Source organism: Mizuhopecten yessoensis, unplaced genomic scaffold (assembly GCF_002113885.1).
Source record: "Mizuhopecten yessoensis strain PY_sf001 unplaced genomic scaffold, ASM211388v2 scaffold11169, whole genome shotgun sequence".
Taxonomy (NCBI): domain Eukaryota; kingdom Metazoa; phylum Mollusca; class Bivalvia; order Pectinida; family Pectinidae; genus Mizuhopecten; species Mizuhopecten yessoensis.
In genome coordinates this window covers 278,840-339,787 of record NW_018408914.1, presented here as the reverse complement: position 1 = coordinate 339,787, position 60,948 = coordinate 278,840, and the positions used below count along the sequence as shown (strand labels likewise).

The following is a 60,948-nucleotide window of genomic DNA, read 5'->3' as shown; positions in this document are numbered from 1 at the left end:
GTAAAGAATTTCCCAGATAATTTTACTTCTTCCTTATCTGCCCATAGTTTGAGTTTTCAAAAATCCATTTGATCAAAATTGTTGAGTTGATTTTTTCTAAATAATTCGATAGCCGAATATTAGTTAAGGAGAGAAATGCAATGACATCAAAAAATAATTTGTTTGAAGCATTTATCTCAGTGACTGGCAGCAGTGGGTTAGGCTCAGTCAAGTGGTCAGTGGTTCATGAAGGGGTTCCCCAGGGCCAGACTCGGTCAAGTGGTCAGTGGTTCAGGAAGGGGGTTCCCCAGGGTCAAGCTCGGCCAAGTGATCAGTGGTTCAGGAATTGAGTTCCACAGGGTCAGGCTCGGCCGAGTGGTCAGTTGTTCAGGAAGGGAGTTCCCCATGGTCAGGCTCGGCCGAGTGGTCAGTGGTTCAGGAAGGGAATTTCCCAGGGTCAGGCTCGGTCGAGTGGTCAGTGGTTCAGGAAGGGAGTTCCCAAGGGTCAGGCTCTGCCAAATGGTCAATGGGTCAGGAAGGGAGATCCCCAAGGTTCTATTGGGAAAACTTGTTATTGTTTACATCTGTAAGAGACGTTTTTACTGATTTAAAATCAGGCTTTCAACACAACAATAAAGATGACAATGCATTGTTTATTAATGTTTATAGTGCTTAATTTCTTAGTGTTGATCTGCAAAATAAGAGTACATTGTTGGTCATCTGGGATCTAATAAAATGTCTTACAATAGGGAACCAACATATCACAAAAGGAAACACTGTTGATATTGACAGCGATTTTGAGATGTCCATGTTGCCATTTTATGTAGGCTATCAAACAACTCAGTGTACTTAAAAAAATGTATATCCTGTATTACACAAATTTTAAAGTTGTATCCCCCTGCTTGGAAATTTTGTAACTTCAGTTATACAAAGAAAAGATTAAGGAAAGAGCTTTTCGTTCTATAGAGAATGATGTTATGTCCCCAGTCAAGGACCTGTTATCCAGAATTGATTGAGATGTTTACATGTAAGCAGGCCCATGTAAATTGCTTAAGAATTATACAAAAGCTTAATCAATTTATAAAAAAAATATCTTAAACAAATACCACGTTTAAACCAATTAAGGAAAAGGTAACACTGTGGAGGTGCCAAGGATACTACCAAGTGTGGTCAGAAATCCTTTCGCGATGACGCTGCGAAGGTGTGGAACAGCAGACAAACAGAAAACTACGGTCTCGGTGGGCTGTTGCTCACTTTAAATGGTAAAATGTGCACGTGTTGTACTTGATAACATGAGAACGATAGATCATACAATGTTCAAAATGTCCTAGCTGATGTGAAGAGGGCTACTGATTTTGGGCATGGTCCACCAGAGGTCAAGGTCATCAAAATGTTTGGAAAATAAAATTTTCTGCATTGAAAAGGTTATCATGTTAAGTGTCTTCAATCACATTATCATTTAAAACAAAAATATACACATCATTTACATATTTCCCTTAAAAAACGAAGAAAAATGAACAGTACCGTTCTGTGTTGCTTCTTTTGATGCACGATACATTCTAAACGAACTACTTTTACAAAAGTGTGGAGCATTTTTGTCGAAACAATGTCAGGTTTTCTGTAGTTACCAGTTTCATCAGGCAGCAAACTTCAATAAATAAAATCTCCGTAGTAATTTGAAATTGACATTACGGCATGACTCTAACAGTTTGAGACAAACCCCAACAGATTGGAAAACATTCACGTGTAATCGTTCTTGTTGTTTGTAACAAAGTTTTGGTTGGTGATTGTTTAGAGCTGTACAACGGACTCCAAATGTATCGTCGACAGTTTTTAACACTACACCCGTGTTACATTTTGGAGAGTCTTATTTAGGGGAATATGTCAAAATCACTTTTGACACATCGCTGTGTTCAAATGTTATTCTAAAGATTTTTTCTTGTGGAATATTTAAAGTGTCGCCCCGTTTTCTCCATGCTTAATTCAGTTGATCACATCTAGCCAGCCAATTACCTCGAATTTAGATTAAAATAAAAATCACCATGGGCTAAACTGCATAACACGGAATACTGGTTACTGTATAAACTACATGGCAAGCAAGCCATGGTAATCTTTCATTTCAATGCATACAAAAGTATCTTATTCTCATTAAAACAGGTAATTCATTCCATGATGGAGGAACATTTCTGTCTGGCAAAGTGTCATTCTGGCAGCAAACAATGCTAACAGGCTATTTTTGAATGTCTGCAGAAGCGATACCTGAAGTGAAACGAACTCTTTAAGTAATACGACAGATAGCGTGAGAGTGGGAGAGTCATTGAGAAAGAATTGTATAGACAAAACAGAAGATATTGAAATCAGATCGCTAGAATTACATGTTCATGTTATGTAAAACAAGAGGCCCAATGGGCCTGCATCGCTCACCTGGTATTAATCTCACACTTGTAATCTTAAAAGTGGACTAAAATACAGCTACAGGCAAAAATATCAGTGTTTCATTCATAAGAACCTATTGAAAGATTTAAACCTATGACACCTGTGACCTTGAATGTGGAACAAGGACATTATAATATTAGGTTGAACAGAGTTTATAGTCTTCCAACCCAACATGCTTCTGGAAAAATATCATTAACCTGGACCTTTTGGTTATACAGAACAAATCATTTAAAGATTTAAACATATATTGACCACTGTGACATTGAATATGGGCGAAGGTCATTCACTTGGTAGTCCTTCATCCCAGCATGTTAATGGCCAAATATCATCACCCTTGGCCTTTTGCTTATTAAGAAGAAGTCATTCAATGGTTTTAAACATATTTGACCCCTGTGACCTTAAAATATAGATGTCAGGGTCATTCATTTGAACTTGGTAGTCCTTCATCACAGCATGTTACTGGCATTATCCTAGGACTCTTGGTTATTCAGAAGAAGCTGTCTAAAGGTTTAGAACATATTTGACCCTGTGACCTTGAAAAAAGATGAAGGTCATTCATTTGAACAAACTTGGAAGCCCTTCATCCCAGCATGTTACTGGCCAAATATTATCACCCTATAGGCCTCTTGGTTTTTCAGAAGAAGTTGTTTGAATGTTTTTAACATATTTGACCCCTGTGACCTTGAATATAAGGCAAGGTCATTTATTTGAACAAACTTGGAAGCCCTTCATCCAAGGATGTTACTGGCCAAATATCATCATTCGAGGCCTCTTGGTTATTCAGAAGAAGTTGTTTAAAGATTTTAACATTTTTGACCCCTGTGACCTTGAAAATTGATGAAGGTCATTTATTTGAACATACTTGGTAGCCCTTCATCCAAGCATGCTTCTGGCCAAATATCATCACCCTAGGCCAGTTGTAAATTGTATATATCTTCGTAGTCATTAAATTGAAGGGGGAGGGGGGTGGCAGCGACTTCCAGACCCAATTTTTTTATTCTAATGATTATGACACCCATGTGAATTAAAAAGGTCCAAGTAATTCACGTTCTCAATAACTACCATCAGCTGAATACAACTGCACAACTAACTACTTTTTGGTAAAGTAAGTACAACTGTACAGCTTGACACACGGATGGATATTAGTACATGTAGCCGTCAGGTATTTATACTAACTCAGGACCTGTAGCCTCTTGTACGCCTGTAACCTATGACAAATTCAACTTTGTTCCATGTTCCATAATTCATTATCTTTCGAGCATGTTTACATAGTTCACGTAAGAAGCAAGAAATTTAAGGATTAGACTAACACAGGATTGCTTGTTGTAAAATTTATTTGATAAATTCAATATTTTACAAATAATGAAAACGTACAAGTATGGCATAAACAAATGACAAAAATAATGAAACTTTTTACACAATAAAACATTACTCTATTGTAACTACAAATAAGAAGTGCACATTTAATGTAACTCACATTGTTAAGATGGGAAATAAATATTTAAGGTGACTAAATGTCCCTACATACTGGGAAGTCTGAGGACAGGGGTCTTACCAGAGATGTGGAGGATTCCTTAGGGTGGAGCAGAAGGTAGCCGGTCATGGGAGGAATTAACTTGATGAAACAGTAAACAATCAATATCACTTATAACTTTTAACAACCTATAATGGGGAGAATCAACCATTTAATGTTATTGATGTCCAACAACAATACCCCTCTCTAAACACCAATACAATAGTATAATCCGAGAGCAACACTCCCGATCTGAAGCTTCTAAATTGGCTCACCTCAACTCTCACACTTTACAGTATTGTAAGTTATACTAACAAATCACCTCCCTGACGGTTCTTCTGAATATCTAACAATATAATGTTGTCTGCATCATATGTAGTGAATTGTAAGATTTTTTCAGACCAGTCCTAAACATTATTTTCAAAGGGTTGATGAGTCCAAACCCTACATAGGCCACAACTACAGGTAAAGGTGACACCTACAGGTAAAGGGCAACACCTACAGGTAAAGGGCCACACCTACAGGTAAAGGATCACACCTACAGGTAAAGGACCACACCTACAGGTAAAGGACTACACCTACAGTTAAAGTGCGACACCTACAGGTAAAGGGCCACACCTACAGGTAAAGGACCACACCTACAGTTAAAGTGTGACACATACAGGTAAAGGGCCACACCTACAGGTAAAGGCCTCACCTACAGGTAAAGGACCAAACCTACAGTTAAAGTGTGACACCTACAGGTAAAGGGCCACAAATACAGGTAAAGGACCACACCTACAGTTAAAGGACCACACCTACAGGTAAAGGACCACACCTACAGATACAGTGTGACACCTACAGGTAAAGGGCCACACCTACAGTTAAAGTGTGACACCTACATAAACAGTGTGACACCTACATTTAAAGTGTGACACCTACAGGTAAATGGTGACACCTACAGGTAAAGGGCAACACCTACAGGTAAAGGGCCACAAATACAGGTAAATGGCGACACCTACAGGTAAAGGGCAACACCTACAGGTAAAGGGCCACAAATACAGGTAAAGGGCAACACCTACAGGTAAAGGGCAACACCTACAGGTAAATTTTGAATTCCATGCTGAATTACATTTATACTAATTATAAGAAGTGCATGTTTATACTAAAAAGTGTTAAAAGTAATTCTATTTCTCACTATGAAGGTTGGTTGCGAGACCTGGACAACACACAGGTATATCACCATAATACAATTGACTGTACATGTAAAACAATACAACAACTTCGGCCACCATCAACGGCTGCTCCACTCAATATACTGGCTGGATCCTCTGTGTATCGAAAGTTACAGCACAACCCATGGATGTGTATTGATATCGATATTAAGAACATTCCTTTTATTATAAGTTACCGCAATGATTTCTTACCTTGCTATATTTCAATAGAAGCCTTGTTTAAAAAGTTAAAATACAAACTGATTTCTATATGATTATGGCATATAAACATATTTTAATTCCCTACAACTTCATTTTTAGAATAATGTAATCATGAAATGATTCACTTTTCTTTCCAAAATGGCACAACTCAACATGGATAACAAATTAACAGATTGCATATATAGGATCAGCTGTGTGTATGGGAGCTATGGAGAACTTTGGCACACTAAGTACTGATTAACTTCTGCTGTGTAATAAACACTTCACACAAACATCCCAAAAATGTCATGAAATTCTGCTGAAAACTTTAAACATAAAATAGGTTTTCTTCTGATGGAATAAACATGTACAAAATCTAAATATTCCAATAAAGACGATGTACTCTTACCCGTACACTATTAATGCCAGATTGTAACAGAAGATTACAAATTCATATCACTTGTGTAAACAATGGTCTTTTCGATCAATTTCAAATTATTATTGATCAGAGGCTGGTTACCCAAAGCCTTACGGGTGATGTCTATGTGTCCCGAGTATTATTAGCCTGTCATATGCCACTAGCAATATCTGCTAATTATGTATAAACAATCAATACTACTTGATCTAACAGGTCTTCCAGATGTTAAATATGTTAAGTTTACATCTTCGTATATGCTACCTTGAAAATGGAATTTCTCAGAGTGGAAAGTTTCTTGGAAGTAGATATGAAATGAGTTCATCTGTAAGGTAATACATTTTATAAGACTATAACTGTGTGGGTCACCTCAGTGAGGTTCCTACAGTTCATCTGTAAGGTAATACATTTTATAAGACTATATAACAGTGTGGGTCACCTCAGTGAGGTTCCTACAGTTTATACCTGGTTAGAACGGTCAACACTAGGGATCACACTAGAAATAGACAAATATTGCACTTTGTAGTCAGTGGCGACCTCTAACTCATTGCATCAGTGGGCCGTTCCTGTGACAGTATTTCACAATATATATGTAGGTTATATAAAATAAAAGTTTCTAATTACAAAATGTACAAATTTATATAAATTTACCATTATATTAATAACAGCTTTTGTTACTTGTAATTTACACGTTGTATTTGATTAGGTGTTAAGTTAAGCATGCTGACTTCAGATGAAGTGTGAATTTGATTGAAATAATTTCTCTTTGCTGATATGAAAGCAATAATGGGAAAATCATAATTAGATGTGGGATTATATCTCCTGTCAAATATTAATATTTTTAAACAATTTAATGTAACAGTTTCCTATATACCCAGGTATATGTCAAATAAGTCCAATGCAAAATTGGACAGGTGACAATTTCAATTTCAGTTAATTAGTGTATGTTTAAAACGTCAACACTTATATATATATATGTACACTGTAACAATGACTCTACAAAACTAATCATGTCTGAGTATTATAGCTGTACAAGTATCCACAAGGCTATCAGCCGGACTCTCACAGACACAGCAGACAGATACCAGACCAAATCTTATATATATTTTGAAAAATTCAATTCATATAATCTCTATGTTCGATTATGAATGCTCTTTTAAATCAAATTATAAGTGATTTCCATTAATATTATTCATTTTTTCTAGTTTTTCAATTTTGCTGCACTTGATTTTGATTGCTATTTTGTAAACATAAAAAGATTTAATTCTAATTATTGTGTGCACATGAAAATATGCATTTCCACTGCAAAACGTATCACTGAAACACCTCCTGTGTTTGTAAGTCTTCAATTACCACAGATATCTCCAACACAGATCTCACACACCACTACAGAACATTTATATACATTCTATATGTACAAGTTATCTCCCTTGCTCCATAAAAATTAGGACAGACATGGAGGGGAGCTAACTGTTAAAATCAAGGAATTTATAGCACTGCATGTCAGACTTCATTCTGATTACAATCAATATTAATTTTTTCCAGTGTTTAAATAAATCTGCTGAAATCTATTTCTAACACACTTTTATACATGTCTAGCATACATTCAATCCAAAACAACTATAAAAACTGGTACAAAAATTAACAAGTTTGATTATCACCCAAATATCTGTAGATTGTGACTGTTACATAAAATAAGAAAAATGATTTGCTGTATCAATGATTTAGGGTTTTGAAAGATATATCTGTACTGATCATCTATATCAGTGACAGTGGAAGGGGATTTAATATATGTTTTATCACAACAAAGTAAAGTTTAGTCGTATAGCTTCATAGTCAAATATCAAATTTAAAATTCAAATACGGTACAAAACAACCAACAAAGAGTTATCTCCCTTAGTATGTGTAACATAACATAAGGAGACTAGTTTAGTGGACAGAACAGATGGATTAGTTAATAGAGACAGACCCATTGGTCCCAAGAACTGTGACCATGTCATTATCAGCCTACATAAATTGTCCAGTTCCACTTATTCCCAACAAAGCTACTGTCAATAGTAGCCAAAAGTGTTCCAATCACATCTCATTCAAAAATGGCACAGTAACACTTGTTATGCACATTTAAAATCCTGGTATTTCATTCTATAGAAACAATGTTGTCTGCTTAGAATTATAACCACTCAATTTAAAAAACTAGACATTTATAACCACAAACATTCACTTTTCATACAGGACTGGCAAGTATCAACTGTTAAATCCACGACTAGGATCAGGAGTAGCCCAGCCTTGCAAGGGCCATCTTCTTTCGTAGTCTTGCAATTTCATAAAATGCTTCTTTATCTGAAAAATGTTAGAAAATATTTTGTCTGAGCTTTTTTCACAACTGACATAAATTCATTACTTTAAAAAAAAGTTCAAATCACAAAAAGGAACCTGTTAACCCTTTGATAACAATTAAATTAAAATTACCCAGTTCATAACAAGCCGTTGTTACATTTCTAATTAAGATAAATTAAATATAAGATGTTAAACCCTGTTCCTCTCCAGACGGAGATATCAATATCAATATCAAAGTGCCCAAATACTCAGTACAGAATTCACACAAAATCATTCTACCAAAGCAATGTTAAAATATTTCATCAGACAAAATGTATTTTGATCTGAACAGTGTAACTGACAATAACATGATATAAACATCTAACAATAAACAGTAAACAACAATGTGTGTTGCAGTGCTTACTCTCGCTTTTGACAAGTCCTTGGTGTATGTATCTGATGTAGGTATAAAAATCACACACAGAAGCAATCTGAAACGACAATAGAAAATACACTAGGTATATTGCAGATATCAATTATCATTAACAAATCTGAAGTGAATTAAAGTTGAACCTTGTAACCTGATACTTTGATTACTGCTGAAAATGTCTAAGTTAACAAATTTTCACATGAGAAATGACAATGCTCACAGGATGCTCCTACAGAAACCAAGGAGTCTGGATAGATACGATTGCATACCAAACTTGTGTTAACTGTGACAACGCTGTCACTGAAGAGTGATTTTTTTATATATAAAGATATAGAACACTCGTGTAACACAGTGTACATACCATTGGTATATGTAGTCATGTATAACTAGTGTTATGCCTTCAATAAAGACTTGTTTGTAAATTGTTCACTAGAGTTTCAATCATAGCAATTGATACAACAAATATGATGTCATGAATTTAACTCATTCACCCCTGAAAACACATTTGAACTCTTCCAATTCAAAGGTTGAAATAGTTCATTATGAAATTTCACGGGTGAATGAGTTAAAAGATGTGAAGAAGATACTGACTCCTGATCTAGATTATACTCACCCTATTTCTACAGAGCTGTGATATGGAGTACCAGGTGACATCCTCGCCCAGTTTGATTTTGTAATTACACAGCCTATTGTTCTCTGTAAGACAACATCTCCTGTAAACAAACAACATTAATATCAGTCTGCCTTCAGTTGCAGTGATTGATGATAACTTGTAGTTACTAAGCAACATCATTCAACATCCAATCACAATCTACTGTAAACCATTTCAAATTTGAAACGAAATCTGTCATTTAAACACTTAACCAGTGGGAGAGAACTATAAAGATTGGCATAACTTCCTCACTAACACTCTCCTGACTAATGTATTTTTTTTATATGACATCAAAATATGTTTCCACTAAAATGACAATTTACAATGAACCTCCACTAAATGTTAATCAACCGTGATGTTTTAGAGTAGACCAAGCCAGGTCTACTATATATCAGTCCGTAGAATAGAGCAAGCCAGGTCTACTGTATATCAGTCTGTAGAGTAGACCAAGCCAGGTCTACGGTATATCAGTCCGTAGAGTAGAGCAAGCCAGCTCTATTGTATATCAGTCCGTAGAGTAGAGCAAGCCAGCTCTATTGTATATCAGTCCGTAGAGTAGAGCAAGCCATGTCTACTGTATATCAGTCCGTAGAGTAGACCAAGCCAGGTCTACTGTATATCAGTCCGTAGAGTAGACCAAGCCAGTGCTACTTTTTATTAGTACGTAGAGTAGAGCAAGCCAGGTCTACTGTATATCAGTCCGTAGAGTAGACCGAGCCATGTCTACTGTATATCAGTCCGTAGTGTAGACCAAGCCAGGTCTACTTTTTATTAGTACGTAGAGTAGAGCAAACCAGGTCTACTGTATATCAGTCTGTAGAGTAGACCAAGCCAGGTCTACTGTATATCAGTCCGTAGAGTAGACCAAGCCAGGTTTACTGTATATCAGTCCGTAGAGTAGACCAAGCCAGGTCTACTTTTTATTAGTACGTAGGTAACTAAGTAAAGTATTAAAAGCAAAACATAGTCAACAAACTTCACACAAACCGAAGTATAAATATAAACGAAGGGCCATAACTCTGTGCATAGTGGGGGGACTTGATTTCTCCACCATCCTAATTGTGAGAGATCCTCATATATAAATTGACAATTATGGGTGTTAGAGTGTGAAATATGCCCTACACAAAATGATACACGTTGGGGGATAAATATAATAATGAAGTGACAAGGTAATTTAAGGTCATTAGTACTGGTCATCTAACGAGTGATGTATAGAACAGCAAGTCCCTTACTACGACAGTCTGTCCTCGAGTCAACAAACCTTACCTTGGGTAGGAACTGTCACCTGGAATGGGTTCTATGGTCAGTGTATTGCTTTCTACACAGTCTTTTACATTTTCGGACAACTACAAACAAAACAGTAAAAGTTTTCAATACAAAAAAAGAAACAAAAAAAAGACATAGCCAATTTCTTTTAAACTTTTCAGCGCTCTTTTACAGAGTCATGATGTTTAATTCTTATTTTTTAGAACAGCAGCTCTGGGTGTTCCAGACATGACAAGTGCAAAGATAGGAGTTATCTTTCACAAGTAATATAATATACTTTTCATCATCCATTTTTCAACCCTGTTATGCTGAAACAATTTAAATTAACCAGGCATCGTTAGGTATCATTATGATAGTAACTTTTTGGACATGTATTACAGTCGGAGGCTAACTAAGCAGGTATCTCCTGCCTTTCTGTCACTGGTGTCTTACCTGTTTATTAGTGAAGTTGAGACAGGGACTGATGTCCTCCATGTACATCCTGGACAGGAAGTCTGTGTCCTTGGACAGGCGTGGACTCTTCCTCCACCTCACAAACTCCTCAAAGAATACAGGGTCAATCTGCTAACATAAGAATACATTTGTCATTGGGGAATCTGTTGTTCTGTTTAATTATGAATGACTTTTGCCACAAAACTATATCAATGTTTCGTTCTTAATTGGAATTATCAGAAACATTATAAACCTATTTAACAGAAAATATGTTCTTCCACAAAACATTTTATCTCGGGATATTCTGTGTGCTTACTAGTAACTGGAAAGTACATATTTTTTCTATGCTAATGAATAGCATTTTTGCACTTAAGTATGTGGAAAATGATTTTATGACTGAACTGTTTAAAATATTTATATCAAATTAAGTATTTATCCATGAGTTGATAAATTGAATTTTCTAAACTGTAAACGTCTTTTAAATTTTGTTTAAAAGAAGATATATGTGATTTCTTTATTTTTTGGTTATTGCTAACCTATGATTTTATCACTTTTATAATCGATCTCATACAGACACAGGAAGATAGATTAAATTGTTTAAAATGTTAATGAAAGGAGGACTCTCTATACAGTAAACAAAATGTTACTAAGCTACTTCAGCCTTTTATATCTCTCATTGCGAATCATCACAAAAGACTGATTTTTCTCAGAAATCATAGGTATGTCCCTGAAAAAAAATATTCCATCTTTAGCCTTGCCGCAATGCTTACATATTGTTAGTCATGGTAATAGTTTGACATTTTATCAGTAAGAAATTAGTTTAAAGCATTTTATATGGCAATTTAATCAACATCAATATTGTTTAGATTTTTGTGATTAAAATTCAGTCAAGAAAATCAAATCTCATATTATATCATAATTGACCCATTAAAATATTTATGGTAACAATTAGGGGGTTATTTTTTTTAATTCAGAGTGATATATTCCATAAAACTAATTTCCAAACAAATCACTTAATATATATACTGAGAATATGTGGGGAGAGTTTGATACTCCTACAGATACCAGACAAAGCGAGTCTAATCTCTATCAAGCCCATATTATATACAACTTGAGCACAGTACAATGAAATATCTAGGTGGGATGACATGTTGAGGAGAAACTAAAAGTAATCCCCGGGGAGGGAGATCATTGACCAACAGCAGTGTTATTACAGGCAGGCTTTTAACACTGTGGTAATGGAGACGGACTAAAAGCCTGAGTAACTCTCTAGGGAGACAAGAGCCTGAAGTCGACCCGTGTATTAATCTGTATTGATGATTTAGTGATATACCAGCATGTATATATAGCATACTTCGTTATTCATTAGTATTTTTCAAAGTCATGCTCTATGATAGTGAAAAATATGAAACTAATCCCTTCTTTGTTTGTCTGTAGCTACATTGTATTATGTATGCCAGTGACTGGTATCGTGTAGTTATATAAAACATGTGCTCCAATGTGTCTTACGTCTTACCAACCAAACACTTATATATCATAGTCTCATATATGTATCTGTCAAACCTTGTGCTAATTTTCTTCTATTGGTGGAAGTTGTTTGGATGAGAAAGAAATTTTACTGTATCGCAATAGGTAAGAATATGTTTAATTTATGAGACAGAACCATCTCAAATTCTCTCTGTACATAATCTTTTTTTCTTAAACTTAGAAAACATGTGAGTGAGATGCTAAAAAAAAAGAAATTCTACTTGACTGAAAATCCAAGTTAGTCCCAACTTACATCACTGCAGCGGTCATTCTTGGCCTCCTGTTGGGCCTGTACTTCCTGTCGGGCTTCACGAGTAAACTCATGGTGACTCGTTGACCGCCGATGTGTTTTCCAGAATGGTTTGCTAGTCTTTTCTTTTTCCTTCTTGTTAGCAGCCTCAGGCTTGAGGGTGTCTATTTGGGGGTGCAGATGCTTGTTTGGGGAGCTAGGTGTAGATGTTAGGACCAGCTGTTTCAGGGCCACAACCTCTGCCTCCAATACCTCAATCTAGTGGTAAAAATATATTATGCAGGATATTTATTTTTTTACCAAAACTGGCAAAGAACATTATTCCATAATTTTCCAATTTTCAGTCTAACAGTAAAGCGTAAAGTGACCAGCTGTTTGGTCTACAAAATGTTCTAGTCCATAAATGAAAAAGTATCTTTAAAAATGTCTAAGGTTAATACTAAAAACAAGGATCAGGTACCAAAAAGACTTAGCCTCGAGTATCAATTTTCATTAAATTTTATCAGAAAATATTTAAACATTGCTAATATTAAATTTGGAGACAGAACTCAAAGGTTACCTACCTTTTCTGTGGCCTCCTTGAGGAGTTTCTCGGAATGCATCCGTTTCATATTGGCTTCTTGAACCATATTATTTGCTTCCTATTTGCACAAAAATAATAATTACTGACAGAGATAACTAAATGAAGTATCTGGTTGGTAAGCATTCTGTCAAATACAATTATCATAGACTATTTTTGTAAATTGTTGATCAACACACAAAGCCTTTACGCTCTGTTGAAACAAAGCTTTTTATTAAAAATTGTTCAGTTAATTAAAACTATGTTTAAAAGGAAACACATTGATTATCTCACAAGTTTCAGAATTTGATAATAAGGATCAATAGATCTTTCTACAGAAAAGATGAAGATAATTCATTTTCATTAACTTTTCTTTTCCAAATTCACCAAAAGTCCAAAAGTGCAATTGATCATTCCTAGTTTCTGAAAAATGTTAAAATTCTGTTTACATGGATGGTTTTTATGTTTTGGTAAAAATGTTACTATTTTTGAAAGTTTTTATTATCCTTCAACTACAAATCAGTTATGACCGTCCAGAAACCAAAATGGAAGAAAGTCACAATTTACAAAAGGGTAACATGCATTTCTTGTTAAATGTTAAATCTTACCTCAAACAGACAGGCAGTGAGTTCTTCTAGCTCCTCACCCATCTGGTCTCTCACCTTCAGCAGCTTTTCACACTCCTCATCCCTCAACTTTAGTTCCTGGATACAAACATATCATACAAGTCACAAATCTTCTTATACTCCTTATATCAAAGTTCAGGGCCCCTATTCATGAAACCGTTCTCATGCTCAAGCAAGGTGTCTGTGCTCAAACCTAATTTGTTGTCCCAGTAATAAATCAATAATAGATTCTGATTTTATTAATGCTTTGGAAAAAATATCAAGAAACTTAAAGCCGAATACTGTTTTTCATGTTTACATTTGGCTTTTTGATTATTTGACAGGATTTAAGTGAGTTACAAGAAAGTTGGTTTGAGGGCAAAATCCGTGCTTGAGCATGAGAACAATTCCATGAATACGGACCCAGTTCTTTCATGCAAACAAATCCTCCAACTAATTATAAACATGTGATTGGACAGACATATAACAGTGCAGCAGAAAGAACAAACACACAAGATAATGTCAAACCCTGATTAGTTGTAATACCTGGACAACTTTTATCACTGACTCATTCATATTAAATATAACTGTGTATAAATGGTATGATTTGTTCTATCTGTATTGTCCTCTGTACTCACATCCTGGGCCTTCTGTAGCTCCTCCTGTAAACGACTGCAGGCGTGTTCTTTCGCGTTGGCCATGGTTTGACTCCGCCTTCTGACAGGCTCATTGGGCAAGATCTCAGACATGGCATGTCGCAGCTCCCCCCGTGCGCGCACGTTAGCCTGCCTCAGCTCGGTCGTGTCACTGTTGATGTAGGTGGTCTCATTGTCAGGCCTGTGGGCAGAGGGACACATATCAATTAAAGCATCATAACGACAACATATATTTGTAGTTGTAAAACCAGGTAGTACCGTAAAGCTGTATGTAGGAACATATAATAGTAGCGTTAAAAAACTTAAGATATTGATCCTGAATTGAAAATATTTACATTTAATGATAGAAATCAAAAGAAGAAAAAAATAATCAAATCTGCATTTGCTCATGTCAATATGCCCTTTCAAAGAATAAAGAACTTGATTTTATGGATGTCGGTGCATTTTTTACTTCTTAATTAATGTGGATTCAAACAACATCAACTGGAAAAAAGGAAATGTCAAACAATGAGGTCATTTCTCATCATTAGTTTAAATATACAGTAATTATGTATCATAATACTAAATCCTACCACGAACCCAAAACTTGGCAAAAAATATCACTCCTTGTCATTGCAAACATCGTTCTGAATAATAAAACACTTAATTGGTTAAGCACGATGAATTTTAAAGTTAAAACATTACCAATAACCATTTTATATGTATTAATTATATCATATAAATGACTTTCAATGTATTTTAAACAAGGTTATCATTACCATGTCTGTATCACAACATGACACCAGAGTTTTGTAGACTGAAGTGCCCATATGTTAGTACACCTACCATGCCCCTAGGTTCTCGCTACATATAGCTGTTATATACATTTATTCTTCTACAACCAATTTGTGCCAAGACATACATTAAAGTAAAATCAAATGTATGTCATTTGAACTTCAATTTTCTTTCAATATCTACAAAGTATTGATATCTATCTCTAGGTTACAGCTCTTTGCTAGCTTAATGTTTGTAAACTGTACCTATATAGGGAGGCCTTCAGTGCTGTATGGTAATGTACCTGCTTAAATATGTATAGAGAGACAAGTAATAGCCCTATCACTGATGTCCTGGTACACACTCGTCCGCATTCTCCCCTCGGTGTAAATATCACGCTGAGTGACGTCACAAAACTGACCTATAACCCCCTGTAGGTGTTAATGTGACCGCGAACCTGAGTAACAAGTACCATTTTGCCTACCGGCTATCTCCACCTGGAAAACATACTGACATATATCTGGTTATGTATGTTGTCATCACAACCTTAGCAAGTTACACCTACAGTATATCTTTTTATGTAATCACAAATATTCTAAAATCTCTTAGTGCAGTTTATTATATGACCAGATTGCTTTTTCTTGCACAAGCATTTCAGACAGTGAATTACAACTTTGGAAGTGTATATAATGTATATCCAATATGTGCATTAAATATTAAAATTCAAATTTAAATTGTAGAAGATATAAGTTAAATTTTCAATAGAGTTCTAAAAAATTCCTCATACACTGTAAACTATACACTAACAATCAACTGATCATGATTGAGTCTAGCCCTCGACCCCAGCAAGCTAGGTATATAATGGCCAAATATCTAGTCTCAAATTTACCCCATATGGATCTAAGTAATTTAAATGAAAATTTACAGTAAGATGCTGGACAACCATAATGACAATGGCAGGTTCATGAAAGACAGATGACGATAAGTATGCCATACATATACCATTACAGAAGCTCTCACATATACAGCCCATGCTATTGTATACCAGGAATTTTTTTTCGTAGTCAATCTTTTGCTTTTTTTTGTTTGCTAGCAGATATTAGAAGTCAGCATAACATTTCCAGTCATAACATGGTGAAAGTGAAATTGAACACTGGGCTAATATGGACTTAACTATACTGGTGAGGACGAACGTTTCTACTTACATGCTTATCAAAAGGCATCCAGGCACCAAATGAATGTGACATTGGATTGTTTATTTTAAAGTTAGCAATTATGACCAGCCTTTCATTACAATCCATAAACCTAATTAAGTATAGGCTTATATGATGATCAGGCTGTTCTGGAAAGTGTTACATTTATATAAGAAGTAGGTTTTCCCGACTGGGTAAAATGCAGATGTCATTGACAATACATTACATCCATTGGCCAGCAGCCACAATGGTGATAAAGATTTTTACATACATCACTTCACTGTGCATGACAGAAACAGCTAAAAATAGCTGGATTAACATATAGAAATCTCCACCCATGTCAATTTCAATACCTTATACCTATATCAAGGTTACAGTGTCGTTTATCATAGCTATCTCCTGCTGATGAATACATGACTTTGCTTACACAACATCCGTATTTACTGGATTCTATATCATTTTCAGCACATTTAAGGCTTTAATTGTCTTCCTGATATCATATTCTACCCAAATAACCTGGTGACACATTTACTTCTGTAATTATATAATTTCTGAGTAAGTAGGCTTCAGGATCAAAACAAACTCTACAAAATCATCCAGGCATGTTATGAAATTCATCTCTTAAACATTGATCTCAGCTTCCATAATAACAATTCTTTATATTTTGTATATTTTATTACTCAACAAGCTTAAATGGTTTAAATTTAAATTCCTTAACAAACTGGAAGGAAAATTATTTAAAACACCATTTAGTCAATGCATGGCTGCTGTTGTGATACACATGCAAGGGAAAATTACACGCAGCTGAAATCTTTGACCTTATTGACTTTCAAAACTGCATCATTTGTCAAAACATCACATGTAAATTAATTTTGTTACTTCAAGGAAAAAAAGATATCCATCAATTTCCACAAAAATTGCTGACTGATGCAAATCTTTGACATAAAGATTGTTAGCTCCTATAAACAGTTATTGATTGTATACCATCATAAATATGGGCCAGGAATAACTGTATAACTGTACGACACATTGCGGTGTATAAGTGTATAGTATTAAGTACATGGCTATATCTAATGTATTTGACTTGCCTCTGACATGTACATGCAGTATAAATCACATTTAGGTACATAATTCAAAGGTCAAACAGCACTTCAGTCGTTTCAGTTCTCAGTTAATAGGGTTCAAGCCATATTGTAAGTTCTCAAATACATGTAGGTTGTTGAACTCAAAGCATGAACAGCTTTATCAGAAATTTAAAAATCATATTCCCAATACAATAAAAAGCTGACCATGCTTGCTAAATCAACTATTAAAATAGCAGTAATTGGTATTTACAGTTAGTCAGCTCTTTATTATTCAGCATCAGTGCCTATATATAGGGGGTACCTCTATACAGACCTACACATCTCTACTGTCTAATACCAGTGTATAGGGGGGATACAGCTGCAGATAGACCTACACATCTCTACTGTCTAGTACCAGTGGATATAGGGGGTATACAGATAGACAAACCTACACATCTCTACTATATAGGGGGTACCTCTATACAGACCTACACATCTCTACTGTCTCAATACCAATGTATAGGGGGTATACAGATAGACAAACCTATACACATCTCTACTGTCTAATTCCAGTGTATATAGGGGGTATACAGACAGACAAACCTACACATCTCTACTGTCTTATACCAGTGTATAGGGGGTATACAGCTGCAGATAGACCTACACATCTCTACTGTCTAATACAAATGTATAGGGGGTATACAGATAGACAGTCCTACACATCTCTACTGTCTAGTACCATTGATAGGGATGTATGTAGACACAGACAATCTTACACATCTCCCAACATCAATCAAAATATACTTTAAAGAAGATCATACCAGCTCATGTAACATCTCTACTGTCTAATACCAATGTATAGGGGGTAGACAGATAGACAGACCTACACATCTCTACTGTATAGTACCAGTGTATATAGGGGGTATACAGACAGACAAACCTACACATCTCTACTGTCTTATACCAGTGTATAGGGGGTATACAGATAAACAGACCTACACATCTCTACTGTCTCAATACCAATGTATAGGGGGTATACAGATAGACAAACCTATACACATCTCTACTGTCTAATTCCAGTGTATAAAGGGGGTATACAGATAGACAGACCTCCACATCTCTACTGTCTAATACCAGTGTGTATAGGGGGTATACAGACAGACAGACATACACATCTCTACTGTCTAGTACCAGTATATAGGGGGTATACAGATAGACAAACCTACACATCTCTACTATATAGGGGGTACCTCTATACAGACCTACACATCTCTACTGTCTCAATACCAATGTATAGGGGGTATACAGATAGACAGACCTACACAGCTCTACTGTCTAGTACCAGTGTATAGAGGGTATACAGATAGACAGACCTACACACCTCTACTGTCTAGTATCAGTGTATATAGGGGGCATACAGATAGACAGACCTACACATCTCTGCTGTCTAGTACCAGTGTATAGGGGGTATACAGCTGCAGATAGACCTACACATCTCTGCTGTCTAATACCAATGTATAGGGGGTAGACAGATAGACAGACCTACACATCTCTCCTGTCTAATACCAGTGTATAGGGGGTATACAGCTGCAGACAGACCTACACATCTCTACTGTATAGTACCAGTGTATATAGGGGGTATACAGATAGACAAACCTATACACATCTCTACTGTCTAATTCCAGTGTATAAAGGGGGTATACAGATAGACAGACCTACGCATCTCTACTGTCTAGTACCAGTGTGTATAGGGGGAATACAGATAGACAAACCTACACATCTCTACTGTCTTATACCAGTGTATAGGGGGTATACAGATGGACAAACCTACACATCTCTACTGTCTAGAACCAGTGTGTATAGGGGGTATACAGACAGACAGACATACACATCTCTACTGTCTAGTACCAGTATATAGGGGGTATACAGATAGACAAACCTATACACATCTCTACTGTCTAATTCCAGTGTATAAAGGGGGTATACAGATAGACAGACCTACGCATCTCTACTGTCTAGTACCAGTGTGTATAGGGGGAATACAGATAGACAAACCTACACATCTCTACTGTCTACTACCAGTGTATAGGGGGTATACAGATAAACAGACCTACACATCTCTACTGTCTCAATACCAATGTATAGGGGGTATACAGATAGACAGACCTACGCATCTCTACTGTCTAGTACCAGTGTATAGGGATGTATGTAGACACAGACAATCTTACACATCTCCCAACATCAATCAATACATACTTTAAAGAAGATCATACCAGCTCATGTAACATCTCTACTGTCTAATACCAATGTATAGGGGGTAGACAGATAGACAGACCTACACATCTCTCCTGTCTAATACCAGTGTATAGGGGGGATACAGCTGCAGATAGACCTACACATCTCTACTGTCTAGTAACATTGATAGGGATGTATGTAGACACAGACAATCTTACACATCTCCCAACATCAATCAAAATATACTTTAAAGAAGATCATACCAGCTCATGTAACATCTCTACTGTCTAATACCAATGTATAGGGGGTAGACAGATAGACAGACCTACACATCTCTCCTGTCTAGTACCAGTGTATAGGGGGTATACAGCTGCAGATAGACCTACACATCTCTACTGTCTAGTAACATTGATAGGGATGTATGTAGACACAGACAATCTTACACATCTCCCAACATCAATCAAAATATACTTTAAAGAAGATCATACCAGCTCATGTAACATCTCTACTGTCTAATACCAATGGATAGGGGGAATACAGATAGACAGACCTACACATCTCTCCTGTCTAGTACCAGTGTATATAGGGGGTATACAGATAGACAGACCTACACATCTCTCCTGTCTAATACCAGTGTATAGGGGGGATACAGCTGCAGATAGACCTACACATCTCTGCTGTCTAATACCAATGTATAGGGGGTAGACAGATAGACAGACCTACACATCTCTACTGTTTAGTACCAGTGTATAGGGGGTATACAGATGGACAAACCTACACATCTCTACTGTCTTATACCAGTGTATAGGGGGTATACAGCTGCAGACAGACCTACACATCTCTACTGTTTAGTACCAGTGTATAGGGGGTATACAGCTGCAGACAGACCTACACATCTCTACTGTTTAGTACCAGTGTATAGGGGGTATACAGATGGACAAACCTACACATCTCTACTGTCTTATACCAGTGTATAGGGGGTATACAGCTGCAGACAGACCTACACATCTCTACTGTCTAGTACCAGTGTATAGGGATGTATGTAGACACAGACAATCTTACACATCTCCCAACATCAATCAATACATACTTTAAAGAAGATCATACCAGCTCATGTAAGAGAAAATGTTCCAATTATGTTGATACATATATTTGCATAAAATAATTGAAGATTTCCAGGTGGAAGTTCTTATGAAACGTAAGGAGGACATTACCGCACAACATGAATCTTCTCTGGGATCAGAAAAACAGTCATTCATCTACATCAAAGCATCTTCATCATATACTCAGAGGTTTTACAAAACAAGCACATCCAAGTATATCTAATTTATACTTTTTCAAATTCGTCTTTATATGTCTTAATAATATATACACTACACAATACTGGAGTGTCAGGGTTCATCTACACATTGTATAATACCAGTAATATGAGTAATACAAGATGTGTAGTGACTGACTTATCCAGGATGTCCGGTACTTCAGTGATCCTTGTATATATATATAGGTAGTACTTATTCTTTGTTGTTTGTGGTTACAAGAGAAGGGCGGTGTCTGTACAAAGTGCATTATTACTATTATCAAATTGCAATCAATTAAGGTATATTACACAAAATATGGTATGTATGCTCAGCCATTCCAAATGAACGTTGAATTTGTCAGTATGCTTTATGATTTATATGCATTCAAAGATAATCGATTTTTGGTTAGGCAAAAAACTTTTTCTTTTCTGAAACTTGTGGTAGACTATAAATACAAAATTCCTTTCTGCTGATCAAATTTTAATATTTGCATTTCTGATTGTTTACTCTGACCAAATAAAATTCAAAATGTTTAGAAGAAATCCAAGAGTTAAATTATTTATTCAAGATATTATACTATGATGTAATGTTGATATATATAAATTAAAATCAAATAAGTTTCCCAAGGGCGTCCCTTTGTTGTACATGTTACCTGTTTTAATAAGAGCTCCTCTTAGATCTCTGACCCATCGCAGTCAGTGTGGTGATATTTTACCCTTGGGACTATATAAATGTTTGTTTTAACTGATTGTTTAATTTGACAGCCTAACTTAACCCTGTGATGCTGCTGCTCCAGATGGTGTTATACCTATACATTCCATTACAATCCCCTTCCCTAACCATACACCCTGTGGTGCTGCTGCTCAAGATCGTGTTATACCTATACACTCCATTACAATCCCCTTCCCTAACCATACACCCTGTGGTGCTGCTGCTCCGGATGGTGTTATACCTATACATTCCAGTGCAATCCCTTCCCCTAACCATACACCCTGTGGTGCTGCTGCTCCAGATGGTTTTATACCTATACATTCCAGTACAATCCCTTCCCCTAACCCTACACCCTGTGGTGCTGCTGCTCCAGATGGTGTTATACCTATTCATTCCAGTACAATCCCCTCCCCTAACCATACGCCCTGTGGTGATGCTGCTCCAGATGGTCTTATACCTATACATTCCAGTACAATCCCCCCCCCTAACCATACACCCTGTGGTGATGCTGCTCCAGATGGTGTTATTCCTATACATTCCAGTACAATCCCCTCCCCTACCCATACACCCTGTGGTGATGCTGCTCCAGATGGTCTTATACCTATACATTCCAGTACAATCCCTTCCCCTATCCATACCCCCTGTGGTGCTGCTGCTCCCGATGGTGTTATACCTATACATTCCAGTACAAACCCCTCCCCTAACCATACACCCTGTGGTGATGCTGCTCCAGATGGTGTTATACCTATACATTCCATTACAATCCCCTTCCCTAACCATACCCCCTGTGGTGCTGCTGCTCCAGATGGTTTTATACCTATACATTCCAGTCCAATCCCCTCCCCTAACCATACACCCTGTGGGGATGCTGCTCCAGATGGTGTTATACCTATTCATTCCAGTACAATCCCCTCCCCTAACCATACACCCTGTGATGCTGCTGCTCCAGAAGGTGTTATACCTATAAATTCAAGTACAATCCCATCCCATAACCATACACCCTGTGATGATGCTCCAGATGGTGTTATACCTATACATTCCATTACAATCCCCTTCCCTAACCATACCCCCTGTGGTGCTGCTGCTCAAGATGGTGTTATACCTATACATTCCAGTGCAATCCCTTCCCCTAACCATACACCCTGTGGTGCTTCTGCTCCAGATGGTGTTATACCTATTCATTCCAGTACAATCCCCTCCCCTAACCATCCCCCCTGTGGTGCTGCTGCTCCAGATGGTTTTATACCTATACATTCCAGTCCAATCCCCTCCCCTAACCATCCTCCCTGTGGTGATGCTGCTCCAGATGGTGTTATACCTATACATTCCAGTACAATCCCCTCCCATAACCATACACCCTGTGATGCTGCTCCAGATGGTGTTATACCTATACATTCCAGTACAAACCCCTCCCCTAACCATACACCCTGTGGTGATGCTGCTCCAGATGGTGTTATACCTATACATTCCAGTACAATCCCCCCCCCTAACCATACACCCTGTGGTGCTGCTGCTCCAGATGGCGTTATACCTATACATTCCAGTACAATCCCCTCCCCTAACCATACCCCCTGTGGTGCTGCTGCTCCAGATGGTGTTATACCTATATATTCCAGTACAATCCCCTCCCCTAACCATACACCCTGTGGTGGTGCTGCTCCAGATGGTGTTATACCTATACATTCCAGTACAATCCCCTCCCCTACCCATACACCCTGTGGTGCTGCTGCTCCAGATGGTGCTATACCTATACATTCCAGTACAATCCCCTCCCCTAACCATACCCCCTGTGGTGCTGCTGCTCCAGATGGTGTTATACCTATACATTCCAGTACAATCCCCTCCCCTAACCATACACCCTGTGGTGGATCTTCCTCGTTATACACAACAGGATTATGACCCACTTCAGCTCTTACCAATATATTCATGTCTGGTTAGCCCATCTATTCCAATTCAGTTAAGTATGGGAGCACCATATTGATAGCATGACATTACCAAACTGAAAACACCTATCTATCATTCTCCTCCAAACGTTAAAATTATACACCATCTCATATGATGCTTAAAAGTCAATTCATGTTTTCCTGTTTTGCACATTGTACACATTGACATTGAAATTCTATTGCGACTTTATATCAATGAATATGCAGTTTTAAGACTATAAATTTCCATCTCATCAGTTTAATGTTTCCCATGGGAAATCGTTCAAACAGGATGTGTACCATTCGGGTACGAATGTCACATTAATGAAAGATACAAGTACCCACTACAGAAAATACAACAGTCATTCAAACAAAAGCTGTCTACCAATGTATATGTGTTGATGAACATTCCCTACACAAAATACAGTAAAATATTAATACTTTCATGTTCCTTATAGATTTCTTTCCCCAAGAAGTGCAATTATATATACATACACCATTTGACATACATTTATGACAAAGGTTTTTGAACTTTTGTTCCATCAGTTATATGATAAAATTCCCGGTATTAATTATATTATAGCCAGCCTTTGTATAACTTACCCAATCCTGAAGCTGAGAATTGCACTCATGTTCGTGGTAAAATATATATATTTCACGAAAACTCTTCCCAGGTAACTTTAAAACATTTCACATAAATGTATGACAGTCCAATCTGGTGTTAGTGGTCTCCACACAAGTACACTTCACTGGGCCTGCTCACATAGCTAGGCCAATGTCCTCGTATGATAACAATTACCAGGTAGTGAAATAAACTTTACCTTCGCCTGGTCAGTGACATGGAATTAACAATATAAAACTGACCAAAACAGTTCATAGTAGCTGCAGTACTGTAATGCCCTACACTACACCAATCCTAGGACTTGAACACTGGCTAGCAGCCAGGCAACTTACTGATTGTTAAAAATCAGGTTATCTTCTATAATGTCAGAAAAAACTTCTATCATGCACTGCAAGTTTGTTATCGGATTTTTTAAGTAGTAAACCTTAGAATTAACATATTAATCATGTTGTACAGAGAAGGTTCTGATACAAGACAACTGACACAAAGGCAGGGTATTATACAGTAGCAAGTTAGGGAGGGTGAAGCAGAAAAATAAACAATGCTATGTGTGTTTAGAACACGAACATGAACGTACCAATATGTCTGTCTCTGGTAGAGAAGATAACACACAATAAGATGCTATACTGTCCTGCGGGGAGTGTTTTGATAAGATAGTAGGATACACAGCAATGTTATGGTAGAGTTAAAATATCAACAGACTGTGCCGTCTTCTCTGTGACAGACATAATATCATATCACCCCCCCACCCCCTACCTTACAACTCAACAGACTTAGTATTCTCTACCACAGACATACCCCTCTCAACAGCTCCTGTACCCACTGCAGTGTCTTTTGATACCAATATAGTTGGTGACATATTACAGATATATAGAGCCAACACCTGCCTTTGTGTCAATACTATCAGATACAGACATCACTACGTGGATATGGCTTAGTATTGAATGACCTTGGTACTTTTGACTATGTGAGACTCTGTGTCTGCAGGAATATAGTGGCACATCCAGGGTTTCTGAAAGAAAGGGCTAGCGCTTAACCTTTAACATTTTAGAACCTCATTTCCGCACTCCTTGAGCTCCTTCCTTAATTCAGACTGAATGGGGAGAAGGGTCAAAACAAATACCCCAAAACTGTAACGCTACTGATATATGTATGTATTAATAGAACATGACTATGCTAATACCGCAAATAAAGTGAGAACAGGACTTTTGTACAATTTGAACACCTCTACATATCTTTGTCGACATACACTAAATGGCAACATGATGACCCTGCAGGGATCTAAAAGATACCTTTGTACAAAAGTAAGAACTTAATAGATATATACTGTTAGGCCGCACTGCCAGCACCTGTGTGTACGTATAGGTACATTCCGACAGATACCAGTAGTATACATCTCTACAGCCGCATCTGTGACAATACAAGTTAGCACAAAACCTAAGTGGCTGTGTGTTTTATACTGGTATCAGGTTTTTTGTGGATAGCCCTAACTATGTGGGCAGTGGTAGCTACACAGACTATACCACCTGGTCCTTCCAGGGTTCTGGTACTTACATGGTACATTCCAATACGAGATTATAAGGACAGGTTCACTCACAATCCCTCCTTAATGTCCATGATGGCAGTCACAAGTAACTGTATCAGTCCACCAACAGAGAATGTGCTCGGTATTAAATTATTCCATAAATTAAAGCTAATTAAGTCATCACATTCTTGAATAAATTATGAATAACAAAGGGCTCATTTCAATGAATAAGAAATCCCTTTTACATTCATACATATCTGGTATCAAACTGAAGGATATTTTTGGGATTGCACATGCAAACAGAAGTACTGTTTTAAATGAATATTAATAATATTATTATAGATGGAATGGAAAATAATCTTTAAAAATAGGGCTTTTATAGGCTTTGTCCGAGTCGAAAATGAAATGAAAATGGAAAGTATAGACAGGAATTTGAACCCAAAACCTACAAACATTTGAGACAGATGCTCTATCTTGACCCAGTCCTGATGGAAGGTCAAGGTATGTTTGATCACAGCAAGAACTTGTAACAGGATAGGAAAACTGTAACACCCAGAAACTCTGTATCTCTGCACTGACAAAAGGGAGCTATACAAAATCTGGTCTATGATGGTCCAAACTTTCCAAAGCAATTTCGATTTCAAAGACTTCTCATGAAGTTAATAACAGGAGGGACATATCAAGTCAACTTCAAGTCACTTTAAGGCCATTTCAGAACAATCCTATAAATGAATCTACACGAATCCTGCAAATTCCAATCAAGAATGTAATGATTGACAGTAAATGGGGTTGATCTAGATCTAAACCTTAGACTCAGGTTTACAGAATAGTTATACCTGAATACCTGAATACCTGAATAAAAGATTATGTCAATTAGTCAGGTCTTTTCCTGCTGTTCAAGGACACAGTGAGGGACATACAAGTTGCCACGGTGGTAGAGGAACTCAATATCTAATCCTATCAACATCAGAACATTCTGTTACAGAGCAATGCTGCACTTGTACCACTGGTCAATTCTATAGTCAGCCTTCACCTATAGCTATAGGAGAATCCAATTACCCGCATACCCCCACACTTAATCTTAGGTTTATTGGATTAACGAGATAGAAGCTGCACATAATTGGCCATAGAAATTGGTTTCTTCAATCCAGCAAATGGACATCCCCTTCCAAAGTTGTAATCATTGCATCATAAATATCCCTATATAGCTGGCTGAGTGAAGTTATCTCCCCTTAAATCTTCATTAATATAATTAAAATGCGAAGGGAATCCTTGACAGGCTCTACATCTCAAGATGCAGTTCTTAATGAAGGAGGGTGGCATCCCTGCTGTCTGATCGATCCTTCTCCAGGAGTAATAATAAAGCAGGAAAATAGTTGAAATCAAACTGATATTTTTTTCCCAAACATGCAATGCAATTACCCAAGATCAATTTGAAGAAAAAAGGTACACAGTAATCATCTGGAGTAACTCAAACTTATAACAACTTAGGTACACTCACAACTTTACCATCTGGAATATTGCCTCATAACACTTCATATCTGAATATTCTTAATATCAATAAAATAGCTCATATAATTTCCCACATTACAGACTTCTCCACCCCTTCTCCACCGGGGAAGTCTTTAAAATCCTGTTTATTTACTTTACAACAATTATGAAACAAGTTTTATCAGCTTATATTAACCACTCTTGTTTGCCCAGATGGAAGTGCACAGGGAGGGGGGNAGCTGGAGAAATTTGTTGTGACCCGAGCACACCTTTTCACATCCATCAAGGAATTGAACCCTGGCCTTACTGGCGAAACAAGTGTGCTATTCACTGCATCACCTGACCACTCTGGGGACTTCATAAAGGCGAATCATCCACCTACCAAGCAGCGAAGCTAACCATGTAAGGCCGACGCCAGAGGGTTACACCGTTCCTTCCCTTCTATACATTATAGTAGTTTACATCTTTTTTTTTCCAAATATTTGTCTGTTACCCAGAGGCTACCTAACAATCACTGTATGACACCCACAAAGTAATGTTCAGTTTTATATACCCTATGTGTTATAACAGTTTTATATACCCTATGTGTTATAACAGTTTTATATATCTTACATGTTATAACAGTTTTATATACCCTATGTGTTATACCAGTTTTATATACCCTATGTGTTATAACTGTTTTATATACCCTATGTGTTATAACTGTTTTATATATCCTATGTGTTATAACTGTTTTATATACCCTATGTGTTATAAGTTTTATATACCCTATGTGTTATAACTGTTTTATATACCTTTAACCTATGTGTTATAACTGTTTTATTTACCCTATGTGTTATAACAGTTTCATATACCATATGTGTTATAACTGTTTTATATACCCTATGTGTTATAAGTTTTATATACCCTATGTGTTATAACAGTTTTATATACCCTATGTGTTATAACTCTTTTATATACCCTATGTATTATAAGTTTTATATACCCTATGTGTCATAACTGTTTTATATACCCTATGTGTTATAACTGTTTTATATACCCTATGTGTTATAAGTTTTATATACCCTATGTGTTATAACAGTTTTATATACCCTATGTGTTATAACAGTTTTATATACCATATGTGTTATAACAGTTTTATATACCCTATGTGTTATAACAGTTTCATATACCCTATGTGTTATAACTGTTTTATATACCCTATGTGTTATAAGTTTTATATACCCTATGTGTTATAACAGTTTTATATACCATATGTGTTATAACAGTTTTATATACCCTATATGTGTTATAACTGTTTTATATACTCTATGTGTTACAACAGTTTTATATACCCTATATGTGTTATAACTGTTTTACATACCCTATGTGTTATAACAGTTTTATATACCCTATATGTGTTACAACTGTTTTATATACCCTATATGGGTTATAATTGTTTTATATAACATGTAGAGTATATAAAACAGTTATAACCCATAGGGTTTATAAAATAGTTATAAACCCTATGTGTTATAACTGTTTTATATACTCTATGTGTTATAACTATTTTATAAACCCTATGTGTTATAACTGTTTTATATACTCTATGTGTTATAACTGTTTTATATACTCTATGTGTTATAACAGTTTTATATACCCTATATGTGTTATAACTGTTTTATATACCCTATATGTGTTATAATTGTTTTATATAACATGTAGAGTATATAAAACAGTTATAACACATATGATAGGTAGCTATAGGTGGTTGGTGTAGTGAGTAAGCACTGATACAGCCATGCAGGGTTCAATTCCCCAATCAGTTTTCTGCGGGTACTCAGGCTTCCTCCCCCCACCCACCCCACACTTCCATCTCAGCCAACAAGAGTGATTAATATAAGTTGATATAACTACCAGGTAATGCCCTTTTTATACCCAGCGAGACCAATACTCGTTACCAAGCAAGGAAAAACTATGGGATGGGGAAGATCTCAAAACCAGAAAAAAGAAGATTTTTTTTTTTTATCTCAATTGAAAGCTTTTTTACTTGCACTGTCAGCTTTAATGAACAGTAGCCAATCAACAAGGCTTCGATAGCAAACCAAGGGACACAACTCATTATGGAACTAGCATGGTGGAGATGCATGCAGTTACATAATTAGTTCATGTGAACAGCAAGATGTGTTCTAAAATCCATTAAAAGTGCTGCTTTAAGGGGAGTAGTCTAGACAAATACGGGCAGATAGCCTAATTTTAGTATATGTACCCCCCAATAATGAGGGGACATAATAAAATCTTTCCAATCACTCCTTAAAGACACTCCAATCCCTTAGCTCCCATCCCTTCTCCACATTGATGTCATCCCTATCAAACAGTTCAACAATTAAGCTCCAAGTCTCTACAGTTTTCATTTTAAATCAATGCAAAACACTGATGCCAGCAGTATCATACATGATTATATTAATGTTCCAGTGCTCTTAATCAAATTTGTCAAAAAAGCAATTTCTATGACTAAATTCTTAATTGCAGAATTCTCGTCTGAATGTCAAAGAGTGATTTATGAAACTTGGAAGATGAAGATCAATAATACTGCTGGTAATTGAAATGTTTGATTCTATGGGTCCAAAGAACAAAGTAACAGTTGTAACATACTTTCAGCCGGCACACATGTACAGTAGGTTGGGTGGCACACATGTACAGTAGGTTGGGTGGCACACATGTACAGAAGGTTGGGTGGCCCACATGTACAGTAGGTTGGATGGCACACATGTACAGTAGGTTGGGTGGCACACATGTACAGTAGGTTGGGTGGCACACATGTACAGAAGGTTGGGTGGCACACATGTATAGTAGGTTGGGTGGCACACATGCACAGTAGGTTGAGTTATAATCGTAACATCTAACAGATCAAATATTGAAACATACAGAGGATTCAGTGAAGATCTAGGATGCACAATAGTTTAGAAGGCATGCAAGGACCAATTATATCCTCCAATGAGACCGTGCCAGCTGGATGTCCATCACAGTGATGATGCTTGACATCTATACTTACTTTTAGATAATTGGGTGTGAACACTACTTTAACCTATTGACAGGCAAGCTGCTGTATATAGTACACGATTATTTAATCATATTGTACACATTTCAACTTTTAAACTTATCAGTGCTTACGATTATGGTTCAATAAAACGAGTGGTGACAAAATCGTCTGGACGAATGCTTGCGATGTTCTTTCAAACTTCACACGTAATGCCTCAATCCAGAACTGAATTTTACCATCAACATACAAATTGTGAGGCCGCCATTGGTGAATTGCATGTATGCCTAAAACCGTCGAATTCCAAACATGATAATTAGACTCCTGAGTTTCTGCTTAAAAGGTTCCCTCCCAATGGACCGCCAGCTTTGTCCTAGTGTTACTGCATAAACCATATCTAACTAAATCAAACTCAAATACCAAATGTGATGATTCGCTTCTCAAACTGTCTCCGACACGATACACACAGTGAAGTCACATGAAACACACAGAGCTTCGGAATTATTGTGATTTCCATTCCGTTAACCCGGGGCTAAAGGAGTTCTACATATAGCTGAACCAGGAGGAGAACTAAACTGGGTGATGTAGTATATAGGCCATGCACAGCATCCCTCTCTGATATTGATCCTGTCCAATACATTGGTGGCGAACACCAGAAAAATACCAGTGGCTAATTCTGTGTGCCTGAGTCACACTCACACTCCCCCTCCTCGCCTCACTGTCACCGCAAGACCCTAGAGTGTTCTCCCCTTCAGTCTCTAGACATCCTCGGACAATGAAATAATTTGTACTTCCTGCTATTCCACATCATCAGCTTTTCTCCCATGTTATGTCAATATGTACAGAATCGTCCAGAAAAACCATGTCGTGGTATACATTGACAGAGTTATTAACAGTATCAGTTTTCCATACTAGAAAGTCTGCCCTTTCCAAACATTCAAGCTAGAAACCACTTCTACGCTTTCTTAATTATGTTGAATTATTCTATGATAGATATCATTTCTTCCATATATATTCATGAACATGCACGGAAACTTAAATAACGTAATCAAACTTTTACTTTTTCACCTATATTTTCATTTCCTTTCAAACCTTTCTTCAGAATTACCATTATAACCCATCAAAATGATCCTACTCATACTGGAAGCCATCAAACTGATCCTACTCATACTGGAACCCATCAAAATGATCCTACTCATACTGGAACCCAGCAAAATGATCCTACTCATACTGGAACCCATCACCAACTCATATATAATTATAAGTCATGATTAATTGCAGTTTATTGAGTAACTTAATTAGTAAATTACAGGAACTCAATTATTGTAATTTCCTTTTCAGCACATGTAACCTTTCTTATGTAATAAACTTATCGTATATAATATTTAAACAGCATACTGATCTCGTCAGTTGAAAAGGCATTACATTTGTATTACTTCAAGTGAACTCAAATATTCTATAGGAAATACAGGGAAGTAAAACTTATTTTTTGTATTAATTTTATCTAAAATATCTAATCAATCAGTTTGCTGTTCAGCCTTAAATACTGCAGGGTGATTATATTTCAATTTCTTTGTGTGCCACAATAAAATAAAATATCTTTCAACTTTTGACAGAACGTCTGAGGTGTAAGTGATGACAACGCTGTGACAGACAACAGGACAACAGTATTGATTCTGAGTTGACTTAATCACCTAACCCCGGGCTACTGGTTACATACCTCAGATGTCTACAGGGGCCCCTAGCTGATCATAAACATTATAGCATCAAGGCTGTTTACTTAACAGAGGCGAATATTAATGGGCAAGTTTTATTGAGCATTTTATACATAGATCTTTTTGATTCAATCAAGATAGAGATACTTGTAAAAAAAATGCATTCTTTTGTTAAGATTATAACTTTCCATTGTCAATTGTTTAGAATCTCTGTAACAAAAAAATGTCATCTAGAACTAGTATCTACTTATTTCAAATATGCATGATAATCATTAAAGTTTGTATTAAAATTTTATATAAAATCAACTCTTCGGTTAAACACTGGTAATTTGTGCCACGCATTGGAAATTCATAATGGACAAATTAGACAGCAAGTTTTATATATAGGACAAAGAAATTAAATTTTTTAAAAGTACAACCTACCTAGTATATAAACGGTGTACTGGGTATCACGTTATGAATAATATATACACATGCCATCTAAATTTCATCATGCCACATCTCTATAATTAACCTGGTTTTACCAACAATTTAAAGAAAACTTTCAAATGTACAAAAAGAAGTTTTGAAAGTTATAGTATACTAATCCTCCTCTTTGTTATTGTGATAAAAAAAACTTCAATGACAACAAAATTCTACACGTTTGTTAAAAGCTGTATATGATATTTGGTACTAGATTTAGATACTGAAAGTACAATTGCTACACAAGTTTTACATTTGGATCTTTTATAATTGGCAAGATTTTAAATACAGTTCATTGTAAACAAAACACTTGAAGGAGATTTGTTGATTTTCTATCACCCCACAATGTTTTGATATTGAAAAGGTAACCCATTAGCGTACTGTAATACATCTTAATACAAGTTAACATATAAACTAGACAAATTTTCATCACATTTTTCAGGTAAAAATTAAGACATCAGAAGATTTCAAATCACTACCTACATAACGGTTACAATATTTGTGAGGTAAACATGTGAAAATTAGCATTGTAAAGGTGTTTACAGGCATGCTCTAGCTAATGTGTTCATAGCTAACTCCTCATAATAAATGGATACGTAATAATTACCTGACAGAGAGAATGAAAAGCTCACAAGACTTGTCGTTGTTGTTTATAGATGGCATTGTCAGGGCGGGCATCAGTTTGTGCATCGGAACGCTAATAAATGCTCCCTCTCAAAATATACACAACACTGTCGTGATCTTCCTCACACAAAGTGTTTTCCCGATGTCCCAAAATAACCCCAGCTGATCGTGGTCCTTGTGTACAGCTGACTGAACCCACTGGTAGGTTTACACTGTGACGTCACGTTTTTTAAACTTCCTAGACACAATAAAGTTCAACTTCCTCTATCTGATCAACCCTATATGACAACATAAACAGATTTGCCGAGGGGGTTTCCACAAAATTTCACAGAATAGTTTTTGATTTCTGGTCTTTACAAGAACACAAGTAAAACTTCACTTTTACCTGTACTTGGTTGTGTACTAGGTTAAGTATTTTCTATGGTATGTTAAGTTGTAAACATTTCCACATCCAATAGCTGTTTACGTATGTGAGATGTCAATAACCTGTACACCTTGGCCAGCTCTAGTCAATATATATGGAGCTGCTAGGTTTTTGGTGATTACACTGTGGCAGGTCTCTGTACATAGCCTTGGTCTTGTCGTATGTCAACTTGTTATGCCACTTAGGTAGGTATGTATAGGCTATCACACTGGTTTACCTATACAGGTATACAGCTGTCATCCAGTTTTATTATTTTACACTGATGACCACAGAATCAATCATACCTAAAAGGTCACAACAAGCATGTCCTATTTTCTGGCATCATCTATTGGTTGAGCTCTAATGACTATTAGCTTCATTAACATATCACTGAAAACAATGATGATATTATATATATAATTAGAAAATGTATTTTGGATAAGATGTCTTAGTTATAAGTTTCCAAACACTTACACTTGTATTTGAATCTGGCTGACCTGGGTGTAGTCCGATATAACTGACTATATCTCCACTTCAAACTTTTTGATTGGGTTATGATAAGTCAGTACATCCTCCATTATAGTGTCTCTATGAAAGGTCTGTGCACTGGCTCTGGTGGGTACTTTAATTTTGTTTTATTGTATACTTGAGCATGTCCACATACTTTCCATACATAGGTGGAAAGATCGTTGATACTAACTGTGAACATAGTGCCCACCAAACCTGATACTGACATTTTTTCTGAGACACACTTTGGCGGACATTCTGACTATATATATATATATATAGCGATAAATAGTTTTAAATGTCCATGTGACGGTAAAAATATAAATACAGCAAAACACGAAGACTAGTAAAATCGGCTAGCGCTTTCGCCCTTCTTGGGGCTCTTCAGGCGATTTAAATTTATTTGTGACGTCATAAATGGAGTACACATACTTTAGACGTCAAAAATAATGACGTCATAAACAAAGTACACATAATGCGGACATCTAGAAATTGTGACGTTTTAAAAAGATTACATGAGTTCCATTTATGACGTCACAAATAAAAAATCGCCTGAAGAGCCCCAAGATGGGGGAAAGCGCTAGCCGATTATACTAGTCTTCGTGTTTTGCTTTATTTATATCTATATACATCTGTCCCATCAAAATTGATTTAAAGAAGGGGATTTTTGATTAGGACTGAGCTGGGTTTTCATACCAATATTTAGCTCAAACCTCATTAATTCTATATATGGATATGACGCTGTTTAGTCCCAGTTTCCATGAGAAGTATATACTTTTTTTTTTATATATTGATGAAACCTTAAACTAAAAGAATGCCTTCAGCATTAGACAGCAGCTGTCTAGCTTTAATTTACAAGGTGAGCCCCTAGCACTACATTGATGGGGTGTGGTTGAAATCAGTGGTGCAGATCAAGAATGGAAATTCAGAGGGTTTTCCAGAAGACTTTCAAACTGTTGTCAATTTTTGTCTAAAAACCAAGTATTTTCTACCGATTTTTTTAATTGATTTAACACTTTGGCATTATTGGAAACCCTAAATTTCTAGGAAGGATCAGTACTCCTAAAAGTGGATAAAAAAAACAATGTATGTCCGACAGAATTGTAGAGACCCGGCATATTCAAATTAACTTTTTATATTATTTTATACAAAGCTTACAATATATCATACAGACATAACAAGATTATATGGATAATATAAATACCAATTTAAAAGTGTAGAGGTACAAGTTGTATGCAGGCTATTTGAGCCCACTTGACCCCTAACCTGCACTTGTGGTAACTATATACTATAACACTTGTCATTGACTTCCCCCACACCTCCCAGCCAGCCTGGTGGTGGAGGTAGGGGTAATGTTAAATGGGAGAAATATTTGTGTGTATGAGTAAAGGAAAGAGGAGGAGAAAGTGACTAGCCTAGATTAACAAGTGTATACTACACAGATACTACCAATTGTATTCTGATTGAGTCACCTTCAATGTATTCATTTGAAAACTGACATTCATGAAAACATACAAACTTAACTGTATGAATCAATTAGTCACGATGATCTCACTGAGTTAAAACTATCAACGTAACTGATAACCAAACATCAATGACGAGGAGTACTTACCGCAACATTCCGGTAGAGAATGAAATAAAACTTTTGAGAAAAACAAAGACGTACATTTTTCCTGTAAAGTTTAATAGTGAACTATTTAACAGCATGATTCAGGTGCTATTTCTATAATGTAAAACTTCCTGAATGGTGCACAAGATGGGATGACAAACTCCATCCCTTGTAACACAAGGACATGAACAACACCATGCACCCTCCACTGTACTAATTACGTATATACAAGGAAATCTTTCCTTTTGAAGAAATGTGATAAATCCTATTTAAGTGTTGTACATAAATCAACAAAACTACATGCAATTATGCATGCATAGCTAAAAATACTCCAATAAGCTCGTTATATTTGTATCCCTAAAATGATAACATTTAATCTCTGATTCATACTCTAATACCTTAATTAACACTAATGCTCCGAACTCTCAAAACTTTTGTACCAACACTTCCAACTTAATATATGCCAAACCCTCAACACTTTTAGACCAATGTGCCCAACTTTGAACTATTTAAACTGATACACCCAAGGCTGACCTTTTAAACTAACACTGTATTTCCTATTGTTTAATCCTGACTTAAATTGCAACCATAACAAGTGTTGGTCTACCAGTAAATGTCATCTACATACCATCCTCAGCTAAGTCTGTCATCAACATACCATCCTCAGCTAAGTCTGTCATCTACATCCCATCCTCAGTTAAGTCTGTCATCTACATACCCTCCTCAGCTAAGTCTGTCGTCTACATTCCATCCTCAGCTAAGTCTGTCATCAACATACCATCCTCAGCTAAGACTGTCATCTACATACCATCCCCAGCTAAGTCTGTCATCTACACACCATCCTCAGCTAAGTCTGTCGTCTACTTACCATCCTCAGCTAAGTCTGCCATCTACATACCATCCTCAGTTAAGTCTGTCATCTAGATACCATCCTCAGCTAAGTCTGACATCTACATACCATCCTCAGCCAAGTCTGTCATCTACATACCATCATCAGCTAAGTCTGTCATTTACATACAATCCTCAGCTAAGTCTGTCGTCTACATTCCATCCTCAGCTAAGCCTGTCGTCTACATACCATCCTCAGCTAAGACTGTCATCTACATACCATCCCCAGCTAAGTCTGTCGTCTACATTCCATCCTCAGCTAAGTCTGTCACTTACATACCATCCTCAGCTAAGCCTGTCGTCTACATACCATCCTCAGCCAAGTCTGTCATCTACATACCGTCCTCAGCTAAGTCTGTCGTCTCCATACCATCCTCAGCTCAGTCTGTCGTCTACATACCATACTCAGCTAAGTCTGTCATCTAGATACCATCCTCAGCTAAGTCTTTTGTCTACATACCACCCTCAGCTAAGTCTGTCGTCTACTTACCATCCTCAGCTAAGTCTGCCATCTACATACCATCCTCAGTTACGTCTGTCATCTACATACCATCCTCAGTTAAGTCTGTCATCTAGATACCATCCTCAGCTAAGTCTGGAATTTACATACAATCCTCAGCTAAGTCTGTCGTCTCCATACCATCCTCAGCTCAGTCTGTCGTCTACATACCATACTCAGCTAAGTCTGTCATCTAGATACCATCCTCAGCTAAGTCTTTTGTCTACATACCACCCTCAGCTAAGTCTGTCGTCTCCATACCATCCTCAGCTCAGTCTGTCGTCTACATACCATCCTCAGCTAAGCCTGTCGTCTACATACCATCCTCAGCTAAGTCTGTCATCTACATACCATCCTCAGCTAAGTCTGTCATTTACATACCATCCTCAGCTAAGTCCACCAATAAAATACTCGGTTCCTAATTTACTCGATCAACCTCAAATGAACAAAATGTGAAACTTTAATTGATAGTTCACTAATTTTCAAAGAGTTTCATATATATATACATACATATACATGTAGAGGTCTAATGCACTAGTGTACAACGTGTACAATCGATCACAACTCATTCCTATACATGTATAATGTAATTAATTCACATATGTCTGACCTTTACTGTAACATATAGATAACTAATTACCTCAGCACTTTGTTAAGGTTGTGTTACACACTTGGTGTTGTGGGACATTAAGTCAGTGTATTTAGGCACCAATAATGTCAGCAGGTAAACTTCATATACCAACATCATATAACGATAGCAATCGTATACTACCAACACTACAGCTAGGGCTCAGGGTCAAACAAGAACAAACACTACAGCCTGAAGGGCTCAATTTGGGCTCAACCAGATATATCTCAGCCAGGGCTCAGGGTCAAACCCGAATCAACACTACAGCCAGGGCTCATGGGCTCAAACAGATATATATCAATATCTCAGCCAGGGCTCAGGCTCAAACAAGAACAAACACTACAGCCTGAAGGGCTCAGCAGGGCTCAAACAGGTACATTGTATATATCAACACATCAGCCAGGGCTCAGAGTCAAACACAAACCAACACTGCATCCTGAAGGGCTCAGCAGGACTCAAACAGGTACATTGTATATATCAACACATCAGCCAGGGCTCAGGGTCAAACACAAACCAACACTGCATCCTGAAGGGCTCAGCTGGGCTCAAACAGGTACATTGTATATCTACACCTCAGCCAGGGCTCAGAGTCAAACACAAACCAACACTGCACTCTGAAGGGCTCAAACAGGTATATATCAACACCTCAGCAAGGGCTCACATAGGGTCAAACTAACATACCAATACAATTGTACTATGCACAGCAAGGTTTCAGGGGTCGACACATATTCCAACATTATAGACAGGGCTAATATGCATAGCACTTAAGGATAAAAGCTTCCGAATAGTCACATTTACCTCCTTATTCAAAAGAGCTCCATATTAACAAACCTGTTAAATATGTTTAATGGGTGCGTTCAGTAAAGACACATTCAATTTTTCACAAGAATACACAGATAACACTTCTTTAATAGAGAACTATTAGGTGATGCTGAACATGTGTAAGGGGGATAACTCTCATAACAGTTACAAAAGTATTTATGTGTAAGGTAGCAAATCCTTAATCAATACACTAAAGCTAGGGTTAAATTCATATACACACTTATCATTCCCTACCCGTGAGATGGTTATAATTCTTGCCTTGAAGATCATTATAACCCCCATTTTGAAGTTCATTAAAACTCCCATGCTGAAAATTGTTCCAGCTTTGCCTTGAAGAGTGTTATAAGTCCCATTTAACTCCCACCATGAAGACCATTATAACTCCACACTGAAAATCTTTATAGCCAGACCATACATTGAAGCAGATGAACATGTTCTCTTTTGGTTTTTTACATAGTGAACTTCAAATCTGAAGAGTCCACAGGAAAACTTTGCCCATGACACTTGGTTCAATCCTTAAAGTTACATACCAACTTGATATATCAGTTTATTAGGAGGTTGACTAACAATGTGCATAAAATACCACCCACACATTGACATCTCATACTTAACTTAAATGTTTTAAGTCACAGCTCCAGGATGTCTATCTTTACAACCTTTAGTGAATCAACTTTCAAATCTTTATGAGAACCAACCTGTCAAATGGGCTAAGATGAATCATCCTTTAAAACTCTATGTGAACCAACCCTTACTATTGTGAATGTTAATTATCAGCATTTTCCTTACAAATATATCTGAATCAACTTTTATAACTGCCTGTAAATCAAACTTCACAACTGTATGCAAATCATTTAAGTTAACAAAAAAGATTTTGGCCCCAAAAATATTATCTGGTAATTATGTATATAATTAGCCACTTGAACTAGTCGTGGCTGGATAAACAGGCTAAACTGTACTGGTAGGCTAATTAGCTCTAAACAAGCTGACCAACCTATTTATTACATGCATTTAAATGCACAAACTGGTTGAGCATGTCAGGGTTTGATGACATATTTACTACTACTCGGTAGTAGTGTTGACCATCCCCGGGTCATATTTGTAGTAGTGTTGACCACCCCCGGGTCATATTGGAGGTGACATACAAACACCTCTGTGGTCAGTCAGGTATGTCTGACATCAACATCTTCGGTGAGGTATGACGATGACGTCCACTATGATGGTCAAATGAGACATAAAAACACACCTTTAATGACCAGTGACTGTTCATGTGTCTAGATAACTATAACAGATGTAATGTTCAGTTCTTGACAGCAAGGTACTGATGACCACTGACTACAGTGATGTCCATTATAATGGTCAAGTTAATTAGGTATTGTGTCTGGGTACCTATTACAGATGTAGCAGTCAGTTGTTGACAGCAAGGTATATTGATGACCACTGACTACAGTGATGTCCACTGTATGACGGTCAGGTTAGGTATTGTCTAGGTAACGATTACAAATGTAACGGTCAGTTGTTGACAGCAGGGTACTGATGACCATTGCTATAGCGGTCCACTATAATGGTCAAGTTAATAAAGTATTGTGACTTGACAAGAAGATTTAAAAGTGTTTTTGAAAATGGCAGTCATGATGGTCTTTTTGAATATTGGACCAACCAAAAAAAACAACACTTGACACGCCTGCATCATCTCAGCATCTTTCCTGGTAAGTTTTGAATAAATTCTACCAATGGATCTGAGTAAAATTACAAAATGTTAAAAGTTTACAGATGGCAGACAGCACCCCAGTAGATGACCTATAAATATAATGAGTTGTATAATATTCTCCTAATCTGAAACACTAGAGGGACAGTCTGCCAACTAAACTATAAATACAGTAAAAGCACAGCACTTCACGCTTCGGTGTACATGTGTTTTTAAATCAACAGTTCTGTATCCAACATGATGACCTGTTACATTCTACATTATATTCCATGGAACATACAAACAAGGGCAGGGCACATGCATATTTTATTATTTTGCTACGTATACATGCAGCAGGAACATGAATGTTCATGTTTTGTTTTTCTTCTGATTGTAAAAAGATTTGAGTTGTTTAAATTTTATTTAGTAAATAATATCAGTGAAGATTGTTTATTGTTGTTTGTAAAAAAAACTTAGTTAAAATTGAGTTTCGCTATTGTTTTTTGCTGATGTTTTCCATGTCCTGGTCTATGTGTCCATACATGCGTATTATTGTTAGAGGTTAGCCCCTAAAAATGCCACATTTTATGAATAAGATTTGATATTTTCTATTTACTGATATAGTTACTAATTACCGATATAGGTTAATCGTTGTAGTGGCGTGCCGGTACTTTGTTGCCTACACCAGTTACTTATATACGGTAACATCATATGGATCACTCCCGGACATACATTAATATAACATCAGTCACTGTCAACTTTTTTGTCTACACAAGTAAAAAGACTTTAATTCTACAGACACAAACAATTTCCTTATTGATGACCAGGGACTCCAAACAACCATATATTATATGAGACAAACGATCAATTACTCACTTTGTCAAATTCCTAGGCTCCCACAAATATATAACATGCAATAAATACAAAAGTGAAGATACATTTTTTTTTCATTTTTTTGGTAATACACAATTTTGAATTGCTTTTCCTGGTATAAAACTATCTCACAAAAGTAAAGTTTAATCTAGATTCTTTTTTTTTTAAATTGTCACCTCATGTGACCTGTACAAGATTTTTTTATAAGTATGTCACTTACTTGGTACAAAACAAAACTGACATGACCCCAACAGGTATATATATTTTTGTTTTAACACACCTTAGTTACCTAAATATGTAGGTAACCATATACTTCCCGACCTGAGTCAGATTTATTTATTTACATCGCACATGCAATAATATAATCAGCTGATTTTTAAAACTTCCTTGCAGTATAAGCTAAATATACAATGAGGCAACCTATATAACAAGCTAGACTTTTATATATTATGCACAGATACGTCTTATTCAGTAGAAATACAAACAGCAATACCAAACACCTGACAACATATATACATAATATAATGCTACCTTTCACAACAACTTCATTTTGTTTACTCAGTCTAGACTAAATGACACACCACAAAAATAAGAACATGCATAGCAACATGGAGAACTGAAAATGAAATATGGCCCCTGATTAGTCAACTTAAAAATCAATGTACCTGTTAATTGTTTTTGCAGTTTTCTTTTTTAATTTTGAAATTACCAGGATTGAACAAGAAAATAAATTGGTCTATTAATTGATAGATCAGTGACTGAAGTGTACTCCTTTACATGAACGATTTAGCAGTCAATTCTGAGTACGCTTCAGTTATCAGTCTATCCATCTACAGACTAATGTATTATCCAGTCCAACCCTTAAAGACACTGAACAAGCCTAGAATAACAGACTAATGTATTATCTAGTCCAACCCTTAAAGACACTGAACAAGCCTAGAATAGTCTACCTTTGTTGTGAAAAGTAATTTAATTCCTATTATCATTAAGAAGCTGTTTAAAGGAAAGAAAAATGTAAATTTTATGTTTATATCTGACTTCTGTGTTTATAACAAATAGCAAAGCAATCCAAAATTATATCTCATAGCTGCCTTATATAATTATAATAGCTGCCTTATATAATTAATACGCCTAGTTCTAATAAAAGTATTATAACAACTGATAGAACTGGAGCTTACATTGTAATTCGACACAACATGCAAGCTTTTTACAATGAGTGTACAATATAACTCCTAAAACCCAAAGGATTGATGATGTGGGAATAATAATCCGATTAAGATCAAATGATAATGACATTATGAAAACAACAATGAAAAAATAGTTTCCATAATGAAATAAGACATAAACCTAATCATGTAGATGTTTGCTTTATCAGAAAATGTATACCAATTAAAGTACCACATTGAACATACAAAGGTAAGCAATACATGAGAATGTATTTTGGAAACATATCAAGAATTTCACATCCAGTAAATTGAAAAAACTTCAGCATGTATACAAATGTATAGTGTACCCCTTACAAGTTTATCTTTTAACCTAGTGATTTTGATTTGCTAAATTTATAAAAATTTGCAAAAGAACTTAAGAGTATTGTTATTCATGACTAATATTTATAACTTAGTCTTGTTTATTGAATAATGTTAAAGCATCCTTAAGGATTCCTGTCCCGTTGCACTGTGGTTTTTCCTATATGCAGTAACCTCCCTTTAACTTCCTTAAGGATCCCTGTCCCGTAGCACTGTGGTTTTTCCTATATGCAGTAACCTCCCTTTAACTTCCTTTAGGATCCCTGTCCCGTAGCACTTTGGTTTTTCCTATATGCAGTAACCTCCCTTTAACTTCCTTAAGGATCCCTGTCCCGTAGCACTGTGGTTTTTCCTATATGCAGTAGCCTCCCTTAAACTTCCTATTGGATATACTTATAGAACAACTGGGCCAGGACACTTCTATTGACCAGGTAGCTCATTTGGTTCGAGCACGAGTTCAGCAGTCTGAAGTTCAGGATTTGAATCCAGCTCAAGACCCGCAGTAATTTTTATTATATTTATTTTCATCTTTAACTTTTATCCTAAAAGTCCTGCAGGTTATGGTTTTCTTTTCAGAACTGATTTATCAAAGCTATAGTCATACTGGAAAACACGGTTTCCAATCCTTATTTACAGTTTATGACTATGGTACAGGGATCCTTCAAGGCTTGTTAATACTTGGTAAACTTAATCTTATAGTCAATACCGATAATTTTCTCAATGGTACAGTGTACTTATGACAGAAAACATACAATGCCAGGTGAGACCTGTACATGAAATCACAGGATCCTTATAACTGTATGAAATAAATAAGTAAGAAAGGATAGTCTACAGGAAACTAGTAACACCAGAGAAACACCATACCAATACAACATACAGGTAGTAGCCATGTTACCAAGGAAATTGAACTTAAAACAAAAATTCTACAAAGGTGAAAAAAGGAAATGCCAAATGGAAAGGAATATCAATAAACTTATGAAAGAATCAAAGCCATGGACAATACTTTCACCACACTTGCACCAACTTGTATTTCTTAGGTACCCTTGAACAATAGCATTCATTTTCGAAAAGTACGACATGTTTATTTAAAAAAAAAAAATCAGTGTTGAATACACACTTGCACAGTAGGGTTGTATAACTACACTACATTGTATGCAAGGGCTTGCGAAATTAGAACTTACATTGGAAACATAAATTGGGCTAGTTTAATTGTTCAAATCTGCCAAATATAGGATATTGATAACACTTTGGTTTACATTAATGGCCCTGAACAGTGAACCAAAATCTTGAATAATCAGATAATTGTTCATGTGTAACCTCAGAGATACAATCATAGAATATCTACAACTTGTGGTGAGACTGATGAGGAGGCTGATACTTGCTCTGTGTCCATCATGGCCAGGGCAGCGTAGAAACTGCCCACCTGTACCCCAATAGAGAGAGAGCTTCCGAGCACAGCACTGTCACTGGCACTAGAGACCAGGCTTCTACAGAACAATTACAAGTTACAAAAGGAATTAATAAGGCCGTATCTATCAAATACATGAAGTACTGTACCAGAAAATATTTGTAAAATGTAAATGTACATGCATCTTTGTCCTCATTCCTGTTTATGATGCAGCTTAATTCAAAATATTACCAAATTAAAAATCAGTTGAGCAGAACATCTAGATCACAGTGACCTACATTTGATACATTGGTATAGAAGTCTTTCAGATGTATTTACAAAGGAAGTTAAGTGTTGGACCCGTATAATGTTACGTAGCAATGGTGCTAAATACAAAGTGTAATCAAGATATCACAAACACTAAATGGCCCCTCCACTAATGGCAGGGGCTGAAAAAATAATTAATAATGACACTTCTATCTGATACAGGCAGTCAAAGTTATCAATAAAGGTATCTACCTACTAGACACAGGTACAGGTATTAAACATGTTTCTTACATACATGGCGAGAGTTTTTTTCCATGATAAGAAGTCATGTATAAGAAGATCTATCCTAGATGGGCATGACGTCGACATCACAATGCAAAAACAATGAAGTCTGCATGTTCATGTCTCAACAACTTTTAGGTCATTCTGAACTATTTTCCTAGAACTTTCCAGTATCTTATCTATATCTATTGCTGTGTATTAAAACAAGGTGAGTCCTGAACACCTTTCCAAACTTTGGATGAGTCCCATTATGAAGAGATAGAGTGGGTCTTCAAAAAGTTATTGAGTCCCATAGGAAAGACATTACTTAAGGACTTCAAACTCCGAGTCCTAAAAATCGGTATTTTGCCAAAAGATGGTGGCTATACATCACAATCAAATGAATTGGTAAGTGATGTAAGAAAATAACTCAACCATCAATGAAGTATGTAGGACAGAATTTATATCCCAACCTCGGGAACATAACTTGGGATCAAATACATTGGCAATCAACACTTTTGTTACCCCCAAATTCTGTCCTTTTAGGTGAGATATTTCAATCCTAAATCTTTATCATTTAATATTGCCTCCTATAAGGTACTACCTTGTAAATATGTGCATGGTCTCTTATCTGCTATTAATTTTAAACATGTGTTTTGCCTCCTACTAGGTGCTTATATATGTGTATCACCTCCTAGTCCCACAGGTTCTAACCTACATGTAAATTGTCTCTTACAGAGTTTTAACATGAATATTGCCTCCCACCAGCTGTTAAACATGTGTACTGCTTCCTACCAGGTGCTAAAATATGTGTAGCCTCATTACAGGTGTTAAACCTATGTGTATTGTCTGCTACCAGGTGTCAAACCTATGTGTATTGTCTGCTACCAGGTGTCAAACCTATGTGTATACTGAATTGTTTCCTACCAGGTGTTTAACCTATGTATTGTTTCCTACCAGGTGTTAAACCTATGTGTATTGTCTCCTACCAAGTGCTAAACCTATGTGTATTGTCTCTGCCAGGTGTTAAACCTATGTGTATTGTCTCCTACCAGGTGTTAAACATGTGTATTGACTCTGCCAGGCGTTTAACCTATGTGTATTGTCCCCTACCAGGTGTTAAACATGTGTATTGTCTCTGCCAGGTGTTTAACCTATGTGTATTGTCCCCTACCAGATGTTAAACCTATGTGTATTGTCTCTGCCAGGTGTTTAACCTATGTGTATTGTCTCCGACCCGGTGTTAAACCTATATGTATTGTCTCCTACCTGGTATTAAACCCATGTATTGTCTCCTACCTGGTGTTAAACCTATGTGTATTGTCTCCTACCCTGATGTTAAACCTATGTGTATTGTCTCCGACCCGGTGTTAAACCTATATGTATTGTCTCCTACCTGGTATTAAACCCATTTGTTGTCTCCTACCTGGTGTTAAACCTATGTGTATTGTCTCCTTCCCTGGTGTTAAACCTATGTGTATTGTCTCCTACCCGGTGTTAAACATATTGTCTTCTACCAGGTGTTAAACCTATGTATTGTTTCCTACCCTGGTGTTAAACCTATGTGTATTGTCTCCGACCCGGTGTTAAACCTATGTGTGGTGTCTCCTACCCGGAGTTAAACATATTGTCTTCTACCAGGTGTTAAACCTATGTATTGTTTCCTACCAGGTGTTAAACATATGTGTATTGTCTCCGACCCGGTGTTAAACATATGTGTGTTGTCTCCTACCTGGTGTTAAACATATGTGTATTGTCTCCGACCCGGTGTAAAACCTATGTGTGTTGTCTCCTACCCGGTGTTAAACATATTGTCTTCTACCAGGTGTTAAACCTATGTATTGTCTCCTACCAGGTGTTAAACCTATGTGTATTGTCTCCTACCTTGTGTATTGTCTCCTACCAGGTGTTAAACCTATGTATTGTTTTCCACCAGATGGTAAACCTATGTAATGTCTCCTACCTGATGCTAACATAGGTGTATTGTCTCCTACCCTGGTGTTAAACATATGCGTATTGTTTCCTACCTGATGCTAAGCCTATGTGTAATGACTCCTACCAGGTGTTAAACCTATGCGTAACTGTTTTCTACCAGATACGTAATATGTCTGTTTCTCTCCAGGTACTTATCACAGACATATATATATATGTGTATTGTATTTTCCAGGTAATACGTTATTATAAATATATAATTTGTTTTGATGCATACCTGGTATTAAACATACCAGTTGTTGCTTTTACCAGGGGAAAAAAGGTAAACAGCAACAAGTTTGATTAAAAGTGCCTCGTAATCATCAATAGCAGTAGGTATAATATGTACTTCAGCGTTGACCTACATGTATTTATGTTAGTGGCTGTGAAATTTACAATCCTGTATATATAAGGTAATTCCTAGACAGCAATGATTGTGTATCAATCAGCACAAGTAGCAGTTAGTGTTCTGTGTACAGAGGGATGGTACCAACTGCCACCAAGATAGTTCACCACTTTAAATGTAAATAAAGTACAGCCTGTTTAAAGGGTCTATAAGCCTGATCAGTATCTCTCCTCTACAACAGCTTTCTGGATGTTACACTGGTAGACCTGTTGTGTAAGGAAGTCTTCCTGTAGCTTTCAAAGTATTTGCAATTATTTTTATTAAACATGAATTTGTGTTTAAGAGAATTTCTTACTTACTTTTGTCTCACTTTAAAAAGCAGACATTAACACTATATGGAAATACATTACAAATGTGCTATAATGGGAGACTGGAGTTCAATACTCATATTATTAGCATCAAGGACAATCTGCACAAAATTTTGACTGGGACATTTTTACTCCTTTCTTTTTAATGGAAAGTAGCTATTAATATTTCATTCAAATGATGTGGAGAATTGAGTCATAATCTGATTTCATTCTGAATGAACTTTACCCATTCAGTTACATAACAATCCACACTTAGTAACTGAAGAGCTAGTCCAGATAGCTGATCAACTTACCACCACATTATAATGACTTATTTCCTGTCTCAAATGTGCCAGTCATATGTATATGTAGTGTGGACATCCGAAACAGCATAAATATACAGAGATAATATCTACTGGCTAAATATACAGCGATAATATATACTGGCTAAATAGACAGCCATAATATCAACTGGCTAAATATACAGCCATAATATCAACTGGCTAAATAGACAGCCATAATATCTACTGGCTAATTATATAAATAGACAGCCATAATATCTACTGGCTAATTATATAAATATACAGAGATAATATCTACTGGCTAAATATACAGCGATAATATATACTGGCTAAACATACAGCGATAATATATACTGGCTAAATATACAGCGATAATATATACTGGCTAAATATACAGCGATAATATATACTGGCTAAATAGACAGCCATAATATCAACTGGCAAAATATACAGCCATAATATCAACTGGCTAAATAGACAGCCATAATATCTACTGGCTAAATATATACTGGCTAATTATATAAATAGACAGCGATAATATCAACTGGCTTGATATACAGCCATAATATCAACCCTCAACATTCATATTCTAAAACAAGCTTCATTTCCACTACATCAAATAAAGATGCCATATTATATAAATATATACTATTTAGTAATACATTAGGAACCAAATGGTGTACCAGTATTACTATGCTGTTGTGAAAACATGTAGGCCTGAAGAGGAAATTGGGCCTCATCTACCTGTTAATACTCTTAGTACTTCTAATTCCTCATTAATAAATACTATCTGAAAGTACAAACTAATAACTCAGTACGTATGTACTTACCTTTTGGGATGTTCATGTTGCACATTGCCATTGGTTGTGATGGGCTGACCATGACTTTTTAGAGTGCTGGGGACAGATGGATTTTCCAGACGACAGGGAGCAGAATCCTTTCCCTGAGTTTGAGGGGAAGATTGGCCCACCTGCTGATGTAATGATTTGTCAATTACTGTATTGTTGTTTATTGTCACTGCTCTCTTTGGTTTGGCTGGAATCACTGCTGTCACTGGAAACATTGTTGAGCCTGTAGTAATGTCGCTGTTGTGAGGATGCGTTGGAGGTGGCGGGATGCCGTTAATACTACTGATGTGGGTCATTGCCACTGCTGTGTGGGTGGGGCTTCCTAGAGGAGGTGCCCTCTTTGGAGGGTCTTGAAGTACCACTTGACCAGTGTCCATCATGTTATGGTACTACAAACATCACAACCCTGTCAAAAGTTCGATGTGAACACCTCAGAAACTCACTTCCATAATCTTGCTGCGAATTTGTGAACTGAAACACATAATGCAAATAAAATCTACTATGAAAGTTAAATTTTGTAATATATAGACATTAAAAGAAGTAGCCTTATACTCATAACCTTAGTAGCGATCAATTTTTTGCTAAGTCCAAAACATCCCTAATACGGTATGCATACCAGGTCATACAGAAAATTAATGTGTGCCAAGAGAACCAAGAAATTGTAGCTGGTAACTTATTGGTTCATCAATTACATCATCTGAGTGAGTGACTGATTCCTCATTATGTTTTGATTGACTGGTCAAACCTAAGTAACAGAGTAACACTATAAACAACAAACTGGATCAAGCATGCAGTTTCAAGAGACATTATTTCACATATTTACACATCGCATATATCTTGTTATGCATGTGCTGAACTACAGACCTGACGACTTCCCTTCTTTTGTCATCTTGTTCATCTTGTAATGGAATGACATTTACACACTGAACAAATCTTATTACAGACCGCAGACAATCAGTTTTAACAATTTTAAGTTGCATAATTCGATTAGTTTAATGATATTTAATTCAAATAACATCACGCAGACAACATAAATCGGTTGTTAATTGTTACGTAGCCTATGCATGCTGATCATACACAGTAGGCCTACATGACTTCCAGTGCAATACACACCCTCATACCATGATACACACCCCTTAAACAGTTAAAACCGACCAAGACTTTTGGCATTCGACAAAGGAGGAACCTGACGAAATGATACATTCTGCAGTGAAAGCTGTTATAATCTATTTAAGATTTGTTAGTATGCAGAAATTCGGTATATGTTGCAGACTGATCCCAACCGAAATATTACTACAGTGGGGTCTACTCTACTACAGTATTCGTCAACTAAGTCAAATTCCTATGCGTATGAATGAAACAATAACAAAGCCAACATCGGTTGGATAAAGAATTTGTAGCGATAACAAATGTTGTTGTTTACCTCATTTGAAAATCAAAGGTTGAAACCATGCAACAAACAGTCAACATCAAAGCATAATACTTCCAAAAAGTTTTGTTTTCATACTCCGTCTCAGCTGACACCTGTCGTAACGCTGTCTTCCATATTGGTTTGATATGCGCAAGTTGAATGCGCAGTGAAAGTTGCGGTCATGATGACATCTAGCCCCGCAGTCAGGCCTCCTCACCTGTTGATATCACCTGTATCATTATTAGACCATTCACACTCTGAAGTGACCAGTAACATATATCAGCAGACCATCGGTTGCCTATATACAACACATAAGCAAGGTTTGATGATTATTCAAAACGTAAATTATATAGGTTTAAAAAATATACGTACTCTACTAAAGTTATTTCAGTATGTTTGTGTCAATTAAAGGAATCTTATGCCTACTAGAAGCACGGAATTAGATTAGTTATCTAAGTCCGTGCTAGAAGTGTCTTTTTAATTTTGAAACAAATTGATTTTTTTTTTTATTTCTGTTTGGGGTAGGGGGACAGAGGCGTAGATCTATTATATTTACGTATCTGGGAGGGGCGGGTGGTGGGTGGGGGTAAATGACTAATTTTGTTGGCTTTACTAATAATAATAATAATAATATTTGTTCATGCAAAATGCATACAAAACAGCTGATTTATACAGTACAATATATATAGGCAGTCATTTGTATGAGTGTTTTACCAGTTGAAAACGTGCATAACTAAATAGGCCTACTATATCAATTTTAACCTTTATACATGTACTTTATAAAATTCAATATAAAATTTGTTACCGACAAATCGAAACAGAAAAAAAACATTATTCTTTATAACATTTTTGTGTGTGTGTGTAGGTTTCCGTTGAGTAATATCTATTCTGAACGAACTAAATTACATCGAAAAGTGGGTTTTCCTTGAAGTCATGTGATAAGTGGACTAAGCAGTAATTAATACAGTATATTACATGATTTCAACATACAATAGCTAGTATTATTATGAGCGTTTTAAAACTATAATACTTTTTCAAGTCATTAGATTTATTACATTTTTCAAACTTACAGTAGAACTACATCTAATACATCATTCACAAGTGCCATTTCCACAAATTAGCCTTTTCTACCTGGTGAATTAATCAATTATCACGAGAAAGATAATAAAGTATGTCTAAAACGCATGAAGCATACACATTTAGATGCTTTTTTAAGCCAATTAAAATTCTTTGTATGATTTTGTTAAACAAAGTTACACACTTAAATCCAGAATGCAACATCGGCCTAGCCTGTTTTTCAATCCCATTACTCGAATGGATGAATAAATGCTGTGCACACAACATGTACGAGTTGCCTCCCTTCGTTCACAAAACGCGTGTATCTGGACGTAGTTCGTTTCGTATTACGTGCATGTGGAATAGAACAGAACGTCAGTGCATCACATTGGGTTAGATTCCCCAATACACAAAAACTGTAAAGGAAACAACATTTAGTATGCACTACTAGGGAGCGAGTAGGGGATAGATAGGAAACCACGACTGTACTATCTCAAGAGTTATACTGGCCTAATATAGAGGATACAAGCTCTCGGGAGTTCCCGTATCAGGACCTCTCCGATAAGTATCGTGCCGTGAGTATACTGTCATCTGTAGATATCACACCCTCGCCGACCAAGAGGTCAGGTCAGGGGACGGTCTGACGGGGCCACATAACTAACAGGTGTCCAAGAGACATGAAAGGAAATAAAATATATTATTACAAACAGAAATAATTCTTAACATTTTAATGTATGGTTTACAGCAGCTTATATTAAATATGATAACATTTGATGTGGTGGCAAACCCATGTTACACGTCACATGCTAATGACATGAGTTAGCATTTAAAGTTTGAAGTCCTATTTCTTCGTTAAGTCGTCAGATAACCACAATGTTCCGACGAACTGTTGTAACTACAATGTTTTTTAGATAACACACACGTAACTTGGAAATGACACACAGTGTGAATGGGTCTGTCTACTGGACAGTCCTACCTAAATATATCAGATACACACATAACAGTTCAAGGCTTTAGATGTGTCTTACAGTGGAAGATTTCAACTATTCTGAAATCATACGACCAGGGCATGTATTCATGAAACCGTTCTCATGCTTAAGCATGGAGTTTGTGCTCAAGCCTAATTTCTTCTTCTGGTTATAAATTGATAAATAAGTCTTTCTTTGAGACTTAAACTTAAATACTGTTTTCAATGTTTACATTTGACGTATTGATCGTTTGACATGATTTAATCGAGTTACAAGAAAGTTGGTTTGAGCACAGGATCCATGCTTGAGCAGGAGAACGGTTTCATGAATAGGGGCTCAGCTGAGTCACTATATATTGTGATTTTGTAGCATATCGTTTGATTGGGAAGGATACAGTACTAATTAACATGATGTAGATATTAATTTAGTTCGCATATTTGGTACTTGGCTCATAATTTGCCTAAGAGGAGAAAAAAAGAAAAAAAACACTTTTAGAGAATTTTTATGTATTTGATACAACGGTCTGGATTTGTTATCGTGTGTTGAGGTTATTATACAGTACAGGAGCGCCTTATCTGTATAACCCGCGGGCTATCAGTCAATACGACCAATATCGGCACTAAACGTTATCTCTCTAACTTACCTCCCCTTTGGTACTTGTACGATACCATTTAAGAGCTGTCACTATTACGACGAGGACGACTAAACATCTATTAGTGGTTCTTTTTTATTTGTTTGAAAATGTGTTGAAATGGAGAAAGTCAACGAAAGTAGGACAGACAATGACTCAGACGACGACTCATTGGCGATAGACAGCGACGAGGACCAGGTAGACGATTCTACTGAAGAAAATGTGATGACAGAAAACCATCGCTTATGGTCTGGGATTTCTGCACGTAAGGAGCATGCTCACCCCAGTAGCTCTGGCATCGGTAACTATTCCGATTATGGAGGGCCGGATACGGAAGACGACCTTGGCATCAACATGGAAAACCGGAATACCCAACGTAAGACTGACACGGACATTCGGATTTTGATAGCCTATCTCAGATCTCTCAACGATTCCCGACCGCCGGAGACGATTCCTCCCCTGGAACTTGACAGGTATCTATCTAACTTCTTCACTATCGTCAAAAAACACGACGGGAATGAGTACGAGCCGGCCAGTCTGAGGGGCATGCTTTGTAGCGTGGAGCGGTATCTGAAGATGAAGAGCTACCAGGCCTCTGTTACCCGCGATGTGGTTTTCGTAAACACACGACACGCGCTCAAATACAAGCAACAGAGGTTACGAGAGCTTGGTAAGGGCAGCAAAAAACCCAATGAACCCTTTGGCAAAGTGACTTTGGACAAGGTCAACCAATTGTTTACCGCACGGGAGATGGGACCATACACACCAATGTCTATCATTAACAGTATGTGTTTCATGTTCATCGTCCACTTCCGTTTGCGAAAGGCGATAGACCACAAGAACCTAGTCTGGGGCGATATTAAACTTCGGGCGGACCAGAGCGGGAAGGAATATATTCTATATGAGCCTATCCTTAGCCGTGGTCAGATCGATGGCGCCACCTCCTCTTCAAACACACAAGCAACTACCGCAAACACCACCAACACCACATCTGCCAAGCCCGAGCAATGTCGTTCATCGTACACGAAGCTTTGTATATGGGCTCAACCAGAGGTACCCGAGCGAGATCCAGTCGGAATATACAAACTCTACAGCCAAAAACGACCTCCAAATATGCAGCACGAAAACTCGCCATTTTATCTTGGTATAACAACTCTCCATCCGTCCCCCGTGCAGGCATGGTATCGGACATGCGCTATGGGCGTTAACAAACTCAGTGATCTTGTCCGCATGATCCGCGACATCACGGGCCTCCCCCGTGCCGCGCTCAACCCCCCGGCCGAGTCCTTACTGTCCGAGAGCTACACGACCCACTTACCCTCCTCATCCGGATCTCCCACATCGCACAACACACTGACTTACATATCACAGTCACCGGAAGCTGACCGAAACATTAACGCGTTTGTGTCTTTTTCCCATTCTGCTAGAGAATCACTCAAAACTGAAAGTGAGAAAAGCACGCCATTGTTTAATTCAAGTTTAAACAGAATCAAGGAGGAGCCAGGATATGTTGAAAAATGTCCAAACGCTACCCTACCCGACAGCTGGTCCCGGGAGGAAGAAGATGATGACTTGAAGATACAGCGGTTACAGCTTCCTGTCTCACAGTCCAAAACATTCTCCCGGAGTATCTCTATTAGTAGTGACACGCGGTCTCGATCTCCCATGGATATTCCCCAGCCTACCCTCAACATCAATTCACAGGGTAAGTACATACCGCCCACAACAGGAGCAAAAGTCCCGGGTAAGTAGACGATTTATAGGTGCATGTACCTCAGCCCGCCCTCAGCACCAGTGTGCCGGGTAAGCACGTGGACATGTTTCTTAGCCCGCCCTCAGCACCAGTGTGCCGGGTAAGCACATGGGCATGTTTATCAGCGCGCCCTTAGCACCAGTGTGCCGGGTAAGCACAGGGACATGTTTCTCAGCCCGCCCCAGTACCGGTGTGCCGGCTAAGCACAGGGACACGTTTCTCAGCTCGCCATCAGCACTAGTGGGCTGGGTTAGCACAGGGCCATGTTTCTCAGCCCGCCCTCAGCACCAGTGGGCCGGGTAAGCACAGGGACATGTTTCTCAGCCCGCCCCCAGCACCAGTGTGCCAGTTAAGCACATGGGTATGTTTCTCAGCCCGCTCTTTAAACGTTGAAAGTGATACTTTTCTGACTAAATGTTATATCTTTACGCGACGAGTGATACCTTTCTGACTAAATGTTATATCTTTACGCGACGAGTGATACCTGTCTGACTAAATAGTATAGCTTTACGTGACGAGTGTTACCTGTCTGACTAAATGGTATAGCTTTACGTGACGAGTGAAACCTGTCTGACTAAATGGTATAGCTTTACGTGACGAGTGATACATGTACCTGTCTGACTAAATGGTATAGCTTTACGTGACGAGTGATACCTTTCTGACTAAATGGTATAGCTTTACGTGACGAGTTATACCTGTCTGACTAAATGGTATAGCTTTACGTGACGAGTGATACTTGTCTGACTAAATGTTATAGCTTTACGTGACGAGTGATACCTGTCTGACTAAATGGTACAGCTTTACGTGACGAGTGATACCTGTTTGAATAAATGTTATAGCTTTACGAAATACATCTTATCATGTTCACATTCTTTGACTTGCAGTCTTATTATTTTGGCTCTCTCCATTGCAATTGTCTTTTAATACGTTTTATACGTTTGAAAAGGTGAATCATTCCTTGAATCCTTTTCTCGATATCATTTTCTTTTCTTTACAACTTTATCTCTTTCAAATACAAACCTAAGCCGGACGCCGAGTGAAACCTGTAATACAATTTTTTGTTTGTTCAAAAACCAACGAAAAACCTCAATCGTTCTATATTAAAAGGTTCACATTTATAACCATGTATTTAACGAGATAGCAAATGTTTTACCCAGTGAATATCTCTGAAACGGACCATTATTTACAGTTTTCTCTGACCCAAAGTTTGCACAAACCTATCACCAGTGGTGCACGCAAGAAAAGGGGTACAGCTATTTAACTGAAATGCTATTTAGTATTTACCAGTAGACAATATCTTTAAATGTCCACTGTAGGTTATATATCTAGACACAGACAATCAGACATTTCGCATAGATTGTTACGTAAGTGGATGAGCATGTTAAAACCACTGAAATTTAGATTTTTGTGTATATTTCTATTACAAATATTATGTGTGTTTTCAATCGGATCACTGCTGCGGTAGTCCGATTAGCTCGGGTTGTTCTTACTGCAAAGCGTTTGATAATATTATAATGTAATATTGAGAATAAGTAGCACGATCGATATAATGGCTACAGATATGTTTAAAAGCACACAATTTTTAAGAACAGCGTATAGCTATACGATGGTATTTCGAGCTGGTATCTAGACGATAGGACAACACAGCATATCATCCCCTTGTGGCTCGGAGGGTTTAGATACTGTCAGGGGGATATACTTGTGGCGAGGTGAAAGGGTCTCTGTACTCACCGCACCTCGCCCCGGATGTTATCGGGACGGCTATCTGATAACCCGTTTCCGACGTTCTGAGAACTTTAGAATCTGTTGGATATCAAGGACGGTTTCTTAATATAGGTCTGAAGATATGGCACAAGTTGAATGACACACATTGTGTGTTGTACGATGTTGTACGATAACGTTCCTATGTATTGTCACTAGAACCAATGGAGACTAGCTTATCGTAGTTATATTGTAGAAATCAGTATTTCACAATTCATACCAAATGTACTTTGTCAATCGTCGAAATGTAAATGATCGCAAAAAAAAAATGTTTTTATTTCACAACTTCTTTAAAATCAGTAAAATATAAACGAATCTTTTGTCCACTTACATAATTGATTATTTCATTATTTTAAAGGTAATCCTGCTACGTTGAGCGTCTCCGTAATGGCGGCAGTCCAAGACGCCAAGTTCAAATTCCGGGAAATGTTGAAAACACTTGATCCCGGAAGTTTGGCAGGATTTGGAGCTTGGCTGAAGCGGATCCAGATATACCAGGACTCAAGCACAGGTTGTTAGCTAGTTGATAGTAAAACCTTTTTGAATGGCTTTATATAGTCATCAGAGAGATTATTGATGATTTGAAATTTAAATAACTCTTTCAAGTTAAGGGAATAATTACATATTTTGATATGTACAGTGACCAATTTCACGAAATTCAAAAGGCACAGGTCTTTAATCTGGTCTACGCAATTTTGGTTTATGAATATACTATCTTATAATAGCTTATCGATCATTTAAGAGCCAGGTCTTTTTTCGGTTTGGTAATAGTAAAGAGTAGCTCAAAAATACTTGTTTTTGTTCTACAGGTGAAATCCAGTGTGAAGAATCAACATCTAAAGACGGAGATGTTTCCAATAAACACAAAATTGATGACGTCACACCGATGGACCTTACTACGACCAGCATCACACTGAACATCACATTGTCGCCAGGCGCCATGTCGGGTGACGGTCCAATCACAGTCACCGCCTCCACAGCCCCCAAGAAAGGCTCGTCGGTCGCGGAGCCATCTCAGAAGTGTACAGCTATAAAGAAGAATGTGGAAGAACCCATTGACAGTACACCTACAGATCGTCTAACTAGTCAAACCAACAAAGCGGCAAATCCGACCGAGACTAACGCGTCATCAACTCAAGGAGATAAACCATCATGGCCGTGTCCATCAAATAAACGGAAACGTTATGCTTCAAGTGATTCGATACATGGACCATCCTGCAAGTTAAACAAGCCATGCCAAAGTATCACGTTAGTTAATAGTCAGGGGGATGGCAGCCGAGAGGTCAACGAAAGAACTGGAACCCAAATACACAGCCACCAACCAAAGAACTACCAAACCAACAGCAACCATATTGTCGGTAACCATGCATATCAAACAAACGGCGATCTGCACGCGAGGAGTAGCAACCCGGTGAACACACCAGTCGACCCAGAAATTCAGAGAAGTTCCCCAGCGGCGTCATCACAATCATTCTCTGGTGCCGTACAGGCCGCCTCCACGACAATAGCGAGGGGTAGGGCGGAGGACACCCTGACTGTGTTCCAGCCAGGTCTGGCCGCGGCAGGCATATCAGTAACCGTCGCCGGGGGCGCTCAAATGCCGACGCCATCCATCCCACAGGCGCATACGTCCCTCGCTCAGCGCCTGGGCTGTAACCCAACTGCGAGGGATCTCAGTATGTTTATCCCCATGCCTCTCCCCTACCCTGGACAAATACCACCAATCATGACAAACCGGATGATGCACAACCCCGCCATGTTGGCTTCTTTTGCAAACTCGCACATACCAGTTTCCGCGCATGCGGGGTACCTCTCACACCAGAGTGTATACAACTCGCTGAACAGAGGAGATAGTACAGGTACAAATACCTCCACAACCAGTACGGACTCAATCAATTAATGTTGTCTCTCAGGATTCAGTCAATAAGTGGACCAGTTTTTAATGGCAGATCTGTGGATGGTTTACATTAACTGCCAGCTGTGTCGAGCATTTCTATGTTTCCCAAATTAAGCCAATCAATTTTTTTTATTTAAATGCACGTTAATTCTTATCGATGCATGGTAAATTTAATCAAAGTACAGTAAAACGAACGACACATTTGTATGTGTTATCGTTATTAACGCTTTCCATGTACAAAAGTAAAGCTACAATAAATGCTACTGTTTTTGAATCAAAGGATAGATGTTGTAAATAATTTTAACCGGACTATAGTTTCAGGAGTTAAGTCATTGCATCACATGACACGTCACATGGACCGAGCCAATGGGTAGAGCTACATGTAGTATTTTACCTTTACTCCCCAGTTCTTACTGTCACTGCCGACGATAGCGTTTTTTCGGAACTTGTGGTTTGAAATGCCAGATAATTTTCTTTTTAGGATCTTGTAAGTAATAAGTTAAGTTTCATGTGGCGTAGGATATGCGCCAATATCGAATGTAGGTCACCGTGACCTGTATTTTACTCATCACTGACTTTGGTCAAACTTTGCATTTAACTTTGCGTTAAGCTTCATTTTTATTAAAGCAGGAGTCTGTGCATACTTATGACTTCAAACATCATCTAGTTCTCATATTATTTTACGAATCAGTAATAACATTTTTTCTGACAGTTTTACTGAACCATTGTAACTTTTCTTATAGTTACCAAATATTGGTTACTTTTTAAATAGTATAATACATTTTCTCACAGTAACTTTTCTAATGGTTTTCACCAAACAAAATAACTTTTCTTAGAGTATACACCATACAACAGTCATCTTTCTAATATCTTTTGCCGAGCAGTAGTCAATTTACTGTTCCTCAGTATTCCAACATTACAATTTACTGTTCGTCAGTATTCGAACATAACAATTTACTGTTCCTCAGTATTCGAACATTATATTTATTGCTCCTCAGTTTTCGAACATTACAATTTATTTAATTATACACCTTTGTTATAATGGTACATGCAGACATGAATGTGTATATAAACATTTTTGTTTATCAATGACTATTCACGAAAATCACGGACTTAGATAAATCTAATCTAATTCCGTGCGAAAATATAAAATAAGTAGCTGTTGCCATTCCTGTTTAGGCCAATATGAAAACAAGTTGTGTAACTCGTTGTCATAAGTACCAGTATACCATGGTTTTCAATATTACTTTTGTAAGTCCATGAACAAAACAATTGAAATACTGGCGTTCTATTAGGACTGATACGGAAAAACAATGGAGCAATAATTTGAGTGGTAATATTTATTCATATATATTCACGTATGACAATAATCCTACCAACGCATACTTTTCGGCTAACATTCTTACGTGTTTAACCGTAACACGTAATACACATACGTGTATACACGTGACATGTTACATACATACGTATATACACGTGACAGGTAACACACATACGTGTATACACGTGACAGGTTACATACATACGTGTATACACGTGACAGGTAACAAACACACGTGTATACACGTGATAACTAACATTCATACGTGTATATACACGTGACAGGTAGCATACATATGACACGTAAAATACATGTACGTGTATGCACGTGATAGGTAACACATATATGTGTGATACACATAACAGGTAAAATACGATACATAACCGGTAACATACGCCTATGTATACACGTGACAAGTAACATAGATACGTGTATGCACTCGACAAGTAACATATACAAGTGATAATGAGATACCTTTATATATACCATATGGATGGAGACAGTTTATCACAAAAAGTCAAGTTAAAGCTGAAGAACACCGGAGAAGACACGCTTTTACACGACCACGATCTCCTGGTCATTGTCATGTTTTGCTGATGGCGAGTCTATATCTGTTGAATAGTCACGTGACATCACAAAATTGCTCCCTGTAGCACTCGGATGGCGGGATTTGATATGTCTCTCGAGATCTCGCCTCCGAACAAGAACTTTTCCGCAATAGTCACAGCGATATGGTGTCTCACCTTGTGCGTGAAGACGGATATGCTTATTCAAATTACTGGGGTCGCCGAAAGGTCGCAAACAAACCTTACACTTCAATGGTTTGTAGCCTGTATGGGTCCTCAGGTGAATTTTAAGACCATATTTTCGTGAATAAAGTTTCCCACAATATATACAATAGTGTCCTTTCTTTGACTTATTTGCAAAAAATGACTTCGGAAGTAAGTCCAACGGTTCTCCGTCCGCTTCAGACGGCATCGCAACCGGAACCGGAAGATTGACAGCTGTTTGTTTGCCCCGGCATTTGCTTTGTCTGTTGTTTGCTAACTGTTGCGCATGAGAACTTGTTTGTCTACCTGCCCAGAGAGTTGAGTGTTGTTGCTGGTGGTGATGGTGATGGGACAATATGGCGTTGTATGGGGCCCATACGTCACAGCACCTGTACGGTGGTGACGTCATCGTTCCCATTGAAAAGGGAAACACCTGAGGCTGACCGTGGTTGAAAATCTGTATTGGCCGGAGGAACGGACTCTCGTGGAAGGTTATCTTCGATTTTCCATGCGATTCCTTCAATGATAGATTGACTGGACGAAGATTTTCGGAAGGAAACACACGCTTAAGTTGCTGCTGACCAATTGCACTGGATCTGTTTAATGTTGTCACATGTTGCAGCGGCCTGGTGACGCAGTGGCTGTGATAAGGTTGACGATGTGTGTGGCTGGGACCAGGAACTGGTGGCACTCGGTCTGGTTTACTGTTAGGACAGCTGCACTCAAGATAGGGTCTGAACAGAATGTCCCTGTCCGGCATACTGGACGATTTAGTGGGTGTGGTCAGTCCCTTGTTACAGCGGGTCACCAGGTGAAGCTTCAGTGGGTTGGGGTGTGTGTACGTTTGCCCACACCTGTCACACACGTATTGCTGGTTACCTAAGTAAGACAATACAAATATTCAGTCAATCAAGTTCTAAAATAAGCATAACACAGAAGATCGATCAAAACATTATGTAGCGTTTAGTTTGATGTCGACCTACTATATAATTGTTTTACAGTTTTGCGATACATAAATTTGAAATATAACCATATTTCCACAGTAATCGTAAAGAATCGATGTCATGTATATCAGCGAAACTGGATAATGGACTGTATCATGCTCTCCAATTTGAAGGAAATAAAGATGATATATATATATATATGCA

The 60,948-nt window shown here is 37.3% G+C and overlaps 3 protein-coding genes across 9 annotated transcripts in view; 1 reads left to right on the top strand and 2 right to left on the bottom strand.

The window, feature by feature from the left end:
• Window positions 1–3,778: 3,778 nt before the first annotated feature.
• Window positions 3,779–49,785, bottom strand: LOC110467325 (guanine nucleotide exchange factor for Rab-3A-like). Of its 7 annotated transcripts, none has more exons than XR_002464839.1 (13): window positions 49,656–49,785; window positions 48,215–48,703; window positions 43,886–43,990; window positions 14,413–14,611; window positions 13,778–13,873; window positions 13,174–13,251; window positions 12,614–12,868; window positions 10,834–10,965; window positions 10,402–10,481; window positions 9,097–9,196; window positions 8,478–8,544; window positions 4,986–8,077; window positions 3,779–4,885 (listed from the first exon to the last, which is right to left on the bottom strand). XR_002464839.1 is itself a non-coding variant. In XM_021524422.1 (12 exons), the coding sequence occupies exons 2-12, from the start codon at window positions 48,610–48,612 to the stop codon at window positions 8,007–8,009; spliced, it is 1,578 nt and encodes a 525-aa protein (XP_021380097.1). In that variant the 5' UTR covers window positions 48,613–48,703; window positions 49,656–49,785; the 3' UTR covers window positions 7,989–8,006. The 7 variants fall into 7 exon arrangements, 5 of the variants coding, with proteins under 5 accessions (XP_021380097.1, XP_021380098.1, XP_021380099.1 ...); XR_002464840.1 differs by having other exon boundaries at window positions 5,006–8,077; XM_021524422.1 differs by lacking the exon at window positions 3,779–4,885 and having other exon boundaries at window positions 7,989–8,077; window positions 10,834–10,962.
• A 2,565-nt stretch (window positions 49,786–52,350) lies between these two features.
• LOC110467324 lies at window positions 52,351–58,340 on the top strand. Its single transcript, XM_021524421.1, has 3 exons — window positions 52,351–54,003; window positions 56,171–56,323; window positions 56,622–58,340. The coding sequence occupies exons 1-3, from the start codon at window positions 52,419–52,421 to the stop codon at window positions 57,710–57,712; spliced, it is 2,829 nt and encodes a 942-aa protein (XP_021380096.1). The 5' UTR covers window positions 52,351–52,418; the 3' UTR covers window positions 57,713–58,340.
• Window positions 58,341–59,070: 730 nt separating this feature from the next.
• The window catches only part of LOC110467308 (PR domain zinc finger protein 13-like), a 9,450-nt gene continuing 7,572 nt past the window's right edge, over window positions 59,071–60,948 (bottom strand). Inside the window, exon 3 of the mRNA XM_021524396.1 lies at window positions 59,071–60,679. Within this exon, the coding sequence (XP_021380071.1) occupies window positions 59,586–60,679 (1,094 nt within the window). The 3' untranslated portion in view covers window positions 59,071–59,585. The remainder of the gene's footprint in view (window positions 60,680–60,948) is intronic.

Coding starts and splice junctions, on each gene's coding strand:
- LOC110467324 (XM_021524421.1), top strand. CDS start 52,419: ATGGAGAAAGTCAACGAAAGTAGGACAGACAATGACTCAGACGACGAC. Junction 54,004..56,170: donor CCTCAACATCAATTCACAGG/GTAAGTACATAC, acceptor ATTATTTTAAAG/GTAATCCTGCTACGTTGAGC. Junction 56,324..56,621: donor ATACCAGGACTCAAGCACAG/GTTGTTAGCTAG, acceptor TTTGTTCTACAG/GTGAAATCCAGTGTGAAGAA.
- LOC110467325 (XM_021524422.1), bottom strand. CDS start 48,612: ATGATGGACACTGGTCAAGTGGTACTTCAAGACCCTCCAAAGAGGGCA. Junction 10,482..10,833: donor TCAACTTCACTAATAAACAG/GTAAGACACCAG, acceptor TTTTGTTTGTAG/TTGTCCGAAAATGTAAAAGA. Junction 8,078..8,477: donor AGGACTTGTCAAAAGCGAGA/GTAAGCACTGCA, acceptor AACATTTTTCAG/ATAAAGAAGCATTTTATGAA.